Below are 72,089 nucleotides of genomic sequence, written 5' to 3'. Positions count from 1 at the left end.
TACTCTCCTGTCTCCCCACCTCTTCCTGCAAAATGTTGGCTCGCTTTTGCACTGATCACTTCAGGTCATGAATGAGAATGGAAGTCAGCGGCAGCGGAGCTGGGGTATAGTAATTGTTTCGAACGGCACTCCCTGGCTCTGCTCCACACCTCATAAATAATAGCTCTCACCTCATTTTAGCTACGAAGAGAAGCAAAAGCAAGCTGCCTGTTTTTCTTCAGCAAACCTAAGGTGCTCTCTCAGGGAAGGAGGACTGAGCACTCTGTTATTAACTGACATTATCGAGGAATTACGCTTGCTTTCTTTTTTTGGCTGCAAATTTTTTGCCACGGTTGCGGCAGCATCTTGATGGGGAAGCTGATCTCCAAAGGCTGGCACAAAAGAGATGCTCGTGTCGTCATGCTGGGGCTCGACTTTGCTGGCAAATCCACCCTTCTGTACAAACTGAAGAGCGGCCAGGCTGTGGAGACCTGCCCGACGGTGGGCTTCAACGTGGAGTCGCTGCAAACACCCTGTCACGTGTCCTTCACCCTCTGGGACGTTGGCGGACAAGGCAGCCTGCGGGCAAGCTGGCCCCACTACCTGGAGGACACCAACACCCTCATCTTTGTGCTCGACAGCACAGACATGGCCCGGCTGCCTGAAGCAGCAGCGGCGCTGGAGGAAGCACTGAGCCACCCCAGCATGGCTGGTGTCCCCGTCCTCCTCCTGGCCAACAAACAGGAGGTGCCGGGAGCACTGGCTCCCGCCGAGCTGGAGGAGAGGCTGCGGTGGGGGCAGCTGGCGGGGCGCCGATGGGTGCTCCAGGGGTGCAGCGCCCACACCGGCCAGGGCCTGCAGGAAGCCCTGGCCGTCCTGGGAGAGCTGCTGCGAGGTCTGGAGCAGAGCCCTCCATCCCAAGAGCAGCCCCTCACAGGGCTGACGGCGAGGAGGCAAGCTCCAGAGCAGCCCTGAACCCCAAGTGGAGCCTTTTCACTCGTTGCTGCCAGCAGGTTTGTCGCAGAGGATCCCAGCCCCTGGGTATCCCCTAAAATGAGCAGACCTGAAGCTGGCACGAGCCATGAAACACCCAGCCACTCACCACCGAAACCCACCAGGAAGACTGCTGAGCAAAACTCCCATCATAGAGCATTTTCAGCCCCGTCTCTTGGACTTTCATCACCGGCTGTAGCTTGTCCTGCTGTCGCCAGACTCTGATCATCCGTTGCCTTCGTGCCCAGTGCTTCAGCAAGGATGCTTTTTGCCAGAGCAATATAAATTATAGCAGAGATGTGCACAAGGGACAGAAGAGGTTTTCCTTTTTCTGCAGCTCTCAGCCCAGATGCAGCTGTCCTGATGGGTTGATCCCCACAGGGTGCGTGTTCAAACGTGCTCCACGCCGCTTCTCTCTCAGCTCGGATCACACGTTCATCGGCTGGAAGAGCAGGCAGACACTAAAAGGAATGGCTCAATGGGAGCAGCATAAGCGCAGGACTTCGGATGGCCAACAGCTAATTGGTTTTAGTGCAGCATCGACAGGTACCATCCTCAAGCTGGGGAAGCAAGTCAGGATTCAATGGAGTAATGTGGTTCGAGGATGTGTATATATTAATTTCTGCATTTTTTGGTTTGGGTCTTTCTTTTCCATTTGTTATTTTTATCCAATACTGATTTCGTGAAAATTGTACCTCATTTTCCTTGGATTATATTTAAATATAAAGAAATCAAACCTGGCTTCTAGATGCTTGGAAACACATCTGCATGACCAGTCAACCTCTAAATATCCTCATGGTGGCCTGAACAGTCAAGACAACGCCCCATCTCTCAGACTTTGTGAAACTGGATGAGACCACTCTACAGGCAATGCTTGGTAACCACAGGTACCTATGGGCACAGGCAGGTTAGTAACCAAAGTGCTTTCCACATTCAACTGTGTCCAGGGCAGCCAAAATGCCCCTGGCAGCTCACGACGGGGCTGGGTCCCTTGTTGCAGTGATGGTTTTTGTCCACTCCTGCTCAACCTACCATTGGAAAGACCTATGAAACATGTGCCTGAGGGCTCCCTCTACCCAAAATTCTGTTATTCAGAAATTAAGAAATTTCATAGTATTCCCTACTTTATTATGAAATGAATGAAGGGGGGGGGGGGGGGGGGCGGGGAAGGGGAGAGCAAGGACACAAAATTTTCAGGCAGCAGAATTCAGCTGCTTTCAGATCTTAACCAACCTAGAAACACCAAGGAGAAATACACGGCAAAATCCTCTTCTGTTCATAGCAGAGCAGTTTACGGTTGTTACGGAATTAATCATCCAGCTGTTACTGGTGCTTTTATCAGCCTCAGTTCATAGAAGGCAACAGCTGGAATACAGAGCTTAAACAGACATGAAGAAACAGAATCTGACATTTATAGGAAGGTCTCAATAAAACAAATCCTTCCCAATGGAAAAAGTCACATTTTTTGTAGTTGTGTTACTGTAAATAACTATTATGTTAAACTAAATACGTTAACCAGTGCTCCAGCGTTGATCTGGCCTAAGTGGTCATGGTTATGAGTATACTTAAACAGCACTGAATCATAGAATTAATGATATGACGAACCTGTGTGCATGTTAAGATGGACAAAATCATGTTTTTAAATCATTGCAGGTAACATAAGCAGGTTGATCTGCCTTTGGCTTGCTGTTGGTGGCCATCGTTTGCTTCTAACACACAAGTCTCCAACGCACGTGTACGGTATTTGGCCCTCAGAGCCAAACCACACATTTTTTGTGAGATAACACAAGTGCTAGTATCTAGACAGAGATGAACAAACTCAGGTCATCTATGCAAACCAGTCGCCAGCACACAAAAAAGCCACATGTTGTCGAGGGCCATTCTGGCCATTTCGAACACCAGTCCCAGAGGCACAACGCAAAAGGCTCTGTGTTGCATTGCCATGTCAAAAAAATTCTCCTTGTTGAGTTCGCCGGTGTTTTGGTCTCGCATCTCACATGGTACAAAGCGGAGTATTGTGCTTTAGTGTGGGGGATCAGCAATAGTTGAAACTCAACACAGACTGAAGGGTTGTCCTGATGATGTTTTACTCTTAATTGGCTCTTGATGGGATTTGACCCTATGGGATTGTCTGCTGGTGGTTAAAAAAGGCACTGAGGCCTTCCCATTCCCCCATGAGTGTTTTTTAAGCCCTTTAAAGAGAAAAAAATAGGCTCCTCTGGCAGCAAAGAGAGGTAACCACCAGCCTTTGGTAGACACCACCAATTAAAAATTAAAATAGCGAGGCAGGAGGTGGGGAAGAAGGGGTTGTTCTTGGCAGTGGGAGCCCTGAATGCCTGACACTGATGAAGCAACATCCCGGTTACTGAAAGTGTTCTCACTTCCCCTGAGGCGGCAATTTGGCAAAATACCCCATCTCATGGGGCATCATGTGATTTACCATCCTTGCTTTCTGGAATAAGGCTTATTCTAGATGCTCAGTCGCATTATTCAGCTCATTTATGCCATTGTTAGAGACTGTCAAAACAACGCTGGGTCATAATATTTGAAACAGCAACACAGACTTTACTTCTAATCATTTTCTCTTTTCTCCTGTGTTGGAAAAGGGTGTTAAAACAAGTTGATCTAAGGAGCCCTGCAGTGCTCTAATCGAACGTTTGCAGGATGCTCGCCCAACAGCAGTTATATGCTTCAGTGTCAAAACTTGTGCCTGGTTCAAAGGGAGCAGCACAGAGGTTTGCAGGAAGAAGCCAGCTCTAGGGCGGGAAGTTTGTTACCTCTTTTTCTTGGTAATTCTGGAGGAGAGCCTCTGCCACATGGGCAGTGTTAATCGCTTACACATCTGCGCTTACGGACTCCAGCCAGAAGGGCACCCTTAAACTTACAGTTCCCATCTTCCTGGGGGTGTGACAGATGTCACAGCCTGTGCGCTGATTTTTAAAATAACACAGCTTCTCTCTTAGTGACAGGCAAAAGAAAAATCCTTAGGACACTTCCTTGTTTCAAGGTTCCTCACAAATTTTATGTATCCTTTGGGCTATTAGCCCCAGAGCCCGCTCTGGTTGCTCCAGATCCTTTTTTAGCAGCTTTTCTGGATGCTAAGTCCATCCATTTGCTAACCCTGATGGTGGCTGTCCCAACGCCAAAAGGAGAAGTTTGGAACAGCAGGCTGTTTCTCTTTTATTTCCTTTTCATTTTTTTTTTTTTCCAACAAGTATTTCTTTGGCTCTCTTTACAAAGGAAAAGTATTGCTTGGGAATAGTTTCGCTGCTGTTTTTCCTCCCCCACCACCCTTATTATAACTTGCATCCTGCCTCCAGACTCTGCTAGTAGCTTCCTACAGTTTCATCATCCCTCTTTATCTGACCTGGTCAGTATTTAGTTGTACTACTTTTCCGTGATCTTGAATCTGGTGGTTATGAACTGAATCTATCAACGAAAGTGGCCCACTCATAGGATAGCAGGGTTTGGAAGGGACATCTGGTCCGATACTCTGCTTAAATCAGGTTTCCTGAGGCCTGGTGCAGCAGTTTCCAATGTCTCCAATGGATGGAGGTTCAGCAACCCAGCACCTTTAGAGGCACTCTGGTATGTATTAACCTTCACGGTAACGTAACTGCAATCCAGAATTGTGCATCAATCGTCCCAGTCACCACTCCAAGTATCTGCCCTTGCCTGGAGCTGTCAGAGCAGCCTCCTTGCGCAGAGCCACCAGCTCCTCCAGCCCTGGGACCTCCCATCCCTCCTCCGCTTTGCAGGGATCACTGCAGTGCGAGATGCCTGTGTGTCCTGCTGCCTCTTTTGAGGACACCGAGACACTTCAGCCATGTTTCATGCTGTTTATGAAGGGGCATAGCTAATTACTCACTGATTTACTAACTTTTCTGTGGGACTGGTTTTTAAGGCAGCTTCAAGAAACCTTTTTCACGACTGTGAACCCAACACAGATTTTTCATTTCCGACAAGAAGATTTCCATCTGCCCCCAGTGAGAAGGAAAGCAGCGAGCTGGGAAGAAAGCAACAAACGTTAAAACCACTACAGGAAGGACAATTCGCCTTTTCCCCTTCTCTTCACAACTTCCATATTTCAGCCAGTCCATGACACAAACCAGTTTCTACTTGCGCATTAGCTGATTTCTGCTCCCGGCACCATTTCTTTGTTCTCGGATGGACCTACATGCCATTTGCCCTGCAGTTACTGATGGAGCTTCTCTGGTGGGTTTCACCACGGTCTTGCTGAAGGGTCTGAGATCAGAGGGGAACGACGCAACCCCAGGGCTGCAGGGTGAGGGCAATGAACTATTCAAAGAGGGACCAGGCAGCTATGGGCCATGTGAGAGGCAGCTGTGACCGGCTGTAACGCTGGGAGAAGAGTGTTAGGGCAGCAGCCAGAGACCTGGGAAAGGCCTGGGGGAAAAAAGGTCAATAAGAATTTTTTAAAAAGCTAAGAAGAGCTTTCTTTTCAAACACAACAAGAAAAAAAAGATCGAAAAAACCCCCTTTTGTTAGGAGACAGGCTGTATAATGCAGTGGAATGTCTTAATTACAATTTTAATACACCTAACGGCTGTAAATGAATTTCCTCCTCTTAAAAAAACACCTATAAAGATTCACCACATATAACTCACCAAGAAAAAACAAGAAGCAAAGCCACGTGTGATGCCACCTCTTAAAAAAATTAATACTGTTGCCACATGGTATTAAAAACAAGTTGTGCAATTACGACTAATGACAAACAACAGTTTAAGACATTAGAGCCGCCAAAGGGTTAATAAACTGCCCTTATTTGAAACGTTCTGATACCTGATTTTTTCCATGATGCATTTGCTTGAGTCGCAGCCCTGAGCTTGCTGTCCAGATATTGTTAAAAACTCCAGGTGAAGGCTGGGTTTGGGTTAGGGCCTCAGCGATGCATCCAGGGCTGGGAGCACATCATCCCCCCACCTCGTACTTCACGCAGTGCGATTTATACAAAAGTCCTACAAAAACAAAAAGAAGGAAAAAAAAAAAAGATAAATTAGCCCAGCAAGCGCATCTCCCTCTGCCCACACCCTTGCCTGCCTCTCCGTGGTCAGCCAAGAAGCGTGAACCTCCGCTCCAACCCAGCCTGGCACCTCCAAAGCTCTGATGCTTTGAATCAGCCCGGCACCATCAACCTCTTGTCTGCTAATCGCTGTGAGGCACAACCTCCCTGGAGCTCCCACAGCTGATGAACTGTTCTCAAGTTCTCCCTTAGGCCTCAGATTTTTATTCATTTATATTTTTCGGCCTGCGCTGGCTAACCACGTTTGGATGTGGCGACGAGGGGGTTTTTTTCAACAGGCCACAACCGCTCGCACATACAAAAGCCACTTGGCGATCGGTGGCTCTGCAGCAACGCTCCGCTTTGCCTTGGACATAGGAGCGGTATTTGCTTTTTAACCGAACAGTGGCAGGGTTATGAAGCCACCGGTTTCTGCAGCGAGAGGACAAACTCACACATGAGGTTTGATAACAGAGGGAAAGGACTTCGGAAAGATCAAACCAGAGGTTTCCTCCAGAAGAAAAATACCAGCTGAGTGCAGAGCTGGGGTCACACAATCAGGCGAGGGTCTGCTCTGCTCATAACGACACTCACTTTACACCTCATTATTTTCTGGCTTTTGACAGCATTTAACAGCAGCCCTTTTTCTTTGATAACAGCATAAATGAAGACCAACACTAAACGTCCATCCCTCAACGCAGCAGTATTGCCAGAGACAGAAGGTTTGGGTCAGTACAGGGACAGAGCAGTCATCCAGCACCACACCAGTTGCACTGTGTCTGCACAGCATGCCTCAGGGTTGAGTTGTCACAAAGACCGAGAAGTTGCTTCCCCGTGTTCCTGGGGGAAAGTCAATACGGAGGCAAAGTACAACAGACCATTCCTGAGGATGCCCCATTTCTGCAAAACGGGATGGGCTCATCACCAGCGAAGCAAGGGAAGCTCAGCAAGGAAGAGCAGGCTTTGGGCTGCAATTATGGGAAAGTGGTCCTGAGCTTCCAGAGCTGCCCTTGGAGGGGTGGGGACAATGTTCACCATGCCCCCAAGAAAAAGCAGCTCTTCAAAGACAGCACGTGGGAATGGCTGGGAGGGATGTGCCCTGGTGGAGGTGGCTGCAGGCAAGTCCAGGGTTTCAGGTCATATGGGCACCATGGCCTGGCAGGAAGGTGCTGGTTTGGCCCCTTGGTTCCCCCTGGGCTTTCTCCCTTTTAATCTCCCATAATTTCTCCCTGGGAAGAAGCACTTGTGTCTTACTTCAATCAGATGCCACTCTGTCTTCAATTAAAAAAACAGCCTCAAGAATTTCATTGTTGTTTCTGCACCCTATTTTCATCCCATATAAAAAAAAATCACTCACATTGCCATCTATCCCACCAGCACCATCACCAGAGGTAACACATGACCTTGGTGTTCCCTCACCTTGCAGAGCTGAAGACCCCAGTAGCAGCCTCCACCACTGCATGGGAGCTCACGTGCCGCTGCTGACAGGAACGCACTAATGCAGGAAAATTGCAGGAGAAGGTCCTTAGAGCGTTAACTCTCCAGGAAAGATCAGGGCCTCAGCTGGAGGAAGAAGCCAAAAATGCCACAGACCAGCTTATGGCAGGCTGTGCCTCACTGCATCCTCTGGGCTGGCCCCAGGTTGCCCTACTTTTGCCTGTCACTTTGACCTGTCACCAGCAGGCAGCATTCTGCTGAGACGCGGCCCCCTGACTGCCCGGTTCACAGCCACTGGTGCTCCACCCACACAGGAGCATCTCATGGTCTCTGCCATCTTCCTCACAGGAAATGCATCCCAACTAAATGATTTCAGTCTATTTTTGGTGCTGGAACTTAATGGAGCTCCTTGCCATTTTCTTGAAGGTGATTTGCCGCAGGAAAGAAAATGGGCACAAGGAAAGAGCTTTTGAGAACATACTTGCTGTGAATTTCGAGACTGCATGTTATACCCATGACGCTAGTACTAGTACTGCACTAAAAGTCACGTCAACCTTTTAAAAAGGAAAAAAAAAAAGATATAAAGTAGCAATGTAAATAATACATCTGTAACAAAAGCAAAACCAACCTCCAAACCCTAAAAATCCAGGGAAGGTGCAGGAAGTTTCAGCTGCAAAACAAAAGCTACACCCAAACCAGGCTGCATCATTAAAATCATCGACTACGGAGTCAAGAAAATTAAGAAGTCAGGGTCAGACTCTGCTTTTGTCGTGTCCTACCTGGATTTTGGTTTATTTCTACCTAGTTTGGGCTGCAGCATTGTGTACTCCCAGCACTGGACATCTCTGTATTCAGCGACTGAACCCAGCACCTTCAGTCCAAGGGGATAAGCTGCAGCCGATGCTGCAGTACATGCTCTGCACTGTAGCTTCAGGACAGAGATCTTCCCATAAACAGAAACTATCAGTGCTCCATAAAAGTTTTGTTTTATTTTTTAAAGGTTTAGAAGCGGTGAAGTAACAATAATTTTTAAAACCTACAGCAATTTTTCCAGGAGACACCTTCTCCAAAGTGCAAACTTCCACCGAAAGCCTCGTAAGCAGCAAACCGCCTCAAGTCAGTTGTTTGGTTCCCAGGGATAAGCAGCGAGCGTACCTCCATGTACCCATCCGCTTTGCAACCCTGAGCCACCGCACACCGAGTAAGTCAGGAGCGTTACGTGCACACTGAGTTTCTCAGGTGTAACGGAGGGGGATAGCCTGACTTGGGAGGTCACCCCGTGGGCATGGAGCCTGCAGCCGGTGGTGAAACCTGCCTGGCGAGGAGCTTTTGCCTCTCTGCTGCCGCTTTTAGCTCTCACACAAACTTAGCTTGGAAGGAACACTGAAGCAGTTTAGCCACCTGTTCTTCTGATGATTTCTGAGTGAGAGGGGAGAAGAAAAGAGACCCCAAGGCCTCAGTGTTAACACTTTAATGCTTGCAGCATTTCTTATTGAGCAGGTGATTGGGGTTGGGGTAAGAGCAAAAAACTGATGGGTTCAAGGGCTCTGAGGAATACTTGTAGCAGTATTCCTGCAACTGGAAGCACGAGAAGCAGTCTTCCAGGTTACATCAAGAAGAATCATGGAGTTTAACAAATTTCTATTTCTAAAGCTGTAGGAGTCACATTTTCAAATTTTTCTCTCTCATCTTTAAGGGACAGGACTTTCTTCTATTAAATTCAGGCTAATATGCACCTGCCTAGGTCAGTAAAACTCCTGGAGTATTTCAAGAGCTCAGATGTTGACTAAAATATCAAGAGAAAACTGTAATTGCTGCAAGCAGTGATTTTTTTTTTCCCCCTTTCTATCAGTTTTCAATATTTCAAGCACAGACTTCTTGTTGAGCTCCCCTAAAAACACCTCCTCGGATATCGATAGCCGTGCAAAGCTCATGGCTCACAGCAGACCCTTGGGTCTGTGCTGCTGGCAATGGTTTAAAACCCCGGCAGCCTGATAGCAGGGAGAGTAGGAGCACGCTCCTGCTGCAGCAGCAAGATGCCACCTTGCAAACACTGCCCTTGGACTGCACCCTTTTCTTTGCAAAGGGTTCAACATTTCAGCACAGAGCCCTGAAACACTGAGATTACAGAGCTGGAAGTGGGTGTTACTGCTAAGTGTCTGACACGGTGTCTACACACCCAGGTCCTCCGAAGTGTTCACAAACAAGCCCTTCAGATGGAAATTTTTCCATGTGAGGTGCAGGCATCAGCATGTGTTTCAGCAGCAGTTGAAACTTTTTTTTTTTTTTCACTTCCAAACATGCAGAAAAACAGGTGGGTTTTAAAACCCAATTTTTAAATATTTATTTTTAATATATATTTTTAATATCTGTTCTAAACCAGTAAAGGCAACAGCTCAGAGATGTGAAAAATGACAGGGACTGAGGGCTGTAAAAGCTGGAAGACTACACTTCTGAGGAAGCTACACATTTTTGGAAGAGTTTGGATGTTTTTGATTTAAACGTGAGAATTTGACAAGTCCAAAGACTCCCCCTGCACATATTTCATTCCCTAGAGATTTCTTGTGCACTGCTGTGCTCTGAAGAGCAAAACCCAAGACCACACAAAAGAACCGATGTCAAATATTCTCTTTCACAATTACAGGGACGGGGCCAGATCTCACTGCGGCCATTTCTCCCGTCATGACCTTGCTAGAGTCATCACGGCAAGGAGAACAGAAGGACATTATCCCTTATTTTCAATATTATAAAATGCAGACAGCATCTAGATTTCAGGGAGCCCGACCAGGATGCAGAAGTATGAAATGCAGGGGAAACCAGCTGTAAACTGCGTCGAACAGAAAGGAACAGTGATGGGTCTTATCCCAGGGCAAGAGGTGCAGCTTCCCTAAGCATGTTCTTGCACAAACCTAGAATTGAACTTGCTGAAGCCACTGGCAAAATATTTCAAATTCATCCTCCCTTTTCACGTACAGAGAATTTGTATGGGGGATCATCTGGGTTCATGAGGTAGGGTTAACAAAAAACCCAACAAAAGGAAAAAAAAAGCCAGTAAAGATGATCAGCTTGCAAATAACTAAGATGCAGACACGAGCTCCCTTATGCTTCATTTCAGCACATTAACAATATTCAACCACCAGAGTTTTCCACAGGACCCCATTTTGTAAAGAGGATGGTTAATCCATCTTGCACATCTTCATGTGTCCCTGGGCCCTCCTTAATGGACATTGAGCAAACTGAAAACTAACCTCCCCCTGCAGTTCCCTCGCTGTGTCCAGGGAAAAGCCTTCCTGCAGCGTACCTAAATCCTTCATGAAATTTTTCCTCTGAGGTTTCATGGTGACATTCACAGAATCACAGAATGTTAGGGGTGGGAAGGGACCTTGAAAGATCACCTAGTCCAACCCCCCTGCCAGAGCAGGACCACCTAGAGTAGGTCACACAGGAATGTGTCCAGGCAGGTTTTGAATGTCTCCAGAGAAGGAGACTCCACCACCTCTCTGGGCAGCCTGTTCCAGTGCTCTGTCACCCTCACAGTGAAAAAGTTTTTCCTTATGTTAATGTGGAACCTCCTGTGCTCCAGCTTGCACCCGTTGCCCCTTCTCCTGCCATTGGACATCACCAAGAATAGCCCGGCTCCATCCTCCTGACACTCACCCCTTTACGTATTTATAAACATTAATGAGGTCACCCCTCAGTCTCCTCTTCTCCAAGCTAAAGAGACCCAGCTCCCTCAGCCTTTCATCATAAGGGAGATAGCAGTAAAGACTTTAGCCTTCATTTTGAAACACAAGATTCACAGTTTTAACATTCTCAGGTGTGATACACAAGGCTGTAATGTCCCCAACGTACTTTTTTTAAAAAGAAGGTTGGAAAAAACCAGCTCCTATAAAATCACAGAATCATTAAGGTTGGAAGAGACTTCTAAGATCATCAAGTCCAACCATCAACCCCACACCAGCATGCCCACTGAACCATGTCCCAAAGTGCCACATCAACATGTCTTTTTAACACCTCCAGGGATGGTGACTCCACCACTTCCCTGGGCAGCCTGTTCCAATTCTTGACAACCCTTTCAGTGAAGAAATTTTTCCTAATGTCCAATCTGAACCTCCCCTGGTGTAACTTGAAGTCATTTCCTCTCATCCTATCACTTGTTACTTGGGAGAACAGACCAAACCCCACCTCGCTACAACCTCCTTTCAGGTAGCTGCAGAGAGCGATAAGGTCTCCCCTCAGCCTCCTCTTCTCCAGACTAAACAACCCCAGTTCCCTCAGCTGCTCCTCATAAGACCTGTTCTCCAGACCCCTCACCAGCTTCATTGCCCTTCTCTGGACACACTCCAGCACCTCAATGTCTGTCTTGTAGTGAGAGGCCCAAAACCACACACAGTACTCGAGGTGCGGCCTCACCCGTGCCGAGTACAGGGGCACGATCACCTCCCTACTCCTGCTGGCCACACTATTGCTGATACAGGCCAGGATGCTGTTGGCCTTCTTGGCCACCTGGGCACACTGCCGGCTCATGTTCAGCCGGCTGTCGACCAGCACCCCCAGGTCCTTTTCTGCCGGGCAGCTTTCCAGCCACTCATCCCCAGGCCTGTAGCGCTGCGTGGGGTTGTTGTGACCCAAGGGCAGGACCCAGCCCTTGGCCTCGTTGAACCTCATACCGTTGGCCTCAGCAATCGTTCCTTTATAAGCTTGTATGCCGCTCAAGAAAGCTGTATCATGACTGCACTTGAAGAGGAAGCTACTCGTGCTGCTGCAGCGGCAGCTGGAGATCTCTGGGTCTAAGCCAGCAGCACAGATCAGACCTGTCCGTCACCGCTTCTGCGGCAGGATAATGTACACACAAACCCAGATCCGGAAAGTGCAAAGCTGCTCTGGGCCGTAACTCTGCATCTGAACAGGAGGCAATTTTCCTGAGCAGCCTAAAGTAAAGTACCACCCTGAAGCAGACACAGAGCAGCTCACCCTCCCTGCAGTGCCATGGCACGGTTGGCGGAGGCAACCATGACAAACCCCTGCGGCAAAATCTCCCAAGGCTTTGCCTGTCGGAGCCCACAGTTTTCTACTGTTTTTCTTTTTTCCCTTTTCTTCCTGAAAAGTGCTTTCCAACGGCTTGGCATAATTTGTTGTCCTACATAGGTTTGAATAGAAGCATAATTATGCCACAAAAGGGAGTATTTTCTACGCAACAAAACAGAAGGAACACAACACAACCAGGGTGCTTTGGTAGAAATGACTAGTTTGAAACACACTCAGAATCTAGAGGGCATTATAGATCAGATTAGAACAAGTAAATGGACCTGAACTATCATTTGGTCCACTAAGATTTAAAAAAAAAAATTAAAAATATGCCTGTCAGTGGATCTTTCTACTAATTTCTCTGTTTAGTAGACGATGCAAACAATATGGAAGCGTCTGTATTTTTAGAAGTATGGGGAACATCAAGACATCCTCTAGGCTTTATTCTTTCTAAATAAGAGGTTTCTTAAAATAATGCATTCTTTATTCCAATGTAGTGCCTTTCAAGCCATCTAGGTATGATCTGCTGTATGATTAACAGGTTGCAAAAAAACCCAACAAAATCGAAGAGTTTCATTTTGTCAACTGAAAGCTGAAGAACCAACGAGACTCAACTGCTTTTGGAAACAGGAGCTGGGTTCTTTTGAAATCTTTATCCTTTATAGCCCCACGAAGGGCATTTGCGAAGGTTTAAACAGGGCACTGGCGACTCATCTCCTCTCCCTTGTCAGCCTACCCATGGAGAGAGAGGGGCTCCTCCAGGGGCCGCACCTGCCTGACACGGAGCAAGGACGGCAAAGGCGCAGCTGCGGAGTCGCAGGCGCGAGAGGCAGTTCGAGAGGTTTTACTCCACTGGTGCTGTCACATAATTAAAGCAGGACTGGACTAAGTGGGCGGCTGCTGGACAATGCAAGTCTCCGACAGCTCCAGTCTGTCCCCGGGTGGCACCCCAATGGGGTCACGCGTGCCCGAGGTGAGGGACGCTGCCACCCCTCCCAGCTCCGCAGGGCCACGGAAGGCCAGTCTGCCTAAAGCCAGCGCACGGCCCCTCCCAACGCACACCGGGCAGGAGCTGGCCCCCTCAGGCAGCGTCCCGAGCTCCAAACTGGGGCTGAAGCAGCCGTCAGCCTCGCACTGGGAGCCTGGAACGGGCATTTCTGGACATAGAAAAAGACTGTGAGCGTTCCTTGACACTACGGTGCGCCTTCAAACACGGCCTCCTGCACACGTTTGTGAAACTTCTCCTTAGAAAGTATGAAACTCCGTACCGGAACAGCACCCAAGGTTTCAGAGACAGCTGCATTAGCTTACTTTATTCGTTCTTGTAACATACTTCCAACTTTGACGCAGAGTTCTGCTAACTACTGTCTAGTCAAAGACAAAAACCCCTAACTCAATCCGTGAAGACTAAGCAGATAATCTTCAAAATAAGTTCTTGAATTTTTTATAGTATTTGATAGCAGCTTTTTATTGGTTACAAAACCTAAGCCCATATACAAAATTAGGAACACATTTAGATGCCTCTTTGAAAGAACGTTTTAGTCTATTTTAACTGATAGTTTAAAAAAATAATAAAAACAATGCAATTTTAAACACTGTTCTGAAAACGTAAAAGTGCAGCAATATACTTTGTTTCCTTTATTAACTATGAAATGGTGCAATCCCAATCGAAAGCTGATAAGGTCACAACAGAAAGAACTGAGCAACTGCTTTGTCCTGCTTTACCCAGTTCTCCGATGTTCACTTTTAATGTGATGCATTGAGTGCAAGAAAAGGATCAAATCTTCACAGTAGTGGAAAACTGTTGTTTCAGTATCAATTTGTACGTCATCTCTGGGATAACACTGAGTGCAGGCTGAACAAGGTATCTGTCAGTCTATATGGCATATAGGGAGACTAAATTGAATTAGAAAGGGGGAAATTGTTCACAATAACATCTGCTGGAACTCTAATTTCACAAAACCTTTGTGACCTTACCTAACTTTGACTTTTTATTGTTTAGTTTTTTAGCGAACACCACACAGTTTCAAGATTTTAGACTATAGTGTGTGAATAGGATGCAGTTACCATATGAAGCTTCAACTCAACTTTTGGGAAAAGAAAAAAGGCACAATGAACTTCAACTCAATTTTATGTGCACAAGAGTTGAAAAATCTGAGCCACCTTAAAGAGAAATTGATTCTAAAATTTATAAAACCTATAAATAATCAGAGGCCAAACCACTATATTAAAACAGATTATCTAGCAAGTAAAAATCTTGCAGTTTAAACATACGCTTGTATCCAGTTGAGATACAAGACAACTCACTCTTTAAAGTGGCTCCACCTTGGCAGATATATATTTAATGAATGCACACCTGCTATGCGTTGTTCATCAGTGGAAAAACAGCTGATCCACAAAGCTCTGATGGCATCTGTCCTTATCTTCATCACAGTAAATACAACCCACATCCAATAACTAAATTAGTTTAGGTTTTTCTATCCCTTCACATCAATGCATTGGGAAATTACACCCAGTAAACAACAGCAACAAAACCAGTTTGTGTGATAGCTTACAGAATTTCAAAATTACTGATCTTCACCCCAGCAATACCAAAATCCCTTTGAAAACCACTGGGTCAGGCGATTCTCCAAAAGCAATGACCTCACATACCTTATGTAAAGTTATTTAATGTGCGCTGCACATCAGGTTTAGGCTGAGTAACGGCAGCTTCCACACAGCCTCACACATCAACCAGTTTGCATCTTTTTTAATCACGTGAATAAGATTTGAGACTAATTTCTGCATTACTCTTCCAATACTCCAAGAATGAAGCTTTTATGACGCTTCTAAGTAGTTGCTGGTTTGTTGCCAACCACATCATCATAAGCACTGGTTACTAAGTAAAAAATAGTTTAAGACTAAATTACAGTAAACATGAAAGCTCCACAGTTTAAACCCAATATAAATCAACCATATCCAATTATCAATTTAAAACAAAATATATTGACTACTGAAAGTTGAAAGCAAGATTCTTTTTAACGAATACATTTTTGGACAGAATTTTTTCTTTTCTACAGTCTGGGACTCTTGCTTTCAGCTTAAACAGAAGTTCAAGTCCATAACAGGTTGTAGCTCAGGTAAAATACCATGCACAGCATTTGATTACTTCAAAACAGCAGGAACACACAGGCTGAAGTGAGTGGTCAAATAGGGCTCGCTGTTCTCAAAAATTAGGTATAATGGCAAAAGCTTTACCAGTCCAAATCTACAGTTCGTTCTCCAACCCTGGTTTCTGAGGCAGTTAATGAACACACATCAATTACTGATAGCTGAAGTAGTTTTTTGTTTTAAACTTAAGTGTTTAATCAATTGCCAAGTGTTTTTGTTTTTTGTTTTGTTTTTTTAAGTTACTTTTATTTCAGTTTCACCAATGAAATTCATTTGGCTTGCATTTTTGAATCTATTCTTCCACATAAAGTATATGAAAATATGTTTGTGGAGGACGATGATGGAGGCTCAGAGCAAACTGGGCCCCTGTAAAGTCTTCCAAAATGTACGCATCATACCAAAGTGTCTTGATCCACAGCGCACCATTTTCCAAAGAAGCTACTTTTCCGTGGAAAGCCAATGTGCCACCACTATGGAATATTCTTAACAAAACTGCAGATTGCGGTTGTCAGCATGTGGCACCAGGAAAGGCAAAAAAAGGTAGTTGGGACTGTTAAAAAGAATTCTGAAACAGTTTAAGAGATCATGCATATGCATTTACAGTCCATGTGATAGTGACGTTTGGCAACTGCAAAGTGACCGATACATGGCTTGCTTTAGAAGCATCAAAACGAAGAGGCATGTGTGTCTTGGAGCCTTTTGTTTCTTCACTTGGTAGCCATCCGGTGGTGCTTCATACTGGTGTGGGACAGAGAAGCTGCACTTTTTTGAACTTAAAAATTAAATTCTTTTGTTTGAAGGTTGGCTGTTGGGTCAAAGTTGTAAGTACCTCCTTGAGTGGCTTCAGGAATGAGACTGGGATCTTCATCGATCTATAAAATACATCAAAAATACATGAGAGGCCAATTCCCTGCACAATTCGGTACACGTAGAAGAGATTCACAAATGTTCATCTTTTCTATTTTTTTTTTTTAATATTATCACAACAAAAGTACATCAGCTTTTCCAATTCAATTCCTCAAATATGCTGAAAAAGAACAACACACCAACTCTGTTCTAATACCATTGGAGATACAGAAAATTGTCATGGTTAGAGCCTGGGTTGCTGCTTGGTCAAAGCAGTTGCTACTTTAGCGATTTAATTTTCGATGCCAATTTTCAGTACTTCTGGAGCTGGCTAATCACTAGTTGTGAATTCCAAAATTAGTTTTGTCCTTTCTGCTGTTTTCTTTCAACACAAAAGTAATTTTGATCGGCAGCTGATAGAAATACTTATATAAAGCTTAAAAGAGTACTCCGTATCTCCTATCAGAATCTGAAGGATTTAGAATTACTCATTTCAGAGCAGTTTTATATAGCTCTCATAAGCGCAACCTGAATTTTTTTTAAACCAAAAGTACTTCATTACTCTACGGATATAGAATGAAAGACACCAGTATCCAACTTGTCTCAACTTCCTCAGAGCTGACAGAATTTAGGTATTTACTGCCTCTAGGAACAGCAGACAACTTGGTCAGCGGCACCAACATGCACAGCTTCAAACCCCACCCGTCCTCCTCCAAACCACCAGCTGCATCTATTCTCCAAACGTGCCACCTCTACAAACCAGGCCGCAGGAGCCACAGGCCTCGTTCCAAACCGCGTGTCGTTCTGAAGCAGTAAGAGCCCTTGCGTGGGGGGGTTAAACAGCCTTCTGAGATCTGGCCTCCAAGTAGTGCGGACGTCAGAACTGACTAACCTAAAGTCTTTGTTTCTCTATTTTGTGTGACAATATATAAATCGGAGGGAGAAATTAAGGCCTTTGGTGACAGCAACAATCCACAGGAGAGAGCGGGACACGTCATGCCCAAAGGACGGTTTCAGAACGCTTTGCAAAATGTTTGCGCGTTGATAAATCAGCGCTTCTGCCTTCTGCCGGGGTACTACAAAGTAGTGTGACCTCGGTTCACACGCCTTTAACACAATAAACTGGTCAGGAAGCCATTAGTGCCGGTCCTAAGGTACGTGGCTGTGCACTTCACAGGGCTCAGCAAAGGAGCAGATGGGATGAACAGTGAAGAGGTATCTAGTAGCCAGCAACACCTCGAGAACAGAGAAGACCAGAACGCAGGAATACTCCTCAGCAGTCAATCTTAACACTGCCCAGCAGGCTAACATAACCAGTCTCTTGCCTCCCTAGGGCAATTTGGACTTCTTTTCTGTTTGGTTTTTGGTGTTTTTTTTTGCACCAGCCTGCAAACAACAAGGGTTACTTTCCTCCTTATAGTCACTGACTGAAAATTGGTCTGGTTTTACATTTTAACTCCTATCTCTCAATCACGGAATTTCTACGGTTTCGAGTTTCAGAAGCCCCAGAAAACATGGCAATATAAACAATAATCTGAAGTAAAGTCTGGCTCTTGAGTAAAGGAGGTAAATTCAGCAAATCAGGCATAAATTAAATTGCATTAGTTTATGTAAAAAGTAAATGCACAAAAGGGAGAACCTCAAAAGGGATATTTTTCCACCTGCACCAAGTAGACTGTACTTACTCTCCAGCTAGTTACAGAAGTCTCAGAGGCATTACAGAGACTATTAGACACTGCTCACAAAACCACTACAAGCACAGGGAACTTTTCACGTATCTTAACCTCCGGTGACTAACTTTGCAATCACATGATGGGCCCGTGAACTGAAAATTAATGAGTCCTAAAGTTAAGAGCTGGTATCTGGAGAGTTCACTTCAAGAGACAAACTGAAGACATGGTTCTGCTAGGCTGCAGAACTACAGACACCCTGGACGGCTGGAGAAGAGATCATCACTATTGGTCTTCAAATTGCTCCTTGCTGCGCTTCTGAAGCGCTCACAAGCAGTCAGTAGCAGAAAGAGCTAGAAGCCAATGGGTCAAAATACCGAACCAGGGTGCAACAAAATATCAGATGGTCTAGAACAATCAGCTGCAGAAAGTGTTAACAGTTTTGATGACTCTTCAATGCAGAATCCAAACTGAGCAATTACAGAGCTGAAATACAGTAACCCATCTGAAAGTAAGGGTCCACTGCCCCCTCCAAAGACGGATGTACGAGAAATGAAAAGGAGAGCCAGAGAACTGTTTAGATTCTAATCACGAGTAATGACATGTCAATGTAATTTACATGTCAGTGTGACAAAATTAGGTCAGCGTCAATCAATTTATTAGGCAAAACCAGAGCATTCATCTTGATATTGCTGAAGAAAATTCTTGCTATTGAGAAATTTTCAAAGACTTTCAATTAAGGGCGGCTGTACTGAAAAAGGAGCAGGAAAACTGACTTCCCAGATAACTTATGGTCATGACAACTGGAACTGAGGAACAACGACAATGTACTTACTAAGCTAACAGCACAGAGCATATACTCTTCAATCTTTAGTGTACTTACATCATCACCAGAGAAATACTGATCTATGATTTCAAATGCTAGTTTATAAATGTCTTCATTCTCATGCTGTTGCAAGGCTTCAATTTTCTCTAACCCTGAATAAAAGAAAATGGAGAAGAGTTTTGTAAGTTTAAACTGGAGTCACTGAGAACTTTGAAAAAAAATAAGAAAAATCACGAAACATTACTACTGAAAGATACTAGAAAAGATGTAGCTCAGTTTGCAAATATTATCTACAGAGTAGATGTTTGTCTCTAAAAGGAAAGAGAAGTAGTTTGTGAGCCTTTGCATGCCATGGAATATCCCATTTTATGAACAAGAGACAATGGAATCTTCTCTCTTTTTAGACAAAACTCTGAATTTTTTTTTTAAATGACTTCTGTCTACTACACAGCTTTCCTTTCAGTCATTGTGCTTTCTGTATATCACCAAAATACATTTGTATGTTGCATATGAGTTTAAAACAACAAGGTGACAAAGCCTCACAACAAGAGTAGCTTAAAACGCTAGTTCCATTTTCAAACTGGATATGGAATAATACAAGGGAAAAACTTCCAGTGCAGTATGTTCCTCAACATCCCTTCTGGTGCTACCTCACTACCATACATGAATTAGCATGTGTTAAACCTTGGATTGCAATATCCAAAGGACTCCTCACCCTGCTTTGGTCTGTAATGAAATTATGATCCTAACAACTGCTTCCAGGGCAATGAACTAAAGCAATAATTGTGTGGTTAACCACAGAACAAAGTATACACAATAACCAAGGAAAAGAAGTACAACTCATTTAAACCTGAAAAATACCTAAGCTACAGAAAGCTCCTTCAACAATTGCCTCCAAAGTGACCACCTCTAAATCGAATTAAACAGAAAAAAAAAGTCACTTCTCTCATTACAGAAGTCTCACTTGCTTCTTCACACAGCCCATGGTAAAACAAAAAGTGCTGTAGTAAACACCAACAGCAGCAAGAGGAAAACAGCAACTTAAATTTTTAAGCAGCCTAACAAGCACTTACCTCCACACTCTTCTATAATTTCAGCTATTGTGCTAGCCTCATCACCAGCCATTATCAGGATGTTTTTCAGACCATCCAGCACCACCTGTACCACTTGAGAATCCTTTACCGAGAGTAGATTGCAGAACGGTGGGATTACGTTTTGCTGTACAAGGTATTCAACCTAAATAATGAGAAAAAAAAAAAAAAGAGTGCTTTCAGCATTGTGTTTCTTACCAACGGCTGTGAGTATAACGTTTTAGTGACAATTTGAAACCCCACTACACATACCTGATCTTTTCTCCCACTTATTGTCAAATTGCTAATTGCCCAAGCAGCTTCCTTTTGTGTTCCAAAGTCCCCCTGAAAAATAAAATTAATAGCTCATTAAAATCAGCATGGAATCATCTGTCAAGCTTCTTATTAAAAATCACAGACTCCTCATGTCAGATTTATAAAAAGAGGATGACAACTTGCATAGCTGATAGTTTGACTGACCTTAGCCAGCTGGTGTATGATCATAGGGATTAGCCCAGCATCTATTACAGCCTGAACTTGTTGCTGGTTTCCTGCTGTGATATTGGAAAGGAACCAAACTGCTTCCTACATTTGGACAAAACAAAAAAGCAAAACACTTTCAAAAAATAGTCAACAGATAAAAAAAAAAAAAAAAAAAAAAAAAGAACCCCAACCAAACTAAACAAAACAACCTCAAACCCTAAAATCATACCATAACCAACCACTAAACAGAACCTCCAGGTTTCCCCCCCAACAGCACTTCTAGCACACAAACTTTTATCGCACTGTGAAAGCCAAACATGCAGAGGACCAATATAAAACCGATATGATTAATTCACGGGGCCTGATTATTACTTCCACAAGGAGCGTCTCCACATATCGGGAGCAATACTGACCCAAACCTTATACCCACTCTGCACTGCTGAAGCCACAGCCATGTTTTAAACTTTCAATCAGTTTTGCAAAGAAAACAGGAAAATTGGTAAAACCAGTAAAACCTCACATAAAAAAGGACTTATCCCATAATCCTACTACTGACAGCTCAGTAGTAGCTTTCTGTGCTGACACAAGGAAGACCAACTCCAGCTCCCATTTTCTCCCTGAAACATGAAGTGGAGCTCACAAAACTCATTAAAGTATCAAACAGGACTCAGTCCTGAGGCTTTACTCCGCAGTTATCTCCTTCAGGTGGTTCATCGACACAGCTAACATCTATCTAATGGCAGCTACAGATTCCCGGTTACAAGGGGGATACTTGTCAAGGCAATCCAGAACATCTTAAAAAGGCTCCAATCTTAAGTAAAAGACAAAGAGATGTGGCAAGCAGCCAGTTATGAAGTACTGCAGGAAAAAACCATAATGGGTTCCATTTTTTAGGGATGTTTATCTTGCTTTTATTTGTATGTGCCCCTCACAACATACACGTAAAACTCAAAGCATTTCTAGACTCCCCTTATACAAAATAATTCCTTTCTTGCCACTCAAAAAGAGCTCTTCATCATTCTTTTGTTAGAGCTAGAAGGGCAGGCAGAAACAAATCACAGCAGTTTGAACTGTCAAAGGTAACTTCTTCAGAGCTCTCGACAGTTGATAAGGCTTGAAGAAACAGATTCCTCACAGGTTTCCCCTCAGTAGTATACTAAGCAGGGGAATTACATAAGCTAAATGAAAAAGCCGCCTCCTCAGCCAGCCCCATCTTCGCAGTGAAAGGTGGCACAATGATTTAAAAAAAATGCAAACAACATGAAATACAGCTCTGGAAAAGAGAGCACTGATCACTTCCTTTCAAACTCCTCCTAGTCCATCCAGTCCTTGCAGCAGCACAGTTACCTCCGCCAAAAGGAAGGAGAGGAAATGCAGAGGGAGCTCTCGGAAAAGGACCGGGGTACTCTCTACTACTTTGAAGATGGACAAGAGAACAAACTCCACTAGGGAAAGGAGGAGTGGAAAAACTGGGTCCATCTCGCTCAACTCACTGGACTCAACCACGAGTAACACTTTTTAGTTATGAAAAACTATAACGCAAATTAGCCAGTTACTCAATTTGCAAATGAAGGAAAAGTATCACACTCTACGGCAAAAACCAATAGTCCTCCCGAAAAGCACTAGGCATCAACACCAGTGCATGGCTCCTCACTACGGCTGTTTGGCTTTAGCCCTAATTAAGCACCAGCCTCCAAGGCTGCGTCTTTACACAAAACTGCTTACATGCCAGAAATAAAAGCTGTGAAAAAAATCTTCTGTAATATTCTACAGACTGCTGTTTTATTTCTGAAACAAAAAGATTAAGTTAGGAAGAAACAAATCGTACCTTGTTTATCTTCTCTTTTGGATGCGTCAGGAGATTTGGGAAATAAGACAAAACATCACAATTGAGAACAACTTGTGTCTGTTCATCAGTACCAGTTACTATGTTGCCTACTGCTCTCAGTGCTGCTGTCTGAATATCCAAAGTGGGAAGGAAAAAAAATTGCATGTTAAAGACGTTGCTGTTACTTATGTTAAAACAAAGATCATTTTAAGAAGTCTCTTCATAAAAACACTTTGCAAAATACAATTTAGCACTTCATCTTCTGAGCTACATCCTAAAAATGGGTACTGTGTCATCAAAACAGAAACACACAGTGCAGCATTTTACTGAATAGATGCACTGCAGCTCAACTCAAAAAGCGTAAAGACTAGAAATTAAAAGAATGTTAAAGCAATATAAGATTTAATTCACCATGTATCTGATCTGAGTTACAATTACATTAACCGTTTCTCGGCTTTGACTATGTCTGCCAAGGTTGGCTACTTCTCCACTCAGCTCTCCTACAGAATTAAAAACCTCACAACTACTTTTCTGCTGATTGACTCTCATTTGGCTTTCAGAAATGGACTTTATATCTTTACGTATTGGTTAGTAAGTGACAGAATACTGGAGAGACTCCTTTTCATCAAGTGAACTGGTCTGACAAATTTCAAGACAGCCAAGTCTCATCCAAAGTACAAACTAAACAAACACGACAAACGCACAGGTACACAAAAAAGATCCCAAGTACAACGGCTGGTTTATAAAAACCACGCACACATTAACTAACTTTCAGTTTCCCTTTGTCTTTGAAATTAATCAAACAAGCTGAGTTAACCCACCTTTTGCAGCTAATTAGAAATTTACTTTACTAAAAGGACTCAGCATCTGCAAATATTTTAACATTCAAAAGGTCCCAAAATATTAATTGATTTCCATGAGCTATTCAAACAGAATATGCACAACCATGTATGCAGCAACAAAAAAAGAGCGCACAGAACCCGAATTCTGGAAAATGTAGTATCTCCTGTCATTAAATATTTTAGGACTACAAAAGGCAGGCAACCCCTAGTAATCACACAATGGAAGTTAATGTTTAACCTGTCACTTTACTTAAAACTATATTAGAACTGTTTTGTTTGAGTTTTCTTTCATTGTAATAATCTTTTTTCCCCAGCGTAGGTAACATTTTTTGTTCAGTTTTACCTGCAACAAAAGTAGCTATCAATGCTCAACTCAGTCCTTCACTAATAAATACTCTAAGGAACGTTTTTTAGAAAGCAGCTTACAAAGGATTATTCAATAGCCACTGCACCAGACTTACTTGAACTTTAACCTCCTGATGACTCAGAAGGGGAACTAGAAAAGGTACAACTCCTGAATCAATCACCATTTGTATCTGTTCATTTCCACCGTCTGTTAAGTAGGACAAAGCCCAAACAGTGTCCACAAGAATCTACAAATTGGAAAAAACATCATTTACGCATTGAACAGTAAAATCCATACAATGGAGTCTAAATTTAGTGATCAACATCCTACGTGTCTGGGAGGGGGGTGGAAGAGCGTGCAATTTAGTTACAGGAAAAACTCAAATATTATGATGAGACCTAATTAGTAAAATGTTCGATCATTATGTACAACTATGAAAACTGGGGCCATTTGTTCCATAATAATAATTTCTATATGACCCTTCTCAATTATTTTTTTAAATTAAATACTACATTTTGGTGCATAAATAGACAGCATACATCATCTCACAAAAGTAAACTGTTGGGTTTGATTTGCATTTCAAAGATAGACAACCAGCTCAGGTAAGTAGCTGTGCTAGTAACTTTCTGAAGAAAACACCAACCCAGTCTCCTAGCACTCCTCTAATTTCTTAGCCGTGCTATCTTTTGGTTACAGAATTCCTAAGTTCCTTTAGCCTCTAATCCATCTATCTACACCTTAGCATTTCTGATCCATAGTGCAGTTCTGAAGTGAAATCGTGAACTATTCTGGATGTATGCCTTTTTCCACCCTCATATTAAGATTAAAATCCCAGCAAAGGAAAGGAGTTTTTATACCAACTAAAGGACTAGCAACTATTGTGAGGTGGCAACTGTTCAAGCAAAGCAAAAACCCACAGAGAAGTTACTATCATGCAGGGCAATCTTAAAGACAATAAAGACTAAGTCACTGATGACTTGATAAGGATGATTTGAGAGCCCTCAAAAAAGTTACAGTCATTGAAATGTAGTATCTGAAGCAGAAACAAAGCCAGCAGAAAGAGGGATATCACATCACTTAGAGATGATGTTAGAACTGCAGGAAGAAAAATCTGGACCCCACTGAGGACATCACCTATTGAGGTCCCTAGATCTACTCTACTTTTAAAACAGAGACCCATTTAAAATATCCAGCTACTAAGATAGCTCAACACTACAGTACTGAAAGCTAGGAAGGACTTTAAAGTCCTGACCCACAGGCTGCTTCCTCCCAGCTCCAGGGACCAGAGAGCACAGACCTAATGCTTTCTTGGCACAGCCTGCTGCTGCCCTCAGCTGCTAATGCCACAGGGGTGGCAGAACGTGCTGCAGTGGAGCCAGTATCGCAGCAGAAGCAGTGAGAGATGGTGCCTCACCAGGTTGCTGCCCCACAGCCCTGTTGGTGACAAGAGCAGCAGCCGCCAGAAGCGCTCACAGGACTGTTGGCTGACCTACCTGCATCACTGACTCATCTCCAAAGATAGGTTTGCTGCTCCAGTACAGAGAGGCTGGGACCAGACTGGTACCTCCAAACTAGCACCTGACTCTCAGGATCAAAAAGACGGGCACCCTAATTGAGATCAGTCAAAACCTGGCATCACATAGTCTCATACCTACTTCAAGAAGCTCTCACACAATTATTGCTTGCAAAAGCTTTCAAATTCGGTAGGGAAAAAAAAGCCTAGAGGTTAGAAGTGTGTTTGGTTTTGCTACGAATTTCCATCCAGGTTTGTCCAAATTACGAATTGGAAAGTCACCATGTGCTGTCTCCCACTCACACTGCACTGGGAAAACCCTGGCAAAGTCCCAGATTAAACTGTTTGCAAATATTTTGCGGAGCCAAGCCCACTTCACCATTAAAAGAGCAGCAGAAACATCACTACCACAGCATGGATGTGACAAAAGACAGTTCCACCAGTCTTATGCTTTGTCCCCAGACCCACCACAAGGGTTCCACTCCTGCTGCCCTAAATTGAAGGATCGCTATAGGGAGCAAGAGTCAAAGACATTACAAAGTACTGACAGGAGGAAGAGGAGAGCAGCTCAATATCCCTTAGTTACACAGATCTTTGTTCCTGAAGTCCCAATATAAAACTTCAGGAGGTAAGTCCATCCCTCTAGGACTTTACTCAGAAAATGTATGTAAACCCATGTATTGGGAATGTGGGAAGTACTGAAGGTTTAGCATTAAAAACCTGAAGAAAAGCTGTCAAAGGTGCCACAAAACAATAGTTTATTGCTGTTTATTTAAGTATATTTTCATACGTGATTTCCTTAGTTAAACAGGTTGCAAAGTCAGGCACCCAACAGGTTACAAAAGTCAGATTGACCCATATGATCACAATATTTGGATGGATACATAGAATTATATATATTTTCTACACATGCATTATGTATCACCTATGCAAAATTATAAATTGGGGCTGAATTAAAGTGAAGCTGATGGTAAAGCTGGCACTTGAAATTTCTAGTGCTCGGTTCCACAACATAGGCTTTTTTGAAATGTAAAGGATTAAAAAAAAACTTTTAGAAAAGATACTTCAGAAATGGTATTTGCACTTTCTTTTTCATGCTCTGAATGACTACAATTATATTAGTCTTCATGTCTAATTATGCATTTACTACTTAATTATACATAAATTAACACACAAAACCAAGTTTGCCACTTAAACACAATCTTGCAGCATTTTCTCTCTAAAGAATCTAAATATCTAAAACTTTAGAAATTACTTACATTTATATCTGTATGGTAAATGAGAACACACAATGCTGGCAAAATCTGAAAAGAAGTTCATCAGTCATTACAGCAGAATAAAATTGGCTGTACAATCATGAATCCAAGTACTGCAGTCACAAAGCTTAGCTCGAGGCTGCATTAGCATATTGCATTCACACACTTCCCAGCAGCTGGTCATTCCCTCAAAGTATGTATAAATATATATGTGTAATATTTAAAATTTGTAAAAATACAAGACAGTACTATATTGCAAAGACATACAGAGCGCAGACTCTATTTTAAGGGAAAACAAGCAAACAACATAGGTAAGATATCGCCCTGCTAGTCTGAAAGCTTTGTCACCACACAATGTAATAAAAATCATTAGCCTAATGTCAATGCATAAAACCCTCTTGGATTAAAGTAAAGTTTTATTTTTGTATTCATGTATGAAGAAAATATAAAACTGAGCCATGATAAGACTGCTTAGAACAGGGGTTTTTATTTGGTAAAGTACTATTTGTAAGTTTCCCTGGTCTTGGCTTCATTTTTAAAATTTCTTTAAAGTTTAGTTGCTAACAATACTATACTTCACGTGCCTTCAAAACGATCTACGCTTTGGAATTTATCTTAAAATGAAGAACTTTATGTATATTACAACTATAGTTCTAGTCAAACAGCATCACTTTTCTAGCTGTGCCTGCTCCATAAACTCCGCATTTGCTCTGTTCACCAGTTTAAAAGGATTTTCAGGTGCTTCTCTTCACAAGCGGGGACTTGACACTGACGGCGTGTTCACAGCTAGTCGAAACACAAAGTACGCCACATTCACTAGTTTACTTACACTTCCTCTTACTGACAACTACATCTAAATACTTCCATATAGAGAAACACGTTTATAGGCTTTTTTTTGATAAAACCACGAAATGTTAACACTTTCGTGTGTTAATTTTTTGGTGTGTCCATTTTAATACACGGCTCATCAGTCTTTAGTCTCACTCAGTTTCAGATCTTGCAAATACCTCTATTACAGCCTTAGCAAGAAGCATCAAATTGGTCAAATTACTTCATTTAACAACTGGTAAGTGGAATAAGACAGAGGCAATAAACATGCATAAATCCAGAGTATGACAATGTAAAACATTTGGCCTCTAGCCCAGAGTATAAAAAATTATCTGTCTCTTAATTCTTTATTTACCTCCTGAACTGTCTCCATAGGCGGTGGGGGGTCCTTATTCCTGCAGAGATTTACAATGACCCATGTGACGTTCCGAAGGAAGGTGATGGGAATGGAGGGATTGATGAAGGACAGAAGAGGTTTGACAACTCCCAGTGATATGACATAATCTCTACACTGAGGACCATCACCTACAGAAATGAAAATTGTTGTAAAAGAAATTACATTAAAAATGGAAAATCTTGAAATGTATGCAATGACATGTTGGGATACTGAAATTCTATGTTTCCTCACCAGTAGTCTACTACTAAAAGGTCCTGTTCAATTAAATATACATACCTACAGATATGTATGTATATTTTATAAGACACAAAATTTATCCTGGTAATATTTTGAGTAGCAAGTGATACTAGTCTTTAGAAAAAAATAAGATGTACGTATGTAATTCTGGCCACATGGAAAATTGCATTAAGCCACAGAATTTAGAGGAAACATAGTCTCATATGATAATGCCAATGTTCAAAAAGTCAAATTCTAAAATGAAACGCTCCCTGATTTCCAATCATTATAACAGCAAGAGTTACCTATAATATTTCCAAGAGCCCAGACAGCTTGCTCACAAACATTCTGGTGTGGTGAATGAAGTAGTCTCAAGAAGAGGGGTACTGCATCTGCAGAATGCAAAGTTTGGATTTGTTTTTATTGGAACATAGTATATGCACAATACTTTCACTGATCAATACAAAACACTTTCTCTACCATGCCTTATGCATGTTTCTACTATGAAGAGCACACAAAACCTCAGTTAAACATTTCTATATGAAATACTAGAGAGAGGAAAAAACAGACTTGAGAACAAGCAACTACCAAACAACAACGCTCCCCACATTTAAACATTTCCCCATAATTCTCAAAGTGATATGCAAGCGCCTCAAGTATGTAGGTCCTAGGTTTCATGTCCTGGTATTTCAGATTTTCCAGTTATCCAAGATCATGATACATACCTAGCAGAACGACTTGCCTACTCGTGCAAACGTGCTTCAAATCTTGACTTTAAGAAAATAGCTTCCTCCCAAGAGGCGGCTATAGTTAGTTTCCATATGCAGTGAAGATTTACATCCATCTGCCAGTCCTAAGACACGTTTTAATTTGCTTTTATATAACACAGGCAAGATTAAGAAAGTGGTACTGATTTTAGATATCAGTCTCTGCTGAATTAAACACAGTTAATAGAGCTAAGAAACCACCCTTCTACTATTCCCATGCACTGCTTCTCTTCAGACAACCCATACTGTTGGAAAGACAGTAATTCTAGCAGCAATTTTTTAAATCTATATATGATCATACTTGTCCTATAGTCTTTCCGAGCTAAGTAAAATACATCAATTTATTTACTGTTGGAGGAAAGAGTATTTTTTTCTTGTAGAAATAGCTTTGGAAATTTAAAAAAATTGCAACACAATTTGTGAGCAACTGTAAATCAATATTCTGTTGATAATGTAACATGTGATAATGAGCCAAAAAACCTTGAAGTATTCTCCTGAAAAATACAGAGCAATGAAGAATAAAGACAATCTAAAATTCCTTCCCTGCCCTAGATGAGTAATTCAGCAACTGCCTATAACTGACAAGTTAGGAAGGACAGCACCACACCGTTGCTTAAGAACACCCTCTCTGTTCTGGTAACAATCACCCCACTTCCATTAGCCTAAGTGGAATATTCTAGCTTCCTTCTCAGTGATTACTGAGACTATACTTCAGCCATACATGTATTCAACATGTTTCAGAGAGGAGGGTCAAGTATGTTGTTTATATGAGATTGCAACCCTGGTATGCTTTCAAAAGCAGGAAAGAAATTGTTTCACATCGGCACTCAGTCAGGAGGACAGCCTGAGAAAGCAGGAGTCGCAGGTTACCTGATCTACTGCTCTCAAACAATTAATTACTTCTGCTCCAGACTGGCTCCTGCCAAGATCTGCTCTGTGTATATAGTACTTCTCTTTAGCTGGGCCTTCCAGCCGCCACCTGTCCCCTCCTGATTGCAGGAGGCCACCTTCTTTTGTATTTAGGCTGCACCAGCCTCTTCTATAGCCGCAAGGGGCTAAAGCTTTGTTTCCTCAAACCGTCCCTTATCTAAAGGGAGTAAAGTTGGGAGGTTGTTTTGCCTTAGTCATCTCCCAGCCAAAGCAGCAAGACTTTTAGACTAAACTTCTTCTGGTTTCAGGGGCAAAGCTTGGAAAATGCTTTTGCTTCTTTAAAGTCATTTTATCACATTTTCTCCTTTTCAAGCACTAGCTAAACAGATTTTGGGACAGACGTATCCCAGCCTGAACTTCTAGTAATTGTTCAGGTAACAGCAACGCTTTTGGATGTGCTGCACATATTTTCATTCTAATTTTAATTTTTACTTTTTCCAGATTTTTTTTCTCCAAAGCTCATAGTATAAACAGTCTTTTCATTAGATTCATTCATTTAAATATGGTAACATTGTGGGACTTGAAACAGGAAGAAAACAATGACTAATCAATGAACAAGTTGGGAAGGATGAAAAAACTTGGGAATAGGTATTCAAAGATATTCAGGCTCCACAAAAGCAATCTAAAAACAGAGGTGCCCAAATTACATCGAGATATTTTGAAACAAATTCAAAACATGGCTTTTTTTAAAAGGCTTTGCATTTTTATCCAAGACTCATTTTGATAAGCGTTCTTTTTCTGTTGCTCCGATATCTTAGCTATACAGAATCTAACAATCAGTAAGATCTTTTATTAGCTATTAAAATGTACAAAACAGCATTTTCATTTGAAAGGTAGGTTCATACACTCAAAAAAAAGAAATCAAATAACTAAGTCACCATTTTCCCCATATAAAAACACTAAATATGAGTGAGCCAAGACAATTCATTATGTGTTTGCTTATCTATAGTCTCCTGTTTTATGACAAAATGTTGTATTTAGCATAAGAGTGATTGTTTTAAGATAAGCGTGCTGGTACATAAAAGCTATATATATATATCTTTATATTAACTTTAAAGTTTATTTCCTATCTCTTTTTCCTAATGGAAATCTCACTGGCTGGCTAAGGAAGAAACGAAGGCAGCACGACAAACTTGGTGTCTACAGGAGATACTAATCATACAGTCAGGGAAAAGATGGCGATTTTCTTAATTCTGTATTTAAATAGGCAACCTTACATAACTATATGTATTTAACAACTTTAATGAGATTTATGAACATACCTTTGAGGTAGAAACAATTACTTCCTAACGTAAGTTTTAGCCATAGGGGAATTAATGGTACATGATTTCAGAAATCAACCCAAAAATTAGAAAGGACTAACATTTTTTGTCATACTCATTATATCATCTGTCATTCTCTATCTTCTTTAGGGGAAAATCAGGTCTGGGATCCTTAATATTAATCGTTAGTGACAAACAGATTAAGAGCAAATGTAGAATTTTTTTGAGAAAGAGGACAGACATGCATTTATTATTTTAATGATTTTGATAACAAATAGCATTTGTTATCCAACTAACCCTTTTCCCCTTTACCCTCAATATCCACCACCCCCAAAAACCAAACTGTAATACTTACTAGACTGTACAACAGCTTGAGTCTGTGCAGAAGTGCCTGATGCTATGTTAGTCAATGCCCATGCAGCTTCAAATTGTAATGAAGGACTGTAATGAAATAATTTTACAGTAATAAGTTGAAACATGATCTAAAGATTATTTTATGGTTCATTTCATCATTACTAGCTGTATCCACTCTGAGATGCTCCACATTTAAGCAGTGCCACTGGGCTAAAAGCTTAAAAAACAACCCCAAACCTCTAAGCCTAGGCATTTCGGAGGAAAAGCTATAGGAAAAAAGATTTTACATTCTATGACCTTCGTAAACCACCCATCACTCTGACTTCATATTAGTAATAAAAAACCCCAAGAACTCGTAAAAACAAACAGTACCTGTCAGCAGCTATCTATAAACCTTTACATCCTAGAATCAAATGCACTAAAATTCTAGCTCTAGGTTGGTCCTTTTCTTCCTTTTGTGATAAGCTTTCAGTTATAACACCAACAACAGCTTTAACAATCTGTTATGCAAAGTCTTTGCAGAGTTTACCTCTACTAAATATTATATAGCAATCGCAATTAAAAGGAGTGCTTAAGAAAACGCTGAGTTCAATTTCGAAAGGCTTATTAAACATTTATAAAGGTAAATAATACAAAAATTAGACAGAAGATTCAAATTAAAAGAATTTTCACAGCACTGAACCATTTACTTCTAGAGCAGACAGGCACTCGTGACCCATTTTAAAATGCTATCCTGGTTTGAATGCTATCCTATTGCCAGCTGCCTTCTAAGCAACTGTTTTCTTAAACAAGCTAGAAACAAAGCTACTCACGCTTCATGTTTTTGCAACCACCGAATTATACCCAAAATGCCAATTTGCATTTTTGAAGTTCCTAGCCCTTGTGGCTACAGAAATAACCTTGAAAATGGAAATACTGTAAATATATTTATGGCTGCCTGAGACCAAAGACAGGCTAAAACATTTACCTCAAATGTGTTAATCCCCACCTATCTGAATAAGGGGCTCACGGATTGGGGAATACGGCATTTTTCTTACATGCCATTAAACTCTTGCAACTACATGCTCAATGTTCTCTACCTCCTTTACTGAAGCTCTTGTTTTCCAACAAAGACTCACAACAGAGTGCATGCTCACTGTGTTGTACCATCACATGAGGGAGCAGCACGGAGCCAGAAGGAAACCCACCTTGCCATGAGAACGAAAGAACCTAGAAACTTAAGCTAATAACCTTAATGAAAAAGACAACAGGTGTGTTCTGGCAAAGAGCCCTGTTCACAACCAGGCATGTTCTCTGCCTTCACGCAAATACACACAGTAAGTCTGAGACAGGTTTATTGAAAACAGTTAACAATAAAGTCTGAAATATTCAAAACCAACGAGAAATTTAGTAAGGTTTTCTCCATTAGCTGGATATGCTCATGCAAGCTCTAAAAATTAAAATGACATTTCAGTGGCAGAATAAATACTCTCAGAGAATTTACGGTTTATCATCATGGAATGCGATCACATGCTGCTACGAATCCTGTTTCATTTGAAATGATGAGATGGTTTTTTGGATGCAGATTTTCAGTAAAGGTGAACATTTTTAAAAGTATACTTACTTATCATCCCTTTCTAGGCATTTAACCAGAATTGGTAAAATTCCTGATTTTATTAAGTCATCAATAGGCGGATTTCTGTCACTGGATAGGAGTTTTCTGTGAAATTAAATGTAAAAGTAAAGTGAGTAATTTTCATCACAAAAAATGCGTAGGAAATATATTTCTGTGCCTTTATTTTTTACCTTGCAGCTTGGACAGCACTCAGCTGTATCACTGGGTTGTCACTTGTGGCATTCTAAAAAAAAAAAAAACAAACAACCCCAACCAGTAAAAACTGAAAAATGCACAGAAGACACTTCTAATGAAAAAAAAAAAAAAAAGTTAAATGAAATATACCTGCAGTATAGCTTCTAGTGTTACATTTTGCTGGAAAAGAAAAAAAAGTTTTAGTTATATTTTACTAAATTATATTCTTTTAAATATTTAAGACAATCAAACTAATTTTAACAGCATATCAGTTCAAAATTTTGCTTTCAAATAACTTCAAGTCTTCCAGTGTTAAAGTAAAACCAGAATACATTGTTTTGAGACACCAATGAAGTTTTAAAAATAATTCCAGAACCAAGGGACTTACTGCTTTGAAGTCGGCATCAACATCAGAATCTTCTAAACTTTCTTCTTGGGGAACATTTCTTTTTTTCAGAAGATGTTCATCTCTTTTGTTCTGTAAAGGAATGATGAAAAATGCCTATTAGTACAGTGCTGGTGACGATATAATGGCCCCTTTCAAAATAAAAGTTTACATAAGATTGCTTTTTTTTAAAAAGGCATTTGTAACTGCAAATAGAATTTGCAGTATTTCAGCTGCAAGAATCTAGCAGCTTGCTAATCACACACAGAACTACGACAATCCTTGACATTTGAATGAATGAAAACTTACAGTTTGGGGATCAGTTTTCTAACAGACATTTACAGTACACCTCGATCTGTATGACATTAACATTTAGCCACATGTAACCAAAATTATTTTTCAGCGTAAGACTAGCTTTCAGCTAAACCTACTTCAAAGTGCCCTGGTTATAGGTATTTTCATCTTGTGTGTGAAGTAGAATGTTCCGTGTACAATGACACTTGCAATATTTCCCACTCGCACTGTTAGCCTAAGTTTTGACTTAAAAAAAGGACCCTCCAGCCTTAGCTCCTTTAAGGAATTACTGCAGAAAAAGGTACCTTTTCAGTGGTAAAGGACCCATGCAACATTTCTACCTCGCTTAATTAGAATGTTTGAACACCTAAAGTCCTCATTTAAAAAGAAAGGAATCAAATCAATTGTAATTGTATTCAAATGCACTTTTTTTACAAATTTAAAATGCATTAAAAGTATTATTCCTTAAGTATGAAGGAGTCTTTTCTAAATTTTAGACTTTATCTTTGTTTGGTATGTCTAGAGGTACAAGCAAAGATAGAAAGGACAATGGAAGATGATGATGCAGTATGTATATTTGAACACCTTTTTGTTTTTGTTTTTTTAAGAAGTGCATTAAGATTTCAATCTCTAAAGAAGCAAAACATTGAAAAGGCGTAACAAACAGATATAACACCTAAACCAAATGTATTACATTAGCAAGGAAAGGCAGGCTTTTCAGTTTCCAAACAATTATCTGATAACTAAACAGTACTGATTATAGAGATTGTATTATATCATGCTTGGCTTGTAATATATAAAAAAGTCTCCAAACAGAATCATGTTTTGAAGGAGTCCACAATATTTTATTTTATGTTAGAAAAATCAGCAACATTGGGTCCAAAATTTCTGGAACTTGCTTACTTTTTAGACACTTTAAAAGGAACTTAGAACAACTTTCCCAGCCTCAGTTTGAATGGCTCCCAAGAAACATATTAAGACGCTAAAGCAATAAACAAGCACCAGAATTAAATAACCCTTTCATGCAGAAGGCAACATTCCACAAATTTAGCATAGTTTAATTTTTGTCAGGTCTAAGTACAGAAATTCCTCAAAGACTGCAGAAGATCACTTAGATCAGCTATGGCAGCCTCTCCAAAGCTGTACGGTAACAGCAGCATACTCGGACCACATCCGTACAGACAAGCACTGAAGGTACTCTGTTTCTGGAGAGAAGGCAGATGGAAATGAGCAGGCAGTTAAATGCTCAGAAAACAGTGTTATGCAGACAAACTGCACCAGGCAGGTACACACTGATGGACAGATTCACCATGAAGACCTATAATGTATTTCTCTCATGTTTCCACACTTAAGTACTTGGCGCTGCCATTCCAAGCAAAGAGCAAACATCATTCGACCCCAGTCAATCTGGCTTTGCTCAAGTACAATTCCTTCTCCTACTGTCTACCTAAACCATAACCTACACTTTGGCAACTCCAGAGGCCCTCTCCATGATCACATCATCTTTTCCCCCCGTGTACAGCCACTGCACACATCCACCAGCGGAGGAAGCAGTTCCTTCCTGCCTCGGATAAACGGCTCCTAAAGGATCAGCTGTGCTGTTATGATAAAACAAGCCAGTACTGGGAGAAGGGACTGAACCTGGAGGAACACCCTGATGTCTTCAGTCAACTGTCGTCTTCCTACCCAGAGGTATCACCACAGACTGGGGTGGTGAGCAAGCCCACACACGTATGAATGTACAGGGAGACTTATTTAGTTATCAGGGTGGCAGACGCTCAGCCAGCAGACACCCCCTGTCTTCAGAAAAGGCGCAGCCTGGAGGAATCGGAGTCTTAGTGCAGAACTGTCACCACTGACTACTGCAGCAAGTTAAATGTTTCATATTAGATCACTTACTGAGAAGGGTGAAGTTTCCTTGTCACTAGCAGCAAACTACTGTGGTACAAGGCAGGGTTTTCCGATTCTGTTCCTCCTAAAATACTGGGCTGGATTTTTTACATCTCATGCTCAGAAAACTCAGGGAAAGAGCTTTGCAGCGTTTTTCTAAAATATGTTTGATGTAAGAATCGTTATGCACACTGATTGACCTAGTGATAGCTACTTGTTTTTCAAACAAATGATCCGCTATCAGTGGCGTTCAGCTATGTGTTTTGCAACACCTTGCAATAAAGACAGGTAGTCTTTACTTTTAAATTTCTTCAGAAAAGCATTTTAGATGCAGGTCTCTTGCAGATCCTTTGATTCAAAAAATGATGAAATACCTAGAACAGTCAAGAATTTAGCAAACAAATGCTTTTTATTCAACCTACTGAAAAGAAAATTCCAGCTAGGAAATGTCATGTTCTCTGATTTGCCATTTTTCAGGTCTCTTCTGTCAGTAAAAAAAAAAAAAGATAAAGCTATTTAAGAGCTCAAAAAGTAGATTCTCCCATTTAGGTGTTTCACACCACTGTATTAGCAGATTCCGCCACTGCTGAATCCTCTGCCCTTAAGGAATTGCCTCATATTTGGGGAGAGAAACTGGTACACCACCACACTGCGTTGTTCCGCACAAAAGCATCCACTCTAGCACAGAATGGATGCACCTCAGAGAGATTCGACTGAAATCCCTCCAAAAGCAGAGGGTATGCAAGAGCCATTTAAAGTCCTATTACTTCACGGCTATTGAAAGTGGAAACTTGAATAAGGCCAAAGCCTTCTCAATTGTGTGGATGTTAAATAGATGGCATCCATTCAGAACGAAGATCACATTATTAAAATGGAAATAACATTAGATACTCACATACGTGTGGGCCGCATCTATCATGCACATTACTTCTACCCTCAGTACTTTTCCTCCCCAAAAGATATTAACCAGAAACAGTTGAAACCATGTCATGCATTTTCTAGCTTGAAAGATCTAGAACTTTTTGGATGCAAAACGCAGAGTTACACTGCAACAACTGTGGTACCGAACATGTATCCCCCTATGGATATGTGTGCCTCTTCAACATACACAATTACATCATTCTGAGTGATCAGTGTTTGCCACGGTTGTGCCTTTATTAGAGTGTAACACAAGGGCTATGGTATCCAGCTACTCCAGAAAGCAAGAATGAAGATGTATTGAGATTCTCTCTCATCCTGAAATACTAGGATGGCAGAGGCTGGAATACAGCAGCGAATCATAGAGTGGTTTGGGTTGGGAGGGACCTTTAAAGGCCATCTAGTCCAACCCCCAAAACCATACAGAGCATATAGCTGGAAAAAGCAAGAGTCCTGCTGTGGGTGACTGAAGAGCATCCTCACAGAACAGCAGGAATGAGCTACGTGGCCTTCAGTAGCCGAACAGCTGGAAAATCACCTTCCACAAACACCAGGCAGTAAGTCTAGGGCATGCCAGTGGACAAAGCATTGAATTGTTCCATGCCACTTCACCCAAGAACTTCAGAAAGACTACCTGCCTGTAACCATTATTCAATACACACTTCATGTTTATTCACAGTGAGCGCACTTCTATACAAGTGCCACTGGCTGAAATAATTTGCTTGAGTAGTATTAGAGGGGCATGCACTAATTGTCTCTGCTTGTAGCCACAGAATTGGTGGTAAAAACTTTTTTTTAAGTTCCTCCAATTCCCTCAAAATCTTTCAGGGTCTTGGACAAAGAGGAAAGGAGGGCAGGTTGTAAATGAACACATAGTCACAGAAGAACAGTAACAGAACAGTAACTTGTTTCTCTCCTTTAAGCATATATTGCCGCAGTGGGTATCTCCAAACAGTACTCCTCACAAAAACTCCGTTTACCTGGAGGAGAGTCCTATGAATCCCTAGATGAACAGACACTGAAGGACTGTTCTCCCAATGGCACCAGCATGCTGAGAGATCAAATAAAACGGAGCTCCAACTAACTATTCCGCAGCTATCAGGAATGGAGATATCCCACTGGGAGGCCACTGATAGTGATGATGGTAACAAAGGCACAACAATTCAAATTCTGGTCCATAAAACATATATAATCTAGGTTTAAATTCCACTATGGGACAGGATCTCTTGACAAGAGCAAAACTGCATCAGACTAATTAGAAATCTTAGTATGGTAAGACTGAGTAACACTGAAAAGCCTTCCATTTGTAGCTGCAATGTTACAGATGGCCATATAACTGAGTTAACCAAGAGCCTAGCTCTCTCTTGTTCCAGCAAGCAAGTTAATAGCTCCTTAGAGAGCCTTTTATACCTGCATACACAACTATACAATTCCTTTGGCAACATGAGTATGCCTCAGAGAATGCTTCCTAATGTTAACGTTAACCAAAATAAGTATGAGTAAGCGAGTATATTCTAAGCAGGGTAGAATATCTCGGCATTAAGAGAGAGAGCTGAATTTCACAGGACATAACCGACCACAGGTTGACCCTAGAATTTCTGTGAACCCAGAGAATATCTCCAGGCTGTCAATCACATGACACAACAGGCTCCAGAAAAAGTTACCTTAGCCAGGGAAAGTAAGAGCAAGTAAGAAAGTTCCCGTAGCTACGCACTGTTTGCCACCGGTTGGGCTGAAAAACTGTTAAGAACATATATATGAGGAGCTTCCACAGCAGCCTGAAGCAGGGAGGCTAGTACTTAGTGAGAAGCACTAAAAGTTTCTTACTAAGAAAAAACTGTTCTTATTAGCATGGCTCATGAAGTCAAAGCGTTCATCGAAACTTCCAGTCCTAAAAAGTGCCTTCAGGTCTATTTGAAACAGCGCTGTCCATTTGCAAAAGCGTCCAATTCCTGGACAGCTAAACCACTGTATACAGCAATTTGGCAGACCAATCACTCCCCTGCCTAGGGTAAAAGAGTATGATTCGCAGCTTTGCATGACCTTAAAATGCTTGCATCTTGTCATACTGTGACAAACTCAAAAGTTTTTGCCTGAATCCCAGCGTCGGCCTCTTCTGCAGGCTCCTGTGGCAAAAATGAAGACAAATGAGTGTATCTGGATACAGGCATCCTGTTCAAAGCCTTTTGAAGGGAGAGGCATCAGACCAGAATCCCTAATGAAGGGTAAGACCTTGTCACCAACAAAACTAAGCAGGTCTCCTTCAAAAGGGAAGATCCTCATCCACTGCCTGAACCATGCGTGCTATGTACAATGAAGTCTGTAAGTTTATAAACAGCAGCTGACTGCAGGTTATAAGCACATCAACACTCTGGCAGAGATCCCACTTGTCCTAGGTTACAGTGTAAAATGTGCCAAAAAGAAAAAAAAAAAGTATTTTATTACCATCTTCAGGAGCTGTTGAGACCAGGTGGGGCGGTGCTCCCTGCCTCCCCCCTCTGGACTATCTCCTGTTACTGGGCACAACAATGCCTTATCGCCTGACCCATCGATAACTCGCTCCTGGACTATCTCCTGTTAATGGCCCATCAAGGAACTGCCTCACGACTCCCCATCCCATTGTGAGATGCTCCGCCCGGGGGGAAGGAGCCAAGCAGTCCATGCCAAATAAAAACGGAGATTTCGAACACCCTAGCAGCCTTCTTCCACTGGATTCCCAGAGGAGCTTTTCCCCCCACTGGAGTTCCAGAGGACAAGAGCTACCTACCGACCACTGGACCTTCGGAGGAAGATCAGACTCTTTTACCTGATTGCTGCTTCCACAGAACTACATCCATCGCTTCAGGAGGACTGCAGCCATCATCTTATCGGACTGCTACTGCCACCCTAACAGGGTGTCAGGTTGTATTTCTGACTCTGTCAGTGTAAACCAGTGGGTTGTTTGTTTTTTCCCTGCCTTGTGTTATATACATATATATATATATTAGTAAAGAACTGTTATTCCTATTCCCCATATCTTTGCCTGAAGGCCCGTTAATTTCAAAATTATAATAATTTGGAGGGAAGGGGGTTGCACTTCCCATTTCAAGGGAGGCTCCTGCCTTCCTCCACAGACACCTGTCTTTCAAACCAAGACACCACTACAACAGTCTACAGAGGTTTCCATACGAACAAAGGCATGTGGACGTATATGCCAGGCAAAAATGCCAAATGGTTAGAAACAACGGTAATGAGACCGCAAGTCCACCTGCTTGTCCACTGTGGTGATCTGTTAAGTTTTTGATGAAGATAGCCATTGTTTACTTCACTGACAGTGGGAAGGTCAGGTTGCATAAACAGTGAATATGCAATTCCTGCAGATCCCAGTAATTCTTGTTTACCTTCTCAGAAGATGGCTGCAGGATTCAAAAAAATGCTTATCAATGCAAACAAGTTTCAAAGACAGCATGATTAACAGAAGAATCCCTGTGGGCAAAGAGGATGTCCATCAAGCTCTGTGCTGCACTCCACTCCTTCGGACATGGCTAATAGGATACTTTAATGGAGCTGTGAAAGCTGTTAAATACAAATTTATACATGCTTTTCAGCATTTGACACATGGAAAAACTCTATGAAGAGTCTCAGCTCTGTTGGGAAGCTTCAAGATCAAAAGGGAAAAGAAATAAACAAGAAAATCTTTGCCCTCAGGCCAACAAGCACCATTATAAAATTCTTCTTCAGGTCAGGGAAAGGTTTAGGAACTCAGCAGCTAGTAGGAAGAAGTTCTTTGACCATGAAAGTTAAGATAGGTACGTTTGAGCCCTCTGGGGACAAGAAACAGAACTTCAAGAACATCTCAACACTAGGAACCGGAGTGCTAGCCAGCATTAGCTGTACTCAGAGATGACAACAAGCATCTCTTTCCTCTGCTCTCCCACCCTAGGAAAGACTAAAGGATCAGGACAGCGATGGAGGTAGATTCAGGTTGTCTGAACATCCCTTTTGAGCTACCACTGATGTGACAGACTGAGCTGAACTTCCGGGTTTCACTTACGTGTAATCTCCAATTTCGGTTTTGGGGGGTGAGAGCACCTGCCACAGTCCATCATGAAGAAAAAGAAAATGCCCAACACTCCAACCTCACCGTGTTAAAGGGATGCTCTGAAGACCTCTACTGAATAACCTCTTAACAGAAGTTTTCTTAGGTGAGCTCTTTAGCCTGAGCAAATTTCTACTAATAGCTCTTGAATATGAACCTGGGGAAAGATTCAATTTCTTTAATGGTTGGAAAAGGACCATTAGTTGTCTCTACTCACTTAGAACTCATTAACAGCTAGAGAGATTTTAAAAAACCCTGTAAACCTGTAAAAATGCTGAACAGGTCAATCTGATGATCCTACAATCCATGGATATCGAAATTATATCCTACATGCTTAGTGAACTAGGGGACTAGGGCATCCAAAGGCAGTCGAGAACAGATTCCAAGGCTGTTCTTCAGATAAAGAGCATAGCTACAGATATGCAGTTAGAAGACAAAGGCAACTTTTCTACATTTGAGTTCTGTTAACTCCCCTTTGTGACACCAGACAGCAGTCACAACGTTCCTGTTTGGCTACTGCACATCTTTCTCGGAAGATGAGCAGGTTGACTAAAAATAAGTAGACATATACATGCACACCAGTGTATGGCTCAACAGCCCCGAGTACAGATTGAGGCCTGTTAAGTTAGGCAAAAGCATGCTCTTACTAAAATGGATTCAAGCAAGCCTCCAAGGAATTTCATCACAGCCTTTTTCAACTAAGCCTTCAGGAGAATACATTAGGAATATAATTTTTGTCATAGGGTCTTTTTTTTTTTTTTTCCCCTTCCTTTGAGGAATCAGTCAAGGCAGGGTAGATGCAAGCTCTTTCCTAAGACTCCGCACTACTAACACTGGAGAGGGAAGCCTCCAGAAGAACATACTAATCATGCTTCATTCTCCCTGTGATTGTAGCTGTTTCTCTGAAGTTGGTAGACTTAACATCTAAAAGCTATTTGTACACATTGAACCGGAAAAGACGCGTAACCAAAGCAAGTTTTACTATCCTGGACCCGAAAATGTGGAATTTTCTTCCTTTTGCATTCTCAGACTTCCTGAGAATCAGAAAAAGATTTTTCCCACTCTAGTTCTCTCAGGAACATGAAGACAGGCTCCTTCCTTCAAGGCTCATTACTTTATTTAGGAGCTATTGTGGACATAAGCAATCTTCTTTAAGAAAGATCAGAGTAGGGACAACAAGTACAGTATGCCAGAGAAACAGGTAAAAAAGACATACGCCCATGGCTCCTTCATCCACCACTTGTTTAGCAAATAATTGCCTTGCATCAAACCTAATTGGCAACTAGAGCTTTCATGAGCTAATGTCTATAAGCTCTGAGAGGCAGCCGAGTTTGCCAAGAAAGTCAAAAATAAACCTTGTGAGAGATCCTGGAAGTTCTTCGGATTCCAATTAGTTAGCAGGCCTTAAAGAAGGACACGATCCTCTATTTCTGCTGAGGTCAGGAGTGTTAAGGCTTCCTTTGGAGGGTGGCATCTAACTCAATGACCATAGCATTGACCTGGCTAAGGACTACCTTTCTTAAAGCACACAAGCAACTCAAGTCAAGCTTCCTCCTCACAGAAAGCCAAGCACCTAGAATCAAAGAAACTCTGTTATAGGCTTCATTTCGATATGGAACCTTAAACTGAATCCTAACCATTAGTCATCCACCCCACTCCTCTTTAGAGTGAGACTAGTCAGCTAGGTTAGCCAACTACTTCCAGGGTCCTTGTTGCTAACAGAGCAGCCCTTCAGGTTTCTGTGCTGAAATTAAGTGATAAAAATTCTAAATCGCAGTTCGCCAAGACACTACACTGAGAAGTTTAAATTCTAAACCCAGTCTCCATCACCAAAACTGACATCATTATCTTGTCTGTCTGGAAAGGGAGACAGCTACTCTTTAAGCTCTTAGGCCCATTGCTGCACTAGCAATATAGCAAGAGACCAAGACCATCTTTACAGAAACGTAGCAGATCCATTCCCAAAACACGTAAAACACATGTTCAGCAAGGCCAATATGGAATCAGAAAAGGGCACCTGACCATCAGGAGTGTCATCTGATGGGCTCATGGTGCCAACCCATGCCTCAGCCAGAATTCTGCCAGATGACTGCTACCCTTTTATGTCAGAGATTAGACATTAGTTCAATTCCTAAACAAATAAGTGACTGCAAAAAGAAAGAAAAAGCAGTCATTTCCTTCTGAATAAGGTGTGAAGATAGTAAATAGAGATAATATATTCTTGAAACACAGAATGTGTTGCAAATACACCTTGATGTCTAATCTCAAAAGAATAAACACCTCACACTAATACATGCAGAAATTGTTTACTACTGTTAAAAGCTGTGAAATTTTTTATTTATTCCATCTTACAAAACAGAGATGTAAGCAACTTAATCAGATCCATTCATTTAATATTTATACACACATTGATTCAGAAGACAAATCCATGACTATATAGTGCTTCAAGTGTACAGATCAAGAATATGCTCAATTTGCCTGTTTTGTTTAAAAGCCAGGTGTACACTCAGCATCTGGATAGCTGGCACAAAGGGAAGATACCCCTTCGTTTTGAAAAGGCACTGGCAGATTACTAAGGTCACACCAACACATGTCCTGAATTTGGCATACTCATGCTAGGGTAGGAGTGTTAGCTGTGAAGATCAAGAATGAAGCAATGATATTGCAGCTTATCCTTCCACTGCTAGAACTTAATAAAATGTCTCCCTTTACATTTCAGTCCCACTTCTGTACCAGAAACAATGCCCTCACATCTGCCACAGAGTTCCCACCAGCAAAGCAGTTGCCCACCAGCACCAGCTCAGTTCCTGCAAACAAAAAACTTGGACACATGCTGAATCTCTTATTATTAAAACATATTTCTTTGGTCTCTGCAGTGGAAGACGTTCAGCAAACACTCCAGGAGAACACAATTTCCTGCATTTAAGAGCTCTTGCAGCTGCTGTTCACTCTTGATTTACAGTCTGACCTACATCCAGCGCTTAGGCTCCTGTAGATGTGCAATGCATCTTTGCATGTGCAGTTTTCAGTGAGAAGTCACTAGCAGCTCATAGGCTTCCTCTTCACCATTTTCACTCACATATTACTGGCACATGCAAGATTCCTTCCACACAGAACAATCCATTGCCTTGTTTTAAGTGTATGACTTGCTCCCCACCGCGCTTCTGTAATAACATGCCCTTGAAGTTGTGACCTGTCACAAAACCCAATTATGGCAATTAAATTAGAATTAAATTTCTCACTTTGCACTGCAAATCTCTCTCCAAAGACTGCACTGGAACAATCGTGTGCAGTCTCGATTTAAACAGATGTATGAGGATACACTGCTTTAGCTAAGCCATCTTTTACAGCATTGCTTTGCTAGCAGGCATAGGCTGCCCAAGTGCTACGAATGGCTCTTCCCAGCACAGATCTCACAGTAAGTTTTAAACTGAGTCAACAAACTCATTCTGAATAGAAAGGGCCTCTAACATGTCAGCTTAAACTTCAACTGCTGATAATCCAGACACCAAAATTAATTACCTGAGTCTCATTTTAAGCAAAACCTGGCTAATTTCAGTTTTCACTTGGTACCTGCCACTGTATGTAAAAGTAGCTTTCTCCACACCTCGGTCATCTGCCAGTACTGAGGAGGCCATAGCCAGCTTAAGCTACGTAACACATTCAGACATCTTCAGCTAGTTTATTTCATCAGGAAAATATGAGAGCATTAAACAATTTTTATATGACACATCATGCTCATGTAAGTACTATGATAATTTTTTTTTCCCAATCATCTGGGACCAATTAGGTTTCTTCAACTAATTCTTATATTCTCAGGATGAACCTTATAAATATTTATTTTTTATATTGTAATAAGAAACACACGCTTTTCTATAAGGCCTGAAAAAAAAAAACAAAAAAAAGTCTTTTTTTTTTTTTAAGAAGAGCAGAAGGATCCCAGGAAAATACTAGCACAAGATTTTTGGAAGCTCCTACACAATCAGGTGGTTAAGTGCAGACAAAATTTTTCAAAAACGAGTCAAGCTAATTTCTATCAACATAACTTCTATTTACAAATTCTTCATTTTGATTTTAGCAAGGCTTTTGTCTTCTCAGTTTGCAAATAATGAAAAAAAAATTACGATGAAATTGGAAGGGTGTGCACTCCAAAGTAAGCACCACTCAGACTGTCAATGATTCAACTAGCAAACTGGAGATATGCATCAAATGGGAGACCCAAAGGAGCTTGGCCTATATCTAGAATATGCAAAGCACATGCTTCCATCAAGTCATTAATGAAAATACTACAAAACATGGATGATAACAAGCAGGAGAGGCCTTGAAGCATACTGGGGAACAGAATGGGAATTCAAGAACATCTGGGAAAAGCATATGCAATTCAAAAGAACAAGAAGCAATCAGGTTTTAAAACTTCTACATTTCTTTAACTGTGAAAAATAGAGAGCATAAACAACTACCCTTGCTTTGCAGTACTGTAGTAAGTTTCCAAAGGATATAACAGATCACAGACTGAGTGCCTGTCAACAACATACTGAATATAAATAGGAATACTGTGTTAAGAATTGTTTTTTACTATTCCATTTAAGCCTCAGCTGTGGCCTGCATCCTTCCAGACCTCCACACTTCCAGAAAGATACAGGCAATTTGGATTTGAGGAGCAGCAACAAGCCAAATCTAGGAAACAGAATGTTCAAGGAAAGGGTGAAGAACTGAATTTGTCTGAACAGGATAAGGCTAAAGGGGCTAGTATCAGCCCTCAAATATACTGAAGGCACCCAAAGGCAGATAAAAGTCTACCCCTTCTCCTTATACACATAGCCCAAAAGTAATTTAGCTTGTGAAAATATCCTCCAGCAGCAAGTCTTTAAGGTGCCTAGAAAGGCTGTTCAAAGAGTTATGAATGACGAGGGTGTAACAAATGCTGTATTTAGGCAGAGCAGTGAACTAGGTCATCTCTTGTGCTCATGATCTTCACGGCTATATTGGCATTTAGCCAATATAACCAAAATCTGACCCTAAAATTAACTCCCTCTACAGCACAGAAGCAGTAATTTCCAGAAAACAAAATAAAAGAACATCCACACTTTCTAAATGCTAAAACTCTCCCTTTTCCCATTTGGAGACTTTAACATTTGAACAGCTGACAGCTTCACTGTAATAATATGAGAACTGGTACAGAAACTGAATGTGGATTATTTCCAAGCAATACACTGGAGTAAAGCAGTACTGTTCTGCTGCACTGAGCTTCAGAAGCTGGAGAGCAAAACTAACATCAGAATCCACAGTTAGAAATCTACAAATTTACAATTTTTCTATACAAGTCTGAGGCCATAAAGCAAAGCTTACAGCAAAATATTTAGCTAAGATTACACCAGAGCATCATCAGCAAAGTAACACAGTTGATAAGCAAAAGCAGACTCACCTTTCGCAACTCAATCGTAACTTCATTTCTGTGTCTTCTCATAGTCTGTAAATAAAAAATAAAAACTGTTTGTATGTAAAGAATGCAGTATTCTGGTTTGGAATCAGTTGGTTTTAGGTCAAAAGGGCAGTTATTCATCAAAAGATAAGGAAAACAGTGTGCATAATTTATAACTCAATCTTTCCTAGCAAGATGCAAAAGTTGGGGTTTGATTTTTTGTTTTATGGGGGGTTTTTGGGGTTTTTGTTGTTATTGTTTGTTGGGGTTTTGTTTTGGGTTTTTTGCTTGTTTGTTTTAGAAAAGACCATACATCTTACAGAAAGCTTTGTCATAAGTATGTATCAGTAAGTATCCCAAAGGCAGTAAATATCGACTTCCCCATGAAGTTTCACTGGAATGAATCTCCAGGTGTTTATACGTGCACACCAAAAGAAGCAGTAAATACAGGTTAGTCTCATTCACATATGATCACATTCACAACCTGAACACGTAACCTAGGCCAGTTATCTAGCCAAGAATCAACCATGAGTGACAGATGACCGAGCTCAACGCAAACAAGACAAATTAGGCTTGTGGCAAAAGGAAATGAAGTACAGTGGTACTGAGTCTACTTAGGATCTACACTCTAAACACTGCAAAGGAAAACCAGCCCATAAACTTCTCAGCTCCTTAAAGATACTGGGCACTCAAGGACACACTCCCTACAATGCCGCTATACCTCTTAGCTAAGAGAGATCAAAAGGTTGAAAACCAACTATTTTAGCCTAGAGAAGGCAATCTCCCTAGGTTCATTTTACAATCAGTGGAAAAGACATGTACCATCAGAATGCAATTCAGAGAAAATCAGGACTGGATGACCGCTGGCAGCCTAGAAAGATCACCCCCACTAACTAAAATTAGCCTTTTAAAATACTTTATATGCCCTAACCTTGCTATTGACCTTCACTGCCGCTATCACGTTCCTTTCAAGTTAGGGCAAATAACTTCCCTGAGCTAAAAAGTATCAGTGAAGACCAGCAGTACACAGAAAACACCAGCACTACCCATCAGCCACCTAAGGAAACACTAAACACACTAAAGCTCAAACACAGGTAAATGACATGAGCAGACTTCACACCATCAATCTATACAGGATGTAGTTTCAGTGCTTAGAACGTTATCTTTGCTTCACTGTTCTCAACCACTTTACATTCATTTAATTATCTTAAGTTGACTTGAGAGCAAGGCAGGCTGCCTTCCTGTCCACTGCTTAATCAACTCACTCAAGTACACACAGACATAATCCTCCTTTTACATCTACAAGCATGAACTATACTACTTTAAACAAAGCAAGTCCTCGTTACAGCAAGAGGATGCTAGCACTACATCTACCAGAACTACACTTTCCCTTCCCCCCTCCTTCATTATTTTGCTAAACCATTTGATCCTTGTGAACATCTGAGCCTGATGCAAAAGCTCAGTACAACAGGACTGGATGGCTGGGGAATGGGATGGCATCGCGTATGCAGGGAACAGATGAAGAACCTGAAAAGTCATCACATGCAACTAGCAAGACAAAGTTTCTTGTTCTATTGGAATTTTATATTTGAATAATCTCAATAACTGCAAATTAAAGGGCACTAAATAGCCTAAAAATGTTTTTCAATACTTCTTCCCCATGGTAAGTCTGCATTTCAATGGAAAAATGTAGTTAGACAAGGCTGCCCTAAAACCTCCTTTTCCTGATCACTCTGCATGTGCTAAACGACACCAAAGTTCTTTACAGAACCTTCCACTAGTTAACACCACCCCACCTCCTCGTAAAAATCTGATCTTTTATTCCTACTTATCTTAAATTTTAAGGGGTACCACATCACATGACAAATCATTTAACTTGATGTCCATTACCATTTTCTCCCCAAAATCCAGTAATGTATGTGCAAGATTTTAAACCTCAGTGATTTAATTGATGCAAGGCACAATTTACTTTTAAATTTGCTCCCTAGTTACAATTTACTCCTACATTTTTTTTGTTTATCTACGTGCTAATTCTCTAGAATATTTTCTATTGAACAGAAAAATCAAAACAAATCTGAAGCTCTTTAGGAGTCAACCATAACATTTGCTACTACCATTCTTCTGCAAGCAAGGCAGATTTAAGAAAGACTACAGGCGGTGTGCAATAGTTCAGCAGCTTAATATTTTTGGTTTAGAAAAAGCACAAACACAGAGCAGTCCCAGGCAAGGCATTACTATCCATTTTATCAATTTACTCTAAAACCTTCTCTAACAATGTTTTGACTAAAGACAGTTACTCAGAGTCATCCATCCATAAAGGCTCTACTGGGAAGACTCTAAGCTTCTTTCTAAAGGCAAGTAATTCACTCAGATTTTCAATTAGGGTTTTATCTTTGTTTCATACTTCCATTATTTCAGCCCCACTGATCCTACCCTATTACAATTCTGTCTCAATATTTTTTTTACTAGTTTTTTGCTTTTATCAAGCTGATCTTCAAAATATTTGACTACTCCACTATGGTTTTACATTTAATGTGCAAGAAGCTGGCATCTTTTCCTCATTTAGAGAGCTACCACTCTTTAGATTCTTCAAAAGATGTTACCAACCATACAGACATTTTTGCTGACTAGTAGCATATATTTTCTAAGCTTTAAGACTTAAGGCAATCTCCCTACTACCTGGCTTTTACGCTTTTAGCTGTTCTTTTGTATTTCCTTTTAGACTTATTACATGTAGTTCTTCTTTCAGCTCTGGTACATTTTCTTTTTTCCCTTCCTCCTTTAAAAGGCAGAATAAATAGGTAGTATTCACCACTAAGTCCAGAGCTGCTTCACCATTCACAGAGCAAGTAGGTTCATAACTAGAGATATCACTAGGACTTAACTTCACAGAACTGATGAATGTCATCTGGCCCCCACTGAACTAAGGGCTCTCAGTCTTGCAGCCTCCTGCTGCCACAGCACCTTTAAAAATGCAGCACGTCGGGGTCACCAGGATCATCCAAGAGTCAGTTAACACAGTGTTAGGGATAGAGTCTTCCAACAAGTATATGGGACTGAAGCTCCCCAAGAGTCTATGGTGCATTCTGGCTGTTAAACTTGGTTGCCATGGTCAGATCACGACCCGTGCTCTCAGATGTATGCTGACATTATTTCTAACCTAACACTTCATGTCCCTGACACACGAGATGACCATTGTATAACCAACATATTCAAGACTATGGATTCCACTTCATACATGTCAATTGTTGCAGTTACAGACTGTACATGAAAAAACACATGTATGCACTTGACACTGGCCCGGTTTCCTAGTTTTATGCCTGCTGCTTAATTGGGATTTGTTCAGACTTTTCCCCATCTTGATTTTTCTCCTCTTTACCACAGGAGCTGATACACTAGTGATGGACTGCTCTATGATAGACTTCTGAATGCCTGCAATTTGGCTATTCCTGCCTTGAGAGACCACACTGTTAAGACCAAAAACATGCTTCAACCTCACTTGATTACAAGAAATGCAGGTATACATATAGCACCATGCTATATACTCGACTCTCCTGCTGGACTTTTGCAAGCTTTATTTTAAAACTTGCAGACTGATAGGCACAATTTCTAATCTTAGCTGTTGGGGGGGGATGGTTGGCAAATCCCAAATTTTATTCCCCAAAAACAGACTTAAGTGATCCAGTTAATTTTTTGTCCTGATTTTGCATTTCTTAAAAGGTAGGTGTTTAAAGCCTATGTTTCAGATGAAGCATTTTAGAAATACAACAGGTTATCAGCACCTTCCTACAGCCTCAAAAGAAGTAAACGTACATAATCCAACAGCATATAAAAGAAGTAGTCTTAAGTACCACTGCAAGCCTCCCTTTAAGGAAACAGAATACCACACTTTTATACCACCTGCAAGCCCCAGCATGTAGGGAACTGATAGGCAATGACAAGAGATTTATACAGTAGTAGAAATATTTTCCCCAGCTAACATAGGTCAGCTAAAACAGAGAGAAGAGACAAAATTATTCTGCAATTTAACGCCACATATTCATTACCAGCTTTCAGGCTGGGAGGACAACCATCTGCTAAAGTCTACATATGCAACGCTAGTTGAGGCCTAGTGAGATGTTACCAATGGATCTAACAGTGTTTGACACCCACAGCATCTGACTATGGTCACTTCTCAGCTTAATGTACTCAAGCAAGTAACTTTGTGTCACACTGGAACAGCACATCTCAAAACTACATCCCAAGACAAATCTGAACTGTTTCTTCCACTGAATTTTAAAAAAAAAAAAAAAAAAAAAAAAAATCAGGTTCCTAATCTCAGAAAGGGAAAACTTGGCATAGGCAAAATCCTACAAATCACAAAACCTACAAGTTTATTTCTTCAGAATCTGAACTGTGAGGCCGCTCCTAAACACAAGGGTATTAAAGCACCGTAGGCGAAGTGCAGAAAGTAAAAATGAGTAACTGTCAGTCAGCAGGTACTATTAAGAAAGGAGAACATACCACACTCCCAACTTGTGCTACGATATTACATATCAATTGTTACACATGACTCAAGTCAGACTTAAGTTCATAAGGCTTTTGTAATGAGGTTTCTTCTCCCCAGTTCACCATCTGTGAAAAACCACTACCTACCAGCATGTTTGACAGGCAGACATAACCACAGTAATGTACCAAGCACCCTAAGTCTTGTTACAATTCAAAAGTAGATGTTCAGCAGTATTTCTAAATTCAAGTTCCTCAGCACTTTGTTACTTTATAAAATAAAACAGAAAAAAACCCAAAAGATCTACTAGATGCTGTTAGATAAATCAGTTTTCTCACTTCTACCCTGAATTTCTGAATACTCTTCCAAAGCCAGATACAAAGCATTACATGCCAAGAATCCCTCCCTAACACCTTCCACTTGAAAGAAACATAATCCCTAGTTCCCTCCAAGTATCAAAACTGAAATTAATTTCATAAGCCAATAAAGAAAATCATTACACACATTAGGGCTGTTGTGTTACAGGCTGCAAGGGTGTTTCATGGCAATACAAGACACAAAAATGCAAAGCTGATGAAAGAGACAAGAGACTGAAGAGACACTAGGCCTTGAAAACAAATCAAACCTCAAGTCGATGCCCAAAACACGGTTTCAAAGAACGCCACAGCCCCTGTAAAACTGCCTTTGACACACTCAATGGGCAGAAGTGACACAGAATACAGCCACTCTCATCAGATCAGTGTTTCAGGTCTGGTATCTCCCTTCCAACAAGAAGCTGACAAGAAACTCAAAAGCTCAATTTCAGATCTGTGGAGAAGGGAAGGTCTTCCTGATTTTTCAGTTGATGTTTAGTTTACAACAACACAAAATTGTACATAAAATTCTTGATATCAAAAAGAAATGGCTAAAGATAACCCTGCGAATTTCTGAACTATCAGCATAACAGTAACCCTTACTGTAAGGACATTGAACAAATTATTTTTAAGTGACTAAACATCTGGGACCCTCTGGCTCAACCATGCATACTTGACAAGCACCTTTTGTGAAACCCTGTCAGAGGTGCTCAAGATGCTCACTGTATGTTAAAGAGCAAGTATCACTGCTGTAACACTGCCACTTGATGTCTTAAGACAGCCCACGCACACCTCCCTGGCAAACAAACAAACAGATTACTTCAAAGTTTTGAATAGCATTGATTGAGAGTCTAAGGAGAGAATTGGAGTCTAGCAAGCTTCTCTGGCTTCTTGAGCCTTTAACATAAAAAAAAAGTTTAGCTGCATAATACATTAAACTATCTGAAAAGGCAACTCATACAGCCTCTGTAAACTAAAAAAAAAATTTCAAGGAATCCCCAAACCGATCAGCTGTACCTGTCTAGTGTACAGCAGAACAAGACAACATTTTCCAAAACCCTCTGTAGCAAATACATAACACAGTGTATTTTTCCTGGGGAAAAAAAAAACCAAAACAAAACAAAAACCAAAACAAACAAAAAACCCCCAAAAAACACCAACCCAAAACTCTAACAAAGTTATACGAGACTACAAGAAGAAAATTCAGGCCAATTTAAAAGGACAAAATCACATCCGAGGCAAAGCAGTCAGAATAGTCCTGCTATTCATGAAAGGATGATTTAAAATATTGGTACTACTCTAAGTTAGATCTCATTTGCAATGAAATATCGGATCTAGTCTTAGGGTTTCTATTAAATTGAAATTTCTATTTCACATCTAAAAATCAATCTTAATTGATTATAAGCACTTTAAAGTCCCTTAAGTATATCACTTTCAGAGACAAGAAATTATGGATACCTGATAAAATTACTTCATCCCCAGTTGCAGTGCAAATCAGAAAACCAAAACTATTTAAATGTGTGAACGATACAACTAGTGAGAAGCTCAAGTCATTACACTCTCTTTGTTATGCTGGGATAAAGATTTCTTAAATTAAATTAAAATGAAGTTTCATGTACAAGGTGTTTAATAACTTACATTCTCTGTACAGCAAAAAATAATCAAATGCTGTAACAGCAAGTGGTACGAATTTCAAACATCTTAACCATTTTTAGCTATACCAGTTGTGTCAGAAGGAAGATAAAAGCAAAACCATTATTTAATGATTGAAAATCTACCTACCATTGTAACAATAAGATCTGGAGCTCAGGGTGGTGCTCACCCAGACTAGCCACCTCATTAAGTGAGATACCTGAGGAGTGACATCTTTTCAATCAACACATGTACTACACCACTTCCACTGCAACAGGAGCAAGTCCAGAAAACATCAGAGATGGAGAGGCAGGAAACCGATGTTTTTACACCAGCCAGCACGTCGATATCGCCAGCGCGGCTGGCCTGCCAGCTGCCCCACAAGCAGTTCGCTGGCTTCCCCCGCTCTCCCGCAGGCCAACTAGCACGCATCAGCCTCCAGCGAGCCCACCGGAGGGGAAAGCCAGGCTCACCTTGACAAGACAAACACCACACCCCAATGTCAGCTTTGGCTATTCTGCGGATACAAATGATACATTTTCAGGAACTTCGGCAAGATGTCCATTTAGTTGCCTCTGAAAAGATCAGCTAGTAAGTGGAAAAAGAGAGAACAAATTCACTGACAGATTCCATCTTCTCTGCATCTAAAACTTCATTAAAAGACCATCCATAACTGGTCTTTTAAATTCTTTATTTCTGCTCTTGCCTCTCAACATTACAGGAACCCGTCTCAGAAAAACAGAAGATGCATGCTTACAGGAAAGAGCTAGCCTGAATACATAGCTGGGATAGTAAAGTAGCTTGATCAAACACACAGGGTACCCTAAGAGCATAGCATTTGCAAGTCAATTCCAGATCACTTCCACCTGCCTAAATGAAAGAAAAAAACTGGCCCACTTCCAACAGCTGGATTGGATTTAACTAATACCTCCCCCTCTTGCATATGAGCATACCCTAAAGCATAGTTTAAATACAATGGAGTTGTGGGTGCAATACAGTGAACGGAGAAGGTGTTTGCGTTGATGAAGTAAATGCCATTCTTCCCTAGAAATCGCTTTACTAGCTTTTTTTCCTTACTCCTTCTCTGACACCTTTTAATGAGCATGAAATACTGCAATGCACATGAAAATGCAGAAGCCTCAGGAGCTGCACTGGCTTTGGGCAGAAAAAAAAATTTCAAGTGCTTGTTTGTATACAGTAGCTGAGATGAAGGTTGTCAGCTGCCTATCTTTGGTTAACATTAGGAGTTAAATATTCCACATTTGCATAGGAATATAATTTGTTAGGAAGTTTATAAATACATAAAGGGCAAGTGTCAAGAGGATGGAGCCGGGCTCTTCTCGGTGATGGCCAACGACAGGACAAGGGGCAATGGGAGCAAGCTGGAGCACAGGAGGTTCCACATTAACATAAGGAAAAACTTTTTCACTGTGAGGGTGACAGAGCACAGGAATAGGCTGCCCAGAGAGGTGGTGGAGTCTCCTTCTCTGGAGACATTCAAAACCCACCTGGACATGTTCCTGTGTGACCTACGTGACCTACTCTAGGTGGTCCTGCTCTGGCAGAGGGGTTGGACTACATGATCTTTTGAGGTCCCTTCCAACCCCTCACATTCTGTGATTCCATGAAGCTGAGGCTTAGACTGATGATACTGTTCTACTTGTTCTGGTACAGCTGGCTTCAGCCAAAAACAGAGACAAAGGGACACTGATAGAAGGTGATACTGCTGTTCTACCTGTTCACACTTTCCAAGTGCATATAGCTTACTCCAAGAATTGCAAGCAAATCACAATACTTGAAGAAAAAAATCTGGGACTACTAAACTAAAATTCTGGGACAGCATCATGATGGTCTGAATGTAACTACTTAATCACAACTGAAAGAACTAAAACCAAGGACACTGCACACTGATCCCTTCTATTTCTTCTGGACTTGCAAGATTTGACACCTATGCCAAACTAAACCAAATGTTCAGTCTAAACTAACCCTTCCTGCTAGGTTTATTCCTTTAGTTACAAGCATCATGGATTACTACCCAGCTGGTTTTCCCCCACATCAGTGCATGTTCTAGGTAGATTCTTCTTCCCCATACACAATTTTGAGATTTACCTAATTACCAAGTATTCTCATAAAGCTCCAAATCGTCCTTCTAAGAAAAACAGCAATTTTTAATTTTTTTTTTCAGTCATATAGACTACAAAGTTAGAACAGCTTCACCTCTGGCTTTAGTTATCATAGCTCCATATTAAATTATGCTGACCCAGTTAGAAATGCAGGCAGGGGGCATGGATTCCACAGTACAAGCAACAGATCTACGAAAGCAGCCAAATACACTTACAATGTGCCTGTACCCTGACCTGAGACACCAAGAGAGTTTTATTTCATTTGATTACTGTTCGACTCAAAAAGGTCCTTTTAGGACCTTTATTACTTTGCTGAAAGCATTAGAACTTGGTTCAGTTTCTCTGTGCACTGCAGAATTCTAACACTATAAAGTTTCCTTTTGGCTTGTAACCTTTAATGCAGTACTAGGTACACTAGGAGCAGAGTGCAGTATTTAAGCTGCTATATTTTCTGCCATAATCTGTCTGGGACTAGAGTTCCTCGAGGTTAATACAGATCACTGAAGGAAAACTAGATCTTTTGCAGTTGGAGGTGCCATGCTGCTTTTTTTTTTTCCCCCCAATCCCCAGTTTGGGGCCCCTAAAATGAATACCAGCTGCTTTTTGTTAGCCAGTCTGTGGCAAGGCAATTCAAGTATCTGAACCTGGCTAGTCTCAGCAAACTGGACACTTGAGATATCCACTGTGACTTTTACTCAGTGACGGGTAATGACTCACTGAAGTCAGACATGCATGCCAATATGGAAAGCCACAAGCCTCCAATTATTGTTGCTCATGGTGCTGACTCACCTGAAAGCCCTATGGAAGCAAAGCTGCCTATCCACATGATCTACTTCTACTGCTCCAAAAGATCTTGGTAGAAAAGCAATTGCTAAGTTTATTTCTTACCAGCTCGTTTGTAAGCATATTCTTTGAGGTCCCAGTACCCTCTCTGCATTTGTTTAACTTGCATACGGAGCTAATAACAGCAAAGTACTGAGATGTCAGCACTCATGTTTTAATTTCCATATACCGATTACCCGGTTTACAAGTACAAATATATCAAACAATCCTCAGGAGACTGGACCTGAAGCAATTTAGTTGGCTGCATTCAACACAAATTGCACCAATATTGATGGACACAAAGCAGTCCAGAATACTATCAACATGTTATCTGCTGTTTTAATATAGAATAAAAGAACTAGAATTCTCTATTGAATATCAAAACTCAACTGGGAGAAGGAACATAATCTAGTAAATTTCCAGTTACTGGTGCTGTTTGAATCAAGGACATTATACCCAGTCAAAGTATTACAGCATTCCCATTCAGATGTAGATCTTAACACTGTTAATCACACCTTTACTGACATCAGATCAAAGATCGCAATGCAGCCATATGGGCTCCACCTGAAGTCAACTGAAGTTTCCAGGTAACCCCACTGCACCACAAGCTACCTCATCACTGCACACCAGTTAGTCTGCGCAGACCAACAGGCAGGCAACAAGTATCACCAACTACTTCAAAGTATTTGTTTTGTCCTGTGGTCCTAACAGGGCAAGGAACCTGTGTAGTGTTCCAAACAGCAGTGGCAACGCAGCCCCTGCTACCTCCACTCTGACAGGGGCCCACCTTGAAGTACATAAGGGTGGAGTTTGGTCATTTAAGCTACAGCCCAAAAGAAACTACTGGTCTGAAGGATACTTGTATCAAGTCTTTCTTGTTTTCTGTACTTCTTGGAAGCAGAAGGGCATACTGAATTTTACAACAATGCCAGCTCTGTCTTATCTGAATACTGTGATATACCAAATAAGCACCAAGAACAGTGGGTAACCAAGATAGTCTCATTACAAGTGATTCCTATTCACACTTTTAAAAAAATTAGAAGATGAAGGCTTCTTGACACACTGTAAACACACACAAGGATTTGAAATTTGGTAGTTTTATTTCACAAGAATCTGCTTTCGACAGTCCACAAATTTCTATTCAGACATGTGAACACTAGCAAGGTATTTGTTACTTTCCTGTAGTGCACAAACAGTGTAGCAGATGCTTTAGAATCTCCCAGAAATAGAAGTTTATCCTATCCTCAACAGAGAACAGGCAAAACACCTACACGACTCCTTGGTCTCTCCCAAGACATGACACCACCTCAGTCCTCTCCTAGAATTTCTAAGCAAGCGTCCCCCCCGTTCCCTTACCGAGGAGGGAAAGTACACCAACCTGCCTATTAAAGTAGAACAGCTGATTGACATTGCAGAAGAGCAGGAGTCCCTTTCCTCTTCTATAGTCTAGAAGACACCAATTCAGTTTATTTCTGTTACCAGAAACCAAATGCATTTTTAATGCCATGCTTCACGGCCAAAATATCATCTTCGCTTGTGTACAGAATACGAAAACAGAAAACAGCAGAGTAAACTTAAAATGACTGCTCATGGTAACTACACGCAAACATGAGACTAAAATTTTGATCTTTAGATCAGCATAAAGACTTAAAAAAATTCTTTTAAATGTAAAAGCTTTTATAAAATTGTAGATAACCACTTTCAAGAATCTAATTACAAAATGAAGTGTTTGGTCAGAAAGGCCTCTCAGACTTCTGGGGCAAATGCCACAGAAGACCAGACATTCTTAAGCTTGCCAAATATTTATACTAGTTTCCCCTAGGAAGAAAATAAAAAAAAAAAAAAAAGAAAAAGAAAACCTACTAGGCTAAATACTAGCCAGATGCCTTCTTGTGCAATCTATGTTTGAACAAAGACACACCCTTTCCAGATACTTAAACAGTTTTCAACTGTAATATCAAAGTACCTCAGACAATCATTCTATGATTCTGTGATATATTTATAAGCACCTCCCTGTGAAATGTGAAAAAAAAAAATCCTATTATTCCATCTATAAAATGGGAAACAGTAATTGCAATTTGCATACATTCACAGGGTGCCATGAAAAAAAACCAACAAATCAAATCCCTAGAGAGCTAGTCTATATTCAACCACAGCAAGCTTTTTTGGTATAATATTACATGGCTCAAATAAAATCAGATTTTTTTTTCAAAGATATAATCAAAAAGCAAAAAAAGATTAAACATGTGCTAGCTGCCTAATTAAATCTATGAAGAGATCATTCTGCTCAAGATGCAAGAGAAAACAAACCCAGCTGACAACCCAGGAAGAAGACGGAGCATGAGGAATTAAAAAATACACTTGAGCAACATCCCATGATCTTTTATGAATGCTGTCAGCAACCTTCTGACTTAATCATTTCAGTATCATGAATTCTAGATGCTTCTACTTCACTTTTTAACAAGACATAAGCCCTGATTCCATGTTTCTGCCGTTTGAACGTTTTGGGTATCATACTTCTCTCCTTGAGGATACCTTTAGTTTCTCAAAATTCCAATTTACACATCCTTCCTTAAAAAGGGTATCATCTAGCCCTAAGAAGTCACTTAGGCTACCAAAAGCAGTCTGGTTTTGATGGACAAGAGCCCCTTCGAACCTCCCAGCTATAGGGCTCACCAAAACACAGGCTGCACTGAGCACAGAGGTAGCGTGGGCCATACCCCCATCAGCACTGGGCATGGGAAGAGGGTGCTGCCAGATTCTGAACTGCCACTGGCAGCTCTTGATGCTCAAAGGCACCGTCACTTTGATCGCCTGTGTCAGAGCTCCTTAAACGTCTCTTCTTGTCCACAAGGTTGCTCTTCACTGCTGTTTGTTCAGTGGTATGAACACAGCCCACTACCAGCCTACGTTCTTCTTGCACGCCTAACGAACAGCGGTTAACAGGGTCCTGCTGACTCCTAGCAGGGCTCTCTCATTTCAGGATTCTCTCTTGATGTGGAAAGCCTTCTATATCTGGCTGCAAGTCAGACTCTTGATGCAGAGAAATCACTACCACTGATTTTGCATCTAACATTTGTATGCGTGAAAAGCAGCAAGAAACCCTGATGCCAAAAAGCTGCATGCAAAGACAGCATGCTGGTTAGGGTGCCCTTAGCTTACCTGAGAGAGAGACACAATGTGTCTCCACAAAATTTCATCAACTTTCTGATTTACAATGCAGTTGACTACGACAAGACAAGAACTGCGAACCTGAAATCTCACACAGCATCTGGCCAGGAATCCTTATTGCGTCTCTGAAAACCTGGCCACAAGTCAGTCACCCTAGCACTCTGACCATCTTCTCATGCAGACAAGCCTTTACTATGTTCCACACCAGCAAGTTTGCAATGGGGCTTCAACACTCTTTAAAATACATCTCCACCAAGGCCAACAAGCCAACTATGAGGAGGCCATTTCTCCAAGTTGATTTTGCAAATCAGCTATTCTATCACTATGTCCAAAGTCCACCTGTTACCCAATCTGACAATAACCAAGGTTAAAAATGCACAAGAGATCCTCAGCTGGTCAGACATGACAGAATACGAGGGAAACAAGCGATTCAGTGTTTGAACGGGGAAGATGCTCACTTTGTCTCCTGTTCTGCAGCTGTTCGTCCAGTATATATTCCTATTTTGTACTTGCAGTATTTATTAAAGACACACACAAAATCAAGTTTAAAACTGACTGTAACATTTGCTTAACCTGAGAAAGGAGACAAGTGTCAGCTGACCCAGAAGAAACGATATGGAGCTTCCCCAGCAGATTTAATGTCAATCTGACTGCGACTGACAAGGGAAAACAATCCAACAGCTAAATATCACTAGACAAGGTATACCTACTCCCCTTCACACTGACCTCCTCTCTTTGAGCCAGCACTGGTCTTCTCCAGGCATGAAGGGCTGGCTCAGGAAGCTGAGGGAGCAGAAAATTAAAGAAACATGAAGAGCTTTGCAACTCGTTCACTCCAAGTTCTGATGCAGGACTAACTTTTTGAAAGAAACTTAGCTCTTTTGACTACCCACGCCAAATTTGGTGGAATGGAATGCAAAGTGCACAGGTTCTGCAATTACAGAAGTAATCAGGGACACCAACTCAGAATCAGAGTTTCACAGTGCTAGGTATTTTGGAAATAATTGATAGAGACTCCATTCTTGGAAAATATATAGGTCTTACACTTCTTTTTCATTTCAAGTCAGTTCACTTGGCAATTAAAAGTAGTCTTTACTACTTGATGACACAGTCCATCGGCTTCGAGTTCACTGCTTTTTCTAGCCTAATCTTATAAATTAAATGCCTCATTCCACTTCCAAACCCACAATAAATACAAATCTAGTCACTCACTTGTAGCTAACATCCTCCTAATCGCCACCTTTTCAGATAACACAGTTTTAGAGGACAAAATGTCCTGCTTGGGTTTGGTCTGAACTGCACAAATATTATGAAAGCCTCAAAGAACTTATGTAAAACTAGTACAACAGTTATACTGCTATCAACTTTGACCAGACTTTTACAGTTTCCACGTTAAAAATCAATCCTTTAACAGAAGAAGCTTTAGATATACCAGTGCAAATGCTGTAGAAGTGTTAGAAAAACATAAGAATGAAGGAAAACAAATTCTGTAATTACAGGAAGATTAGCAAAGGCTTGGTATATCACAACAACAAACAGCGATACTTGGATCCCAATCAGCTTATGAAGATTATGTCCATCGTGAGACACCATCTCCAAACCATCTCCATAGGTACTTCTGAAATAAACGAGGTATCTGTATCTTTAAACATTTTAAAATACAATGCATTCAATTGATTTTGAACCTCACAAGGAAAACATAAGACAGTATATCCAAGTGGACTTATTGGATGTTTGTTTTCTGCCAGAGTCACAAATATTTCACAGCATTGTACTATTTACTTGCAGACTATCTAAAGTTTGCAGAATTCTGTAGCAATAGCAACCAAGGAGGCTTCCCACACCTACATTTTACTTCCTAGCCATGTAATTCTTTCCAAGATACAAACGTGTACACCTGTATTCTGCCAAAAATACTGGCCTGAAAGGGTAATAAAGAAGCTGCAGGAGTCATCTTAGAAATTCTGCATGAGTATTGGATCTTACATTAAATCCAGTTCCCAACAGGAAGCTACCTGTGTTTTCACTTGAACTACTGAGGTTCACCGAGCCAGTGAAGCTATTAAGACAGCAGGTCCACAATACCTTAAACTAACCTAAATCAGCTGTTACAGCCCTACTCCTTCCCAGCCCTTCCTTTGCCAGTATCCATTCATGTGCCAGCAATGCTAAAGGCAGAAAGCTGAGCAATCTGTAAAAGCCAGCTCCTGAAAGAGACTGGATTGCTGCAAAGTAGCTGGGAGTAACGGGCTTTCTAGGATTGCTACAAACCTTATCTGTTTCACGTAGCGTTTGAGGAGAGTACAAGGAGACAGCAAAAACACTAGTCAGTGCAGAGAACAGCATCAAGAAATGAGCTGGTAGCAGCATGCCTGGTCATTCATTAACACCGTGCAGCTATGGCACCTCCACTGCAATAAGCCCTTGACACTTGACAGGAATGTGGCTTTAAGTCAACCTATATCTTTCTCAGGTGCCCACAGACTGCATAGATTTGGCCTCCCCAGAATGATATTCCTCTGCTTGCAAAAAAAATTCATGGCAGCATGACAGAAAAACATGAACAAATTCAAGCATCCACAAGAACTAGATCCACAGCAAAGCAACAACAGTAAATACACTGAAGCTGCCAGAGCTGATGATGGAGATCTGGGCTAAGCCAGTTTATTCCTCTGCCTCATCTGGGGTTGGGATGCTGGAGGTAGAGAATAAAAATGGATCCTTCCAAGTCCCTGAACCCAAAAGTGATACAGACCAAAAGACCAATTGCCCCTAAAAACCTGTAACTGGAGAAAAGACATCAGTGGCCAGGACCTCTGAAGCTTAAAATCAAATAGAGCAGGAGTAGGTGAAAGATGATAGAGTGGCTAAGCCTCCTTTGGGTAAATAGCCTTCAACAAATTTCAGGAGGTTAATCCTATGGCCTAAGCAACAGAAGTTCAAGGACTCGTGTTCTTTCGACTTATGATTAGGGGTATGACAAGTATACGAAAAGGAAATTTTAATCCCAGTCATTGAAGTGTTTTTACAGAAAGTTATTTAGGTTATAATGCACTAACACCTCACTAGTTGCTTTTTTGGTTTATTTTGTTGGGGTTTTTTTCCAAATGAGTGCACACGGAGCTCTACTTTTGATCCAGTATGCATTTTGCTAATTACATGACCACATAGTCTCACTGCATCACCCCAAAATAACAGTAAGTCATGCAGACAGCCCTGCAAATTATAACATTTCCGTTCATCAAGAATTTTTCCCCAGTTTTAGTCAGGGATGCTGACTAATCCCAACAAAAAGAAATGGGCTGAACTGTTTGATCTGTCACCTTAAACATAAGAACAGTGAGCCAAAGTATGGGTGCCTGCTATTGTAATAAAAAATAAGTAACATTTCTAGTCCAAGAAGCTGGAGGAGTAAAAGAAGTCTGAGAAGGATGTTACTAGGTAAAGAATGAAGCTGAAGAACTGCAAACAGAAAAATCAGAAGGTTCAAATTAGGTTTTCTGAAACCTAGGCTAGCTTAGATGTCAGTATAAACACGTAAACACAGCAGTTACAAGGGGTATTACAAATGAAGTGATTGCAACTGTTTAACCTTGTCCTGTGAAGCCTCAATTACATTGGAATAACCAGTGCTGTACATTTAGAAGAAACCCACTGAGACTTAAGACTACATGCCTATGATCAACACAGGAAAGCTTTCTCTTCATATTTGGGACAATTTAAAAAGCCCTTTCACATCTTTGGAGAATACAAAATTGAGAAGGTTGTGAGGAGAAACTGTTCTGGCAGTTGTTTGTCCAGATGAAGCCACTAGTGCGCTCAGCTCTGCAGGTTCAGGTTAGCTCTATCTGCTGCTAACCACATGTCAGTACCTATAAAAATAGAAAAGTGTCACTAATAAATCAAGAACACAAACTCCTATTGAGTAACACTTCATTTCTGCCATTTGGTTTTGCTATTATTCCTTTTGGGGGCTAAATACTTTTTGGAAGTATTAACCAAAATCAGAATTCCAGTTCTATATACACAACTCTACCCCCTTAACAGAGGAATCCAACAAAAATGTAAGAAACTCCCACCCAAACCTGACACTAGGAAAAGCAGAGTGAACCTGTGCAGGCCAAGGATTCAGAAGCTTTGACTTCTGCTCAACAAATCCATTTCTTTGCTCTTGGTAAAGGAGCATAATGAGAAATTGCATAGGGGAGTGAGGTCTGTCTTAACATAAAACAAAAGTACTTGCTCATCTTTTGTTTCCTTTAAAGTTGCACTAACAAAAATCAAAGACAATTATAGGGCCAAGCAAACCCAGTAATAAAGTATGAGTTAACTACAAATTAAAGGAGTAAGTATTTTGGTCTGCCAGAAGAGTCTGTACCCAGAGGGGATCAATAATAACTCATCAGTATTTATTAGAAGCCAAAGGAAGATTACTAAAGAATGTATTCAAGCCTGATGAGTTCAAAGGCAGTGACTGTCCCCAGGCAGGAGGTGACTTAAATGCCACTGTTTTCAAACTGAACTTGACAGCATAGGGCTTTGAATATTTTACATGTTACATTACAAGGATGTAATCTAGGTATCAGACCATGATTTATTACTCCACCATCCTAACCACTTACTTTCTCTTTGGTGGAATTTGACAAAACGTGTAGATGCAGATCAATGCCAACAACAGCACTGATGCTTCCTGGTTTCCAACGTTAAGTACAGAAAATTGGAGGCAGGATCTCTATGTAAAACTCCTTATTGCAGCACGGGGATCAAAACAATTGCTGACAGTTGGGAATTATTTATAATATTTGATTTAGTAAAGAAACGTTTTGCGGAGAACTGATAACTTTCACTAAATACAGACAAAGCAGGTCAGGCTGTGTACCAGTATCTCAACAGAAGCACAGTAAGTAATACATAGCACTGCTGTGCTCCTTCACTCTCCACTATAAACTTAATTTACATTGTTTTACTTCTAGAGACTTAAGTTAATGTTTACTTAGAAGGGTACTTCTAACACAAACTTTTAAATAAGTACCATGATCAGAAAAGAGTCAAAAAGGAGGTGTAGTAGAAGATTTCAAACATTTAATACAAATCAAGTTGTTCTGAAAGACACTGACACATTTCTAATCTTTTACAGTCCTTTAAATGAATCTAAATTTCATTTTAGCATACCTCCATGGGTACACAACTTTTACATACTTCTGTGTTTCATCTGTTTGTTGCCCCCATAAGAAAGATGCTTCTCAGATTTTAACCCTTTTCAGAAGCACAGACAAAAGCTTTAACCACATTGACATTGTTGGAGCTATCTACCAAACGGTCTTAGGCTCAGCCACAAAAGGAAGTCAGTCAGCACACTGGAAGACAACTCTAGAGGATATACTTCTCTGTAACAGCAAATACCCTATTCCAGGATAATTACTCCTCTTCAGGAGGAAATAAGAGCTAAGCTACCTTAGCTGGTCTAGTATAACTAATTTCAGTAAAGCTCAGACAGTCAATTCCCTTCTTCGCCCCACAGAGGCAGATATTTAATTCCCCTCGTCTCCGGCATGCTATAATATAAGCAAGCATGGATGACAGATCAGTTCACACCAGGCATGAACATACCTAACCTTTCCCTGTTTAGAGCTCTGATGGATTCAGGCCAGTGACTGAGAAAGCAGCAACAAAGCCAGTAACCAATATGAGGAGATGAGACAAGGACAAAATGAATGAGGAGCAGCAGGAAGAGTCTCACTGGATGAGAAGGGGAAAAAGAAACCCACCACGCCTCCTCCTTACCCTGAAAAGCAACTGCTAAACAGAAGGATGGGCAATTTTTAGTTACTTTCTAACATTTACTAATGTTAGCCAGAAGTGTTGAAGTTATCATACTCTTTACATACAATATTTTCTGTGAGAAAGATTCACTGTCACCGAGTTAAACAAAAATTAAGATAAAGATTAGTTTACACCGTGAATGTCATCTTAAAGACACTGCTGCTGCTAAGCCTGACCTGCATAAAATTGTCTCCACCCAAACAATAGCAGCAGAGGTGTGAATTCTGCTAAAATACAAAACATGCTTTCAAAGGACTAAAACGCCAGCCCTACTGATTACAGAAGTGAATTTAAGTGATAAAACCAACAGAAGCACAGAAAACACCCTCAGGTGAAGTCAAAGTCATCTAGCACATATTTAGGTTTTTACTGTAGCGAATCCTAATCCGATTTCAATCCTAGTCTGATTTCAGAACAACTCCCTCCCCCTTCCTCTCCTATTACAGAAACTTAAACACAAGATTTGGGATCTCCTCCCTTTTCAATTGCGACTAGAATTGAAGATGTCCCCAGTAACGACACACAGATTCAGAAGACCTTCGCGATACCTCCAAGGAATAAGCTTCTAATCACCTAGCGTGTCTCAGATTCGGGGGAGTAAACTACTACCCCATTAGTCTTAGTAAGGCACCACACTCCTTCCCGATTTAGATAGAGACGCCCAGCAGACAATTACTGATGTGCCTACCAGCATTAAAAAAAAAAAAAAAAAAAAAAAAGAAGGGGGGGGGAGGTTGATTTAAGGCAGTACAGGGAGCAAAATCGGCCAGCACAGTACACTGTAAAAAGGCTCATCACAGCGTGGGAGCGGCCCCTGCCACGGGCACAGGCCCCCGTGTGCGGCGGAGGCGGCACAGCGGGGCACGGCAGCCCCTCGCCCCGGCGGAAGGGCTAATGCCGGCCCAGAGGGGCTGTCACAAAAGGCAGCCGGCACCATTGTCCACCCCATCCGAGCCCCGATCCCGCCGAGCACGGGGGAGGGGGCGCAAGGAGGAGGCAGCCGGGGTGGGAGAAAGGAGCGCTGCGGGAGGAGGGGAAGCGGGGCGGGCGGCGGAGGGAGGCGGGGGGTGTGCATCCCGCCGCCTTCCGGCCCTGCCCGGGCACAGCCGCCGGCGCGGGGCCCACCGGGCCCTCCCGCACCCCGGCAAGCCGGGCAGGCGGCGGAGGGGGCGCGGCGGGGCCCGCACGCCGCGGCCGCGCTCGACCCGGCAGCGCCAACCCTTCCCCCCGCCGCCGCCGCCTCCTCCGCCCCCCGCCGGCCGCGCCCGCATGACGGAGGAGAAAAAAAAAAACCCGCGGGCGTTTTCCCCGCCGCCGCCCGCCCGCCCCGACCGGCCGCTCCCCGCCTCCTTCCCGCCGGCGGCGCCGAGAGCGCGGCCAGGCCCCGGCCCCGGCCCCTCCTCTCGCGCCGGCCGGAGGCGGAGGCCGGGCCCGGCCGGGGCCCCGCCGGCCCCGTACCTACCTCCACGTCGCGGCCCTTGTTCTTGAAGCTCTTGATGCGGTGGTTCTCCAGGCCGGCGGCGGCGGCGGCGGCGTTCTCGGCCATGGCGGCGGCTCCCGGCGGCTCCCGGCGGCTCCCGGCTCCTGCGAGGCGGCTCCGGCGGCGGCTCCCGGCGGCTCGCGCGAGGGGAGGGCGGGGGGGGAGGAGAGGGGGGCGGGGGGAAGCGGGACGCTCCGTGACGAGCGTGAAGGGGGGGGAGGGAGGGGGGGGGGAAAGGAGGAGGGAATGGGGGGTGGGGGGAGGGCGAGGGCGCGCGCCGTTGCTGAGTGACTGGGAGGGCGGCCGCGAGCGCACGTGACGCGGCGGGCGGGCTCCGCCAATCGCCGAGCTGTCCCTTCCACCCCCGCCCCGTTTCGCCCCGCCCTCCCTGCGTAACGACCGAGGCGGCGGAGAGGGAAGGTCTGGCGGGGCAGGCGGCGGGCGCCGCGGTGCATGCTGGGGGGTGTAGTCCCAGCGGGCGGAGGTGGCCGCCTCGCACGTGGAGCGGGCGGGAGTGCGTCCTGCGGGGCGGGCGGAGACGGCGCCGGCCTCACAGCTCGGCCCGGGCCCGGGCCCGGGCTCGGGCCTGGGCGGGTCGGGTTGGGGGCAGGGGGGGAGGTCTAGCTTAGTGCTGAACGCCGTGGGGCTCTGGGAAACGCCGAGAGCCGCGGGGAGGGCCTGGCCGCGGTGCCTGCGTGGCCTCGTGGTGCTGAGGGGGCCCGTCCCTCGCCCTGCTTCGTCGGGATCAGCCCTGACAGCGGGGCCGCCGTGGGTCAGGCCCACCCCAGCCTCCAGGAAGCTCCCTGAGCCCCCGCGCCCTCGTGAGGTGCGGGTTTGTCCCCCCAAGCGCACTGTCCGGGGACCTCGCTGGCATGGCCCACGCGCCCCAGCCAAGGGGGTCTGGTCCGCGCCTCCCTCTGCTCCCAACGGCTGCGCTACCATCGCTGTATGGCGCCTTGGAAACGCCACACGACGAGCATGGAGCAAATCCAGATGTTTTGGGAAGCCCTGCGTCTCCTTCAAGCCCGCCTGCCGGGCAAGCGAGCCCTTCCTGGAAAGCAAATCCAGCGGTTTGCGAACGCGCCCTTTGTACCACGCGTGGACGTGGCGGCTGTGTGTGTCCCCAGGGTGTTGTACCTGCCGTAACACAGAGCACAAATGGTCTCTGCCAGGCCCCAGACTGTCAAAATTAGTGCAATACCCCCCTTCCCAAAAGCCCTTTGTGCAGCTGTGGTGGTGGTTGTATACACTGCCAACAGACCCGGGACCTCCAGGACAGTTGTAACTTGGGCACAGCAGGTTGGTCAAATGCAGCACGTCGAAGTCACATTGAGTATTGCCAGGCTAGAAAAGAGGTTGTGTGGGGGTGACGTAAGGTAATTGTAGCCAGTGCTAAGCAGTGATCTAACACCTTCCATAAAGCAGAGTATTATTTCTTTGGAAGAAATGTATCCAAGAAAACCAAAACCCCAAAATAACAAAAATGTAACGTTCATATCTATCTCATACCACATTGGGTTCTGCAGCAGACCCTTCTAGCTATATATAAGCTTTTCACAGACTTCTTTCTCTTTCAGAGTCTCTCCCTCTAATTGACAGCTGCACTTTTTAATTGCCTTCCCCCAGCCCCTCTTTATATCATTCAAATGGCTGTAACTTGTAACTCACAGTTCTGGCAAAACAAGGTTTGCAGCCTGATGGAGTTGAATAAAAATCTGGAAGACTAATGCTCTTCTTCACTGTCGTTCAGCTGCGTATCTGAGGGATCGTTGTAGCATTTCCATCCCTCTCATATCCAAGCCGTTTCGGCTCCCAATGCACATTCCTCCATGCCTTTTTCCCAATGGCTATGTCTGGGTGTGCATTATTGCTAGCAATGGAAGAGAAGAAGGAGCCAGGAGCAGGCAAATCTCCAATGGAATGACCGATGTGACTGGTGTTTGTCAAGATTGCTGATGTCAGAGACGGCTTCTAGGCTCTGGCACTTGCTCTTTTGAAGGAGAATTGGATCCAGCTTTCCAGCTCTCTTCAAGATTGCTGCTAAAGCAGATTCAGTAGCTGAGAACTTTGTTTTACGTGCCAGGGAAGGTGGCCATAGCTGCCAGCTGTGGCTTACTCAGGCCTGGTAGGACATCAGAGCAATGCCGACCCGATCCCTGCCAGGCAGGGGTGTTGCAGTTATCCTCTGGAGGAGTTGCTCACTGTTACCATGAACAAAAGAGCTTTGTTCAACTCTATCCAGCGTGATCTGTGAGCTGAAAGGAAAACTTGCAAATAAAAAATGGGAGTGTCTCCAGTCTGGGACAACTCAATTTACCAATCCATAAATCTATACCCGTTCCACTAGATCAGTTTTATAGATACAACAGTGGCGATGTCTTTTCTTTCCCATTTCTTCCTAATCATGATATAAGCCTTTCAGAGTTTCTGTAGTGCATTTCATTAGTCTTAGTAGACACTCAGGAATTGAATGCCTCTTAGACAGAGCTACATGAAGTTTGATTAGTTTTACTGCCTGAATACAGCTTCTTGGTGGAGCTCTTGACTAGATAATTAAACTTGCATGTACTCAGAGAGAAAACATTTTGATGTAGTTAAGCAAATACTTTTTTTGGCACTGTGATTAACAGACACTGCTAAAATGTAAGGAATGAGTACATTGCTACTTTGAAAACTGAATGAACCTTGTGGTTCAGGGTGGCCATTCTTCCTCACCGTTAGAGCTTCATATCAATGTGTTCTTGTTGCCAAGACCTGCAAGAGGTATGTCAGGGCCATGAGCACACTAATAGGATGTAACGGCCCTGAGCATCCTCCCTGCACTCCATTTCAGCCCCCTGCCCCAGCAACGGTGCAGCGGTGACAGTCTCCAGCTCCACTGCAGCCCTGGCCTGGATGTGTGGGCTGATTTCTGGTTGGGCTGGTACTGGGTTCCTGGGTGATGGGAAGGGGAAAAGGGGAGGAAAAGAGGCTGGTTAGGGCCAGTGAGGTCTGTGAGTGCCTTCAGTGCCCCACCAACACGAATTTCATAGCTTAAAGAGCTACAAGGAGGAAAGATCTTTCATAATTCAAAGATGTGGGACAGTAACAACTCTTCTCGTGTCCCACTATTGAACAGAGTTGAGCTGTTGTTGAGACGACCTGTTGGCTTCAGCAAAACAAAATGAACGCAGCCGGTGATATTGCCATATTTTGGGAAGTGCACGTGATCAGCTCAGGAAACCACCTGCAGCTCTGGAGTCAGAGGCCACTCACCCTGTGGTAGCCGGTCACTTCTTCTTTTGCAGTTAGTGTTTTTGTCTGTGTTAGCCAGTAAATACAGCTGCAAGAAACCAGTATGTAAAAGAAACGTAATGAACCTGAGTCATGCTCTTGCTGGCAGTTCCTCCAAGAAGGATTGACGAGATTTAGGTGCAGTGCTTTAAGATGCTACCTGTTGTCAGTCCCACCCTGCTAGTGGATGTTAGGGTGGAGGTGTGGATACTTCCCCAGCAGAGGAGCAGGGCACTGGCGAGGTGCTATCATCTTACACTGCTGCTGACTTGGCTACAAACCACCTGTCAAGAACAGTCCATAAAATCATGCAACTTGTAATCACAGAAAGGTACAAGGATTGTTACTTAAGCCGTTAAGTCAACCCAAGCCACTCACAGGTCTCCTGTCTCGCTTCCCCATCTCAAAATGGGATGTCTGAACATCTCTGACTTGGGTTGCACAACAGCTATAACAGCCTGTGACCATTGGCATGGTAGAGCAAGAGAAAGCTTTTTCCCACAAAATTTGCCACTGTTCAAGTGCTGTCTAGCTCCCAGCAGATGTTAACTTTCATGCCTTGCTTTCTCGTGTCTGTTAGAGGCAGCGTGACTGGCACAGGCTCAGACACGTGCATGGCCGTGGTCCCTGCCCAGATCATCTGCAGCTGCCCCCACCGTACGTATAGCTCTCCAGCAACCGGCTGAGCAGCATCTCATCGGGTGTTGCTGTCTGATGAAAAGAGATGAGTAACACATAAAGTAAACCGAGGCAAAGTCCCCTACAAACAACACCTCTCACACTCATTTTCTCTTAAGATACATGTATCATTTAAGTGAGACTATTAATGCATGTTTGCAGGTCTTTCCATCACTGAAGTAAAAATTTGTCTTCATAGGAAAAGAGTTATGTTCTTACCTCATGGTAACTAAGGCTTAGTAATAAATGTGAGGTAAATGCTGGTAAAGACTCCAGCTTTGTCAAGGGCTGTCATCAAGTACCGCAGATGCTAAGAAGTGACATGCACTCAAGGAGAGATGAGATAGATTGACTAAAGAGAAGCCTGTGGAAAGTCTCTGTGTGCAGAGATCCACACCCCCAGGTCAGGAAACCCCTAATCTGAAAATGGTTGGAAGCTGAGAAAGTGCTGGGGGAAGCATCACTTTTTTTCCTGTTCTTATGCTTTTCTTAAGGCATCCATTTACTGGTGACTGTTGGAGATGCAATACTGAGTAAGGCAGGCTTTTGGTCTGACCCCCAATAATTCTTATATTTACAGCAGGAAGTTAGTGCTCAGTGAACCACATCACTACGAATTTGGCACCCAAATACTTTCAGGTTGCAGTATGTTCCTCCAGTCTCAAAGCAGTAGGTTACAGGTGTCACCAAGCTGTCCTTGTTGCTGCTTTGCCCCTTTCATGCTAGGGTCTGGGTTCTTCAGTTACCCACCTTGGAGGCAGCTTACCTTGCGCCTGACTGCGGTCTGGGGTGAAAACTGCTGCTCTTTTGGCAGAAAACTCCTGCCACAGGCTAGGATGATGCACACAAGGAAACCCTGCCCTGGCTACAGTGGGGATAGGTACCTCATCAAATTTGGCCCTCTGATGTCCTTTCCCAGTGCTTCAACAGTGTCTCAACAGACCTGGCAGTCTTAAATACCTGTCTGCAGTGGTGCACCATGTCCTTCTACCCAGAGACAGCACAATCAATGGCACTTTGCAAAAAGCAGGCAGCTCCACTGGGCTGTCAGGAGGCTCGTGAACTGGTACAGGGCTCAGGGAAATAAGGACCCTCCTCAGCACATCTGTGCCAGGGCCAGTCCCAGACGGCTGGCCTTGCCTCTGGGAGAAGTTGCTTCTGGGGGCGACACAAAGAGCTGGTGAAGGAGCTGGTGTGAGACTGGCTTTGGAAGAGCCAGTGGACAGCCCAGGGTTGGGATTTATAAATGCCTCATTACCTGGAGACCAGGAACAGAAGCATTGAGAGAGCAGCTGGCTGATCTGCTAGCATTTCCAGAATCTGGAGGATGTTGTTAGTGAAGCAGGAACCGTAAAACCTCTTGTTATTCATAGGCCCTCTGTGTTCAGTCTGAGCCAAGTTGCTGTCTCAGCATCTTTGTCCACACTTTGACCAGGAGGAGAATTAGGGGAAGCTCCTTCTGGAACAGAGCATCACTTTCCTCCTCCGCTATTCTCACAAGAAACCCCAGAGTAAGTACACACTGGTTCCCCGTCTTCTGATGTTTCCCACTGTCGGGCAGTTCCACACAAGAAGGTGAGCTGGGGTTGAGAGTGACAGCAAGGCGGGCATGGGTTAGGGGCTTCATGGACAAGGGCCTGCTGCCACGGTACCTAAGCAGGAAGAACTTAGTTGGGTGACAGTAACTGAGGTCTGTCAAAAGCCCAATCACCAGACCAGACCATAGTGATGAGGTCCCAGGTCATGTCAGGGTCCAGACCGGTGAGTTATGTGGCCAGGTAAGGGAATAGCTGCAATGTAGCTCAGGCAGAGACCAAGGGCAAGAGCCCTGCTTAAAACCGATTCCTGAGATAAGGGGACTGAGTCCCCGCCAAGGCTCCTCACAGCTTGTTCTCAAAACAACCCTTTGATTCAAGGCCAGGCAGCTGCACTGTCAAAGCTGGCCCTGGGCCCAGGCAGCCCAAGCCCCAGGAGGAGGGGGATGTGCTCGAGGCCGAGGCACCCACCTGGAGCTGAAGACATCCCTTTCTCCTGATGTCTGAGCTCCAGGCTGCCACAGAACCAGAGGGGTCATGGAGACTTACACCAGGGCCTGGATAGCTTTCCCAAAATTAAGGCAGGTGGTAATCAAGAGCCAGAATGCCATCCTGCTCAGAGCTTCAATCTAGGAAAAGCTCCTGAGATACCGTTTGCAGAGCCATGGGTCCACCAGCCTCTGAGGCTTTGGCCTTGGGATGAAAGTGCTCAGGAGACTGGGCTGTGCTGGGCTGTGCCACAAACAGCAAAACCAGATGGGCTTGCTGTTTTTTCTGGTAGGAACAGCTCCGGGCATTCTGCTCAGTGGCTCAGAGCCTTCGGTACACACAGGCAGCCTGGAGGCGCACTGGTTGAAGCCCAGCCCGAGAGCCAAAAAGGGCCAGAAAATCCC

At 42.5% G+C, this 72,089-nt stretch overlaps 2 protein-coding genes across 2 annotated transcripts; one reads left to right on the top strand and one right to left on the bottom strand.

The window, feature by feature from the left end:
- The first annotated feature begins 348 nt into the window (after positions 1-348).
- ARL11 (ARF like GTPase 11) lies at positions 349-954 on the top strand. The gene has a single exon (XM_009957353.2). It carries the CDS (start codon positions 349-351, stop codon positions 952-954), a length of 606 nt encoding a protein of 201 aa, XP_009955655.2.
- A 12,804-nt stretch (positions 955-13,758) lies between these two features.
- KPNA3 (karyopherin subunit alpha 3) lies at positions 13,759-65,776 on the bottom strand. The gene is made up of 17 exons (XM_086476489.1): positions 65,693-65,776; positions 45,824-45,868; positions 33,222-33,311; positions 32,984-33,013; positions 32,830-32,882; positions 32,648-32,743; positions 31,046-31,131; positions 28,037-28,123; positions 27,474-27,643; positions 26,294-26,338; positions 23,637-23,768; positions 22,334-22,462; positions 20,503-20,607; positions 20,296-20,367; positions 20,026-20,188; positions 19,010-19,104; positions 13,759-16,482 (listed from the first exon to the last, which is right to left on the bottom strand). Exons 1-17 carry the CDS (start codon positions 65,774-65,776, stop codon positions 16,384-16,386), a joined length of 1,581 nt encoding a protein of 526 aa, XP_086332615.1. The 3' UTR covers positions 13,759-16,383.
- Positions 65,777-72,089: the final 6,313 nt, after the last annotated feature.

This window comes from Leptosomus discolor, chromosome 1 (genome assembly GCF_034619465.1).
Source record: "Leptosomus discolor isolate bLepDis1 chromosome 1, bLepDis1.hap2, whole genome shotgun sequence".
In the NCBI taxonomy this organism is placed as follows: domain Eukaryota; kingdom Metazoa; phylum Chordata; class Aves; order Leptosomiformes; family Leptosomidae; genus Leptosomus; species Leptosomus discolor.
The sequence above is the reverse complement of the archived record's forward strand: the minus strand, read 5'-3'. Positions and strand labels throughout refer to the sequence as shown.

Bases quoted from the DNA above. Each gene is read 5' to 3' on its own strand.
- KPNA3 (XM_086476489.1), bottom strand. From the start codon at position 65,776: ATGGCCGAGAACGCCGCCGCCGCCGCCGCCGGCCTGGAGAACCACCGC. The intron at 22,463-23,636 runs GTAAGTCTGGTG...TTGGATATTCAG, and splicing joins ATCAGGAGGTTAAAGTTCAA to ACAGCAGCACTGAGAGCAGT. The intron at 19,105-20,025 runs GTAAGTGCTTGT...TCTTTTATTCAG, and splicing joins AATTATAGAAGAGTGTGGAG to GGTTAGAGAAAATTGAAGCC.
- ARL11 (XM_009957353.2), top strand. From the start codon at position 349: ATGGGGAAGCTGATCTCCAAAGGCTGGCACAAAAGAGATGCTCGTGTC.